Source organism: Dermacentor silvarum, chromosome 9, assembly GCF_013339745.2.
Source record: "Dermacentor silvarum isolate Dsil-2018 chromosome 9, BIME_Dsil_1.4, whole genome shotgun sequence".
NCBI classification, from domain to species: domain Eukaryota; kingdom Metazoa; phylum Arthropoda; class Arachnida; order Ixodida; family Ixodidae; genus Dermacentor; species Dermacentor silvarum.
This window is the reverse complement of record NC_051162.1, coordinates 102,464,445-102,536,533: the sequence shown is the minus strand read 5'-3', so window position 1 is coordinate 102,536,533 and position 72,089 is coordinate 102,464,445. Positions and strand designations below refer to the sequence as shown.

Genomic DNA, 72,089 nt, shown 5'->3' with positions numbered 1-72,089 from the left:
TTTTAGCAAATGGCCTGTGGCTGATAGCATAATTCGCGTACTTGAGTGGATTATTCGAAGCGGCGGCCATTACTAGCACGAGAAATCAAAACACACATCCTTCTGAATAATTAAATTCACTAATCAACTTCCCAGTTAGTTAATGGCAGACATTGCAATTTACGAACTGTGCCGGTGAGTTTGCAAGACGTGCCCACTCGAAATGAATCTCCTGGATAACACCAGTGTTGAGGTATTATTTTCCACAATGTGGGACAATACATGGGCGTTCCATTGAAAATCTGCTTCAATGCATGAAAGAGCAGTTTTGTCCATAATATAACTGGAACGACAGTGCATTTTTAAGGTGAGTTTCACGGCGCATACCCCGAAACTGTTGCCATCCTGTTGTCTTACTGCAAGGATACGCCTTGCAAGCACACCAGGTACAATTCGTAAATTTCACTCTGTGCCGCAGAGTAATAAATTAAGAATCTAATTGCTGTATTTTTATGTACCTGAATATGTGCTTCGATTTCTCGCGCAAGTAATGTCCCCCTGTCTGAGTAATAAGGGTCAAGGACTAGGATTATGTCATGGGCCACAGGTCATTTGAAAAAAATTCCCCGATAGCTCAATATGATCACCCCATCTATGGATAGTGGTGTTGCCGTTCAATGTAGAAGATTTTTAGAATCAGGGACAAATAGCGCCAAATGAATCAGTGCTGTGTTGTTGCGGTTTTCTTTCTGCTGTTTAATTTGGCCCACCACATAACTGGAGCAATTTCGTAGGTCCCATCAAGGTCAAAGTAACACAAGTTGACAGTATTGTATTCTATTTATATTCTTTGCAAATTCATTCAATGTTTCATGTTTTGCAGATTGTTTCCAGTGAGTAAATGCCTAAGCGTTCAAAGGTTAGCCCTTTACACAGGAGCAAGTATGTCTATAATAGTCAGTATATTTCTTTTTCTTTATTTCAAGTAACGCGTAATGCTGCACAGTTCTGTTTATTATACGACATAAAAATAGAAATGCTCACCGTACAAAGGCGTCTCGATTTCCTTGAAAGCAGGCTGGCTCCTGACCACCTTGTCACGGCACAGTGCACAAGCAGTCACTTGTACGCAGTACGAGGTGCCGATGGTACTGTCAATATCGAGACACGCATCCTGTGTTTGATGTCTCGTGCAATGTTGGCTACTCCTTCCGGCGGCGCATGACTCATAGGTCACGCAAACTTTCACGTCGTATACAACTTGGCACTCACACGTTGTACTGGATGGCGTCCATGAAAGTCGGATCCTCGACGGCGAGGTCTCTATCATGGTGATGTTACTTGGGGGTGTCAAATCCGTTTCTGAAGCACAGGGAGAGATAACCATGTTAAGTCTCGATGAATGATCGGAAACTACTTCCCATGAGGAGACTGAGGGAGCAAGTGAGAGCTACAAGATATCCATAGCAGGAATGAGTGGCGAATCGGCAGGAAATTGTATACTTAAACCAAATTCCAGACTTTTTGAACGAGACCTATTCAGAAACTGCACTTCAAATTGCGGTCATGCTTTTTCTGTGGGAGATTAACTGACCGATGCGCCAGCAGTAACCGACTAGATAAAAGTGTTCAAAACTAATCACTTGATAAAATGTGTTTGCAATGGCTTATCTGACAGAAAAAAGTGCTGCTTGAAAGTATTTTCCCTACGCTGCTTACCAATCACTGTGTTCGAGTTTTCAAACATGAGGACTATGGGAAGTTTTGTAAACTTGTTTGGTTGAAAAGCTCTGAATAGAATCAAAATTAATTGATTGTGCGAGCACATACTATAGGAAATAGCTTAAAGCGTCATAGCATCGCCCAGTATGATCGAATCTGTCATGATGAGCTTTTGGGGAGGCTTGACGACCACACGAGACACCCATAAATATATAGTTAATCCTAACGAGGGACGGACATAGAAAAGACATACACTGCGTTGTGTATGCTGTCTCTATGTTCATTCCGAATTTTATGCCTCTTGTAATATGATGAGGAATAACCAAATAGTCCGAAATTCCACTCCAGTAAAAATATAGTTATACTGTTCATCTGTTGCAACATATAGCGAGCCTCAGAAAATATAATGTGTTACATGAAAACGTATGCCAGAAAAATCTAAGTTATAGTTCCCATTTCAAAAATATTTGTAAGCTTGTAGTTTTCGCACGTGGAACAGTATGGGAAAAATACTCTATATCACGGTGGTAGAATAGGAGAGGTGGCCAAACGAGCCCCGCAAGCGTGTCGCCGAACCTCTCGAGTTTCTACATTGGTCTCCAGGGGGCAACAGAGATTTTATGGGCTCAAAGACGCGCTTCGCAAGCTTTCGCTGTGCTGTAAAAGGTAGGTATTGTCACAAATTTTCTGGCTTTACAACGTTGTTTAGGTTTTTAATAACTTGTAGAGACTGTCTGCCAGCCTTGCCCACAAAAATGAGGGTATCAGGCTCTGTGGAGCTTAAAAATTTATAATTGGCGCGGTAAATCTCGATAAGGCTGCAACAGAGCTGTGAAGCAAAGGACGCGCGTGTATTTTTCTGGAAGCGTGAAAATTATTACCGGCGAGTGCACAGCGTAAAAAAATATTTGGTTTTTACTTCCTTGTGGGTAGCATTCGGCTCATGGGCGTAGTTGATTTATGATCACCAGGCTGTAACTAAATTTCACTGTTGCGCAGTCAACAATTGTTCAATTATTGTTCATCTCCCTTCAGGCGCTGTTCCCAGCCCCAGTAGCTTCAGATGGCGAGTACAAACATGCGCGCGCCTACGAAATGCTGGAGACTGCAAACGACGGGAGTAGACGCCGTTCTAGCGGCGCCGCCGCCCCTTCGAGTTCGTGGCCGACCTGGGCCGACCACTCTGAGCAACAACGAATAAAAACGGCGTGAAGCACACAGTAAGTGATGCCGCGGTGACCGTTGTAGATGCGGCGCACTGGACTTCACTTGGGATGCACACATGTGCACACTACAAGGAATATCACGGTGGCTGCGTGAATGAACTTTGATTTTTATATCAGCCGGGTCCTCCCAGTGATCTTATATTTTAGTGACGTGCTTGGAAACTGACGATTCCTCAAACCAACGTTTTCATTGGTATATATATATATACATATATGTGTGTGTTACGATGGGGTGCGTTTATTTAACAGATGAATTGATGAAAAGGGGCCGCGCCGACAACGAGTGCACTTCGTTCACTTCGTTCTCCTCTTCTTCCGTCCTTGCCGTAGCTTTAGCGTAACACTATATATATATATATATATATATATATATCTTGGTTACCCCGCCAACAGTAACTTTGGTAAGACATTATATACTGTTTCTTCGTAGTCGCATATGCTAATAGAAGAGTGTTTAATAATATTGTAATGAGGAAGAAGAAACAATAAATGTGCTCGATCGTGAACATAAGAAAAAGATATTCGTTTCAAGCGTGATTCATTTGGCAATGACGCATTAGTCACCGTAGAGTTCTCAGAACTAACAGCTCCCTGACAAAATTTGCGCGAAAAGCCCGGTTTAAGCGACGGTAACTATTTAGTGGTATTGCAGGACGTCCCTGGTTTACGGCACTATGACGCGAACTTCTTTCTCAAAAGTCGGAGACGTAAAAATAAAGTTCGAACGCTCGCGACGCCCTCCGGCTACGTACAGTGAAGTACCGCGGTGCGGAGAATGAGCCCAGACTACCCCTGCTGCCATCTAACGCAAAGCGCCGGCAACTCGAGAGCCATCGCGTCATGCATGGCGCATTGGCTGAGCGGCGCCGTTTGTCCACCTCACCTATTCTACCACCGTGCTCTACATATTTCTCAAACAAAAATGTGGATGCCGGGGCGGACGTTAGACACGTACCATCACCCCAACTGACGGTAGACGAGGTTACACAAGCACCACCACCACAAGCGACATGCGTCTTGCACGCACGCACGTGTGCGGAAGTGCAGCCTACATTTTCATTCTTCTAGGCCGCGCACTAAGCACCAATCCCTCATTAAAGTAAACGAATGTTCAAAAGTAAAAGCGTGACAAAATTCGTAAAGTACGACTTACACACAACCTGCGGACATGATGGCATGTGTTTATAATGCGAATATTAAATCTGTTACACGGAAACACAAGCGCAAATTCCATTTCCAGCTACGGCTTTTTGGGTGAGCACGCGTTGTGAAACGAAGCGTTATACTCAAATGGGCTCATGCCTGCGGAGCCAATTTGGCTGACCTAGACAGATCCTCCTGTTTGCTTGCTTCATCTTTTTAACGCATAATGTGCGATCCGCTTACATTTCATGCAATGTCGGCGAGCATAATCGTTTCAACAGGCTTATTCTGCCCATTTATAATAATCTCTTTCATTGTTCGTGAATGCAGGTGAGAAAAGTTGTGGAGCATTCTGGTGATATACACTGTGCATTGCCACTCGTTCATACCGGTGCGTTTTCTATCAGTGTTGTGCCTTAGAAATAATTTCATCATTTTTAGTGATTTTCACTTTTCGTGCACATTTATTACTGCCTTGAGAATTGCTTGCATTTCACTCAATAACGAAGATGTACGAGCCTGTAATTTCGATAAACAAAGTCAGCCCAGCTGTAATTGATCAACAGTACAACCTGCATATATATATATATATATATATATATATATATATATATAAAGCTTGACAAATGGTGCTCACAAAATAGAAATATATTTCTGGGATTTCACGTGCGAAAACCGCGATCTGATTAGGAGGCACACTGTCGTGGTGGACTCGGGAATAGTTCTGGTCACCTGGGGATCGTTAACGTACACATAAATATATCTGCACGAGCGTTTTTTCTTTTTTTTTGCATTTCGCCCTCATCAAACTGCGACCGCTCAGGCTGAAATCCAGCCCGTGGCATCGAGCTCATCCCCCCAACACCATAGCCACTAATCCACCGTGATGTGAAAATGGCACTCACCTTCGCACGTCGTCACAGCACCGCGAAAAGTCCAAAAGACGAGGACTGCGACCACAAAACAAGCAAAAGTTACAACAACGATCGGCGTCCATCGCTGTTTATTCCTCATTGACGAAGGCTCTCCATCCAGTGACCGTATCTTCGTGTCGAAATTCTTCAAACTACCGGCGGTTGCGGGATCCTGCCGAAGCACAAGAGATTCGTTGCCGTCTGTCATACTATCACTGGCAGCGCTTGGCAAAAGGGCAGCAGGTGAGTTCGAAACTATGGGCGAAAGTATAGAAGCACCGGGAGCCAGCACATGGCCGAGAGAGCGTGATGAACGAGAGAGGGTGAAGATGGCAGCGCAACAGCGCGAAGGACCCCTATCGAGAGCTACTGGAACCGAAGTATCCGCGGTAAACACTCCAGAACAGGAGGGGGACAAGTTCAGGTAGCTGAGTAGCTGACTGTATATATAGCTGACTGCATTCAGTGTAGCTGACTGCCGTGTCATAAGGTGCACGCCGATTATACTTTCACACTGTTGCGAATTGTGCTGGGCGCACAGCGAGGCGAGGGCGTTGAGAGATAAATACGCGCGTCTTTTCAAGAGGGGAAAGTGTGTGTGCAAGGGGCGCGTGGAGTGCGTTGCCGAGATAAAAGACGAAGGGAAGCGGCTGAAGGTGTCCAGGCAGGAGTTATCTTTCGCAACGAGGCCCACAATACCTCTGCGTCAGTTCAAACAGCACACAGAAAGAAACGTAGTGCATACGGAGCTTGAAATTCGCAGACTACCATGCCATGCCAGGGAAGTTCCATTTTTTGACATGAGTACGCTTAATACACTGGACGCACATTGAAGGTAGAGTACTTTTGCTTTTTTGTGTCCCGTGAGTAGACAAAGAAACCAAAAAAATAAAAATTGGGAAATCCGCAACCTCCGGATGGTATAACGGGCATAAGGCCAATAATGAAATAAACGAATTGGAGTTGCGATAGGAACTCAATGGAAATTTAGAAAGGAAAGTGAATTAAAAAATAAACGTGGAGGCAAAACCCCGTTAGATGACGCAAAATGATCTGGTTTAGATACGGAGTCTGTGATTTGAACGGAAGAACCAGAACAACTATATTACACTAAGCTGTTAAGTTGCACGAATCTTCGGCTGTGATACGAAGGTAGCGCGCCTGCCAATTTGTGTCATTATGAGCTGGAGCGAGATGCTCCAAAAAGAAGCCATGTGCATACCAGCAACCTCCAGGTTCCGGCTGGCCAGATGTTTTGGCGGTACCCTGCTTGCGAGGAGGAGCGCGATGCAGGAGGTGCTCGGGTAATTGTCACCTTGGATGGTCACTGCATGAGTGGCTTATACATGATGTTGGGACGAGAAGACTATTACAAAAGGGAGCGGAAAGCACCTGAAGTGCAGTGGAAGGTAACGAGAAAAGGAACGGAAGGCAGAGAGTATGAAAAGAATAGGAGGACAATGGGGATGAAGCACGCAGTTAGAGCAATCTATCACGGGGAAGTCCCGTCATAGTTGGCTTAAATCGTATAGATGGCATGAAACAAACATTTAAGAGTATTGTGAAACAGTGAAAAAAGAGTTAGGCGAGAGGAGTTAGTTGGCATCAGCGATAACGGAAGAGGTAGGGGAGGGAGACCAAGAGACTGAAAGAATCATAAATGCATGAGTTGCAGGAGCAGGGCCCACTACTTTTTAGATGTTAACAGGGCCGGATAGGCGTTAGGCCATAGGGATGCGGTACGAACAGAGGCGTGCAATTGAGACACGATGCGTGCGGTGCGTGGACACGAAGTAAAATAATGTGTCTCGTCGGTGCAAATTACACCGCACGGGCATAAGGACGAAGCACTCAGATTAAATTTATGTAAGTAAAACTGAAAGTGGCCATGACCCGTAAATAGGTGTGTCAAAAGTCGGCTTGGGGCGAACCAGCGTGGAATAACAAAAACACTTGGCACCCAGTTATACAGGCTGGTGCGTGTGGCCTCGGGCTGCCAATAACAATTCCATTGGTGTAGTGCTGTTTTAAATAACCGCGAGCGAATCAACTGCACTGTGAAAACGCAATGTCGAGTCAGGCCGGTGGTCTCCGCGGAAGACGCAGCCGAGTCAGCAAGCTCATTCCCCACCATGCCCCGACGGCCTAGGATGTGATAAGGAAAGATCCGCTGCCCCTAAGGGCCTGCAATCGGAGCGCCTTTTTAAATTGCCACATGCGCGCATCCCTAACGCTAGGGTGACGCAGCGCGGTTAACAGCGAAAGGCAATCAGTGTATTTACGTACACCGGCATTGGCACGCAGGGAATCTACAAACGCGAGCGCCTCGGCGAAGGCAACAGACTCTGCACTGATGCACTAGTCGCGTTCTCCACGCGAAACTTGCTCACAGTGATTAGACGATCGTTTGGGTCAAACGCAACGTCAGCCGCGCCCGCCGAGGCGCTCGTGTAGGTGCCGTCGGCGTCGATATGACAGTCCGGGGCACGCGAAATATAAGTGGCTTGAAAAGGGGGGAGGCGCTCGAACAGAAAACGGCAAATCTCACGCGTATGGTGCGACCGAGGATTGAAGGGGCGTTCAATTGTGCTCGGATAATATGTGTCCTGACCATAATGGGTGTCTTGGCGGAGGATAAACAGTGAAAATTGCGCACCCAACCCGTCCAACACCACAGTAAGTTGCGGACAGTTTGCCAGTATGAGCAGCGCCGAGGTTCTGGTTTTCTAGTAAGTGCCCGTCAACGCCACCACAATCGAGCGCTGCACTTACAGCACTCGGGTGACGAGGTGCGACGTTCGGAAAGCGGGCCACCAGACGGGGCACGCGTATGCAACGGCAGACAACAGAACCTGCCTGTAAAAACGTCGTATAAGCACTGGATGTAGCGTGAGATGCATGCGAATGAAATTGATCAATCGCGCAACCAATACCTCGGGTCTTGAAATAATCAACATGGGCATCGAAATTCAGTTTCTCATAAAGACCACACCAAGGAGTTTAATGTGGCCTTTGTGTTTTAGGAAGGTGCCGTTTGAGCTATTAGACGGACGGCGCTTGGATGTGCCAATGTGCCCATTGTTGAAGAAGACGAAAAATGACTTTTTTTGACTGATTTTGACCTTTTTTTTTTACGGGCCCAATTGCAAACCAAGGTGAGTACAGATTCTGCCAGAGCCTGCAGTTGCAAGAGCGACGATCCGGAAAGGAGTACGATAGTGTCATCCGCATACGCCTGAATATGTATGCCCTGCGGGAGGTGGAGGTCGAGGAGGGAGTAAATTACCAGATTACAAAGCAGGGGACTCATCGGCGAGCCCTGCGGACTGCCAATGGACGGACGGGCCGATACCTCCCCCGCGTTCGCGCGAAACACCACCCTGCGACCTGTCAAGAATGACATCAGCAGGTGGTAGAAGTTCGCAGGGCATTGGTGTTGGCGTAGGAAGGATTGCCACAGAAAGTTGTCCGCAAGTATGGGTACAAATTTGTGCGCGCTGTCGTCTTCTGCGCGCGTTCCGCCAACATGTACCCGCCTCCACCGCGTGACGTCACGGAGCGAGCGCAGCGGCCTTGCAAAGTCTAGGGGGTACTGCTCAATCTCCGACGCGAAAGGAGGCAAGCGGGAAGGCAGCGCGGGAGGGAGGAGTTGCGGCTTCTGCTCCGCGAGCAACTGCGTACCTCTCCTTTGCCCGGCACCTGGCGGTCACGCGCACCGTATCTTGAAAGTGACCTGCAACACGGCTCCTACCTTTGTATGTGCTGTGCTTTCGCCGCTCAGTTTCAGTTGAAGCGGTAGACTGCATGAACCTTCGCTCGCTGCTGCTGGCGCACTTGCTCACGACAAGTTTTGAGAGCGATTGTGTGCTGATTGAGTGTTATTTATTCATATTTGCTTGGCACTTGTTAATTGAGTTAGCAAGCGAACGTGTCCAACTTTATACAGCCGATAAATCTACTATCGATACTCCGTATAGCTCACTACTAATTTGCTATCGCAACTGATGCTTCGCCTTTCGGGCGAAACTGCGTCTTTTTTTTTTTAGTGGGCAAACGTAGGGCGAGGTTACACTAGTTGCCCATTATTATCTCTGCGCATGTGTTCGCTTAACTCTACAGGCTCTCCGCAACATTCGTGGGGTAATGGTAGCACATGGTCATCTGTTTAGAATTATTTTCTAGCAAAAAGTAAGGAGAACATGCACAATAATTAGACTTCACATATTTTTTTTCAGTAGGGGGTGCATTACAAGGCCGTGTGAGATTTCTAATGATCAACCATAAGATGACGCAGTATTGACGAAAACACGGCCCCTTAGAAATAAATTATTGAGTCGGATCTTTGCACTTGACCGTGCATAACAAAGGCAGAAAAACGTCTTCGATTCTGGGAAAAAGCTATTTGGTGATCAGAGTGAATTATGATACTGCCAGCTGCGGCTACCGGCTGCATAACTTGCTGGAGAATGCCGTGCCCTCAGCGAAGTGTCGTGGAAGTGGTAGAGATATCACGCCGGGCCATTGAAGGCGAGCTTCTGTATAGAGGATACGCGTGAGTCACCGCGTTGACGAATAGGCGATAAGGCCACCGACAGTCAAGGACGAAGAGTCGAGATAAGTGTGACTCATGGCTGAGCCGGTTGCATGAGCAGCGCGGTGCGCTGTTTTTTAGTTTGATCTAGCGGACTGGGTTGTTGCTACTATGATGACGTTCTATGCGCCACTGCTCAGAAATTAGGCGTTAAATTGAGACAAAAAAGTAAGTAGACACACTTTGGTGCTTACTTGGTGACCAAACTATAGTAGTCTGATTTCCGTAAGCCTCATTTCTTTACAAGGCTGCTCGCTACTTTCCTGTGATTAACTTTAACACTCAAACGCGTCTGTCGTTCGTGACATAAGAAAGCTGGCGCGCAGCAGTGAAGAAAAGAAAGTGGGCTTTAACGGGACGAAACTGCCCGCAAGGTTATGAGGGAGGCCATAGGAAACGCTCCGTACAATCAAACGATAAAGTTCGTGCACACCCATAAAAATACGGCCAGAAATCGAACCTGCGACGTCGGGTTCACCAGCGGGGCGGGTGAATGTCTGAAAAAAAAATCGTGCAAGATAGATGGCGATTATTAGATGGAGGCAACAATACTTAACATTACGTTTAGCACTACGTGTTCACAGGGTATGCGCAAGTGCAAACATCAAATTACACGGATGGACAGTATGAATCGTCGAAAAAACGATGCCACGACAATGAAAGCGATGAAAAATATCGGTAGAAGGACGAATAATCATGAGATATCTATGCTCACAGAAGTACCATAAACCTGTAAAACGGATTCAATACCGCTTGTGTAGCAGTGGAATATACCAATTATGAAGGACTGGTGAAGAATGGGCGTATACCCATAGAGGCGCATGCCGAATGAGTCAAGAGTGAGGTACCTTATATGTAACAAAATTATGGAAATCAACGAATTCGTTCAATAACATGTACCAAGAGCTGCACCGTTACGGAGATCAAATCTAAATCCAGCGTCTTTATCGGGTCATCGCGTCGTTAACATCAAAAACATTGCGTCTTTTAGACGTTTTATTGCTCCTATAAAAATTCCAATGGGCAGTAATGTGGTAACGCTGGCCGCATTCGCCGTCTTGCAGAGGGCTTGGTTCCCAGGTGCCTGTAGGTTACAATTAAGGCTCGACCATCGTCACAGTTTGGCTAATCTGGACTCTAAAATGCAACAACCCTGTTCATCGCCGAGCAAACGATAAAAAGCCAGCTTCACTTTGCTGCCAGAAATCAACTCAGCAGCGCCAGCAGGTTCTCGCGTCATTGAATATCCGTGCGGACGGCATTCACAAGAGGCATGTGAATGCCTCTTGTAAACAAAAAACTTGGTCCGAACCTCTTTCTGCAATGACGTACGCTTCGCACCTGTACAAAGTGCCCTGAAAAACTAATAGTTCGCTCTGAAATTATAGCGTCAAGCTTCCAAAACAACCTTTCTCTGCAATCAAATCTCCAGAGAGATTGCACCAGTATACAAACACAAATGCATGTGAAAAATTGCACATCCGGTTATAGTGGCTCTTCGTCAGCTGAAATGCTCCATGTACGCAACAAATGAGAACTTCTGTTACTTGTTCACGTTGGATTCTCGCTTTGAGTGCACGGAATAAAATTCTGAGCGTCAGGTTGCGCGTGCATGCGCTGTGAAAACGGACATACGTAATCCTTTAGTTGAATGTAAGGACTTGGTAGCATTCCTTCCATTCACCGCAGGACGTGTGAAGTTTTCGCATGATAGGCCATTGCTATTATTTTCTCTCGGCGACATTCTGTACACTGCTTTATTCTCGCATAGTTTTGTAGCTGTAAGTGTATTGTTTAAAGTTCATGGGCGTTTTGACCGTAAACACAGTGCAATACCACGAGCAACGCAGCAAGTGTGCGGCTAAGTCCACTGTAGGAGCGTCTCGATACCAACGGCGTTATATCGTAAGGTTGTTCCATTCTGACTTCATTCAAATATCATCGAGTCTTATTAGCCTAATCGCTGCTGCAAGCAAGGGCCGTGACCGCAAGGTTGTTTCATTAGTCCAATCAAACCCTTTCTTCCTTTATAGGAGGCGACTTTGGTTTCAAAGTGAATAGCATTGACTACCGCGACCTGTTTTTCCTATCCAATTCTCTGATGAGAAGGAGGAGCGCGCAAAAGAGGAGAGAATTCCGTGGGGCTTAGCTAGCGCAGTAAAAGTAGATAAAAGGATGAGGAGAGTGGTGCCGGCGTTTCCGATTGGTGCTCTTCCCCTTGCTTACTGTGCCTTGGCTCGTACCGCAGCATTGGCCTAGTGGTTGAGCATCCGCCTCGTATGCGGGAGGTACCAAGTTCAAATCCCAGTGCGGCTGGCAACCCACCGTTTTTTCTCTAATGGGTAGACCTGTGGTAGATATGGTAATGGGTAGAGAATCCAAAGGCGTCCCCATGTCAATGGGGCATGTGGGGCGCCACGTCGGAAATGGTCGCCATGCGAGCGGTCCAAAGCTCACCTTTAAAGAAACGAAAGCTCAGCCATAAAAAAAGAAAGGAAAAAGTACAATCGGGGCCTTAAGTATTAGCTGAAACAAGGTGCGCGTCGTGACACATGACACTAAAAGCGGTCATATGTGGTGACGCTAGAAGAGATCACCAACGGCTCCGACATGACACCACCCCTGTGATCATCGTTGGAGGCTTCATTGTTTGACAATTCAAAAACAGACAAAATATGGATCACTGAGTTTGTGCTAGAAGACTTTGGTTTGAAGTGTCACATCAATCCAAGTCACTCAAGAATGGTCGTGTATAGATGAACTTTGGCCTAGATTCTGTCTAAGGGACTAATCGAACAAGTCAGTCTATATCATAGTAATCAGAAAGCTGTCATAACTACCGTTGCCAGATTGTGAAAATAAATATACTTCCCTTGTCCAACCCTGTGTCATGTGCCAGCTTAGCTGTTCATCCACCTTCACAGAGTTGAATGGCTGCAACTTTTTGGCCTCGGTTTTACACAATGATATAATGCTAGAAACGCCGTGTCATTTGTTCTTGCCTCGTGGATGATATAAATATAGGTTCAAATAAAATCTATATCCCACTTCTCGCCGAGAGTAGGTACAATCAAGAAAATACTCGCTCGCTCGCTCGCTCGCTCGCTCACACACACACACACACACACACGGAGACGCACAAATAACACACATGTTCAAGCCCATACATTTACACGCGCGCACACCTGTATACACGCACAAAAATGTCCGCACGCACGAACACTGAAATGTACGCATAAACAAACGTGCGTATGCTAGCAGACACATACACGCACTCGTGCGCACGCAGATTCAAATGCAGACACAAATAAGCGCGCATGCACAAACTCAAGTACACGCGCACGCACGCCTCAAGACGATCACACGCATATACACTCCATTTGCCTCGCTGCTGCCTCGCAAAACCCTGCGCGTGCAAACAAAATGAATGAGACTCGCTCGATCTGGAATTACTATTAAAAGGCCAGCTGTAATAAATCGCCTTACGGTTTAAATTTGTCGCTTCTTCAAGTCAATAGGGCTATTTTTTTGTTTAACCTACACTGGTTACACGAGTGTAGCTAGAGTAGCGGTGTGACAGCGATGCCTTGAAGAAAATGGTTTGAGGACGACTGTGTGATGGCGATGACTAACAAAGGCGGAATTACGAGAGTAGGACATGGATGTTACACTGACGACGATGGAACGACCTTGATGACATCCCTACGGCGCTATGACAGCGAATGTAAGGCGACAACTGTATGACGACGATGCAATGACGAGGATGGCACGACAATGGCTGGAGGACAAGGGGAGGATGACAAGTGGATGATGACAATGATGCGACTGATGCCTGTATCATGACACCTGTACACGAGGATGGCGTTACGACGACATCACGACGAATCGAAGATGAAGCTGAAGTGACGACGATGGTATGATCAAGACAGTATGACAACGAAGCCCTGACAAGGGGCGCATGATAGCGACTGTCTGACATTGACAGCATGGCAAGGGCGGCATAATCACGATTGAATGACGACAGTATGATTATCATAGAATGTCTAAGAAAGATTAATGTCGACGGAACGATGAAGGCGGTATGACAAGGGCGGAATGACGACAAGGGGATGACATTAGTGGAGCGATAACTATGAGAAAACGATAGCGTGATCATGACGGCATGGCGACGACTGCGTAACAACGATTCCGTGATGAGGACGGCATGACGAGAGTCGGATGGCAACGCTGGAATGACGATGATGAACCGACGACAGATGGCATCATGGCCACGAACACATTTTTTTGGTCCAAGCGATTAGAATAACATGAACCGCTGGGTAGGAGTAGTAGGCATGACGACAGTCTGACAAGAGTCAGGTCACGAAGCTGGAATGACGAACGACGACGATTGCAATGTGACAACGAATGCATGAAGACTGTATGATGACGATCGCGTCACGAGGATGGCACGTCGAAAGACGTATGGAAAAACTGGAATGACGATTATGCAACGATCACGAAGGCATCACGACCACCAGGCCACACCTAGTGACCCGAGCTGTTATACAACTTTGGCCACTGGGTCAGGGTATAAGGTGTGACGGCGACGGAATGACGAGAGTGCGATCTCGAAGCTAGAATGACGACGATGAAGGCATCACGACCACGAGCAAATGCTTATCGGTCTAAGCAGATAGACATCTTGGGCCGCTGGGTCGACGTAAGTGGCTCGATAGATAGATAGATAGAGGGAGACAGGCATACAGACAGACTGACATCCTCATAACAGCTGAAGTAGGCAAATAATGAGATCTGATTATGAGGCAAACCATATTGAAGATCTCCAAAATAATTTTCACCTCCTGCGCTTCATCAACGTGAACTTAATTGAATTACACGAGCGCATTTGCATTATTCCCGTCCCAACTTACAGTTGAGAAAACAATGTTGCGCACGGCAAACGCCTGGCAACGCAAGTTTGCACGAAGGAACGAGTAACCTGCCCACTGGTTCTCTTGTGCAAGCTTCTGTGTTAAGACACTGGTCATGTGCGTTATTGTTTCGCAGACGTTAACTTGCACCATTTTTCAAATGTTTGGGATGCGCGTACACAAACGAAGTTAGAAATGGAGGTATCTGAAACTTGGTCCCAGAATATAGATGCATCTATGTCTGGTACTGTCCCTGATAACAGTGGCTATTTTACTAAAACACGTTTCACTTATTTATTGCTATGGGTGCTAGAAAGAAAATGAGCGTGGTATCATTAACCGTACATAAGTAACATTACATTTTCCTCTAATATAAAATAAATGTCGCCAAAAGAAACCCACCTTGGCAACGAAAGTTGAAGGTCCTGCTATAAGGAACGTTCTGAAGGAAATAATTAAAGCCGAATTCGGAATGGCTTTTATTCATAACTGATGCAGGCCACTGCGCAGCTGCCTGCGATAATATTATGTACAACATCAGGATTACCTAGAAATTGCTCTTAGCAAAAATTCTAGCATAAGAGCTTTTACAGCGTAAGCTGGTATGGCTCATTCCAATAGCTGTTTCGGTTCGCGTTGGTGTCCGCCGCTGCCGCCCCGTAACCGCTATCGCTGGAAATGCGAAAAAAGTACCAGTTCTCCACCGGGATCAAACCCCAGGTACTCTAGCCAGATACTCTACCACTGAGCTACGCAAGCGCTTGCTTTCGGCCAGCGGAAATGCCGTATAAGGCAAGCGCGCAGGAGCAGACGACTGAAGCCTCCGCCAGTATGGTGGCGCCATCTAGGTAAGGTGCTTGCAAACGCAGCGCGTGCAGGCGCAGACGACTATATGCGATTATGACGAGGTGCGCAATCAACGCACTCCCGAGCTGCCGAACCTCCACCAGTGTAGTGGCGCCATCTAGTTAAGGTCAAATGCGGCGTGCCCGACATGTAAGTTGCAGTTGTAAGGCTTGATCGGGCTCAGCAGACTGCTGCGCAGAGAGCATTACAAGCCGCAGCTCGCCGTTGACGCCGGGCGGACAGTTCAAATTGTTCTCGTCAAAACGAGGCGAACAGACTGCCGCGAAAACCCTGTTGTGCGTGGTGCCCAAATTGGAGCTACTCTTGAGCCGTTCCACCATCTTACGCTGTGAATGTGCTGCGTGTGCCGCGCAGGCCTGTGACTTTTTCTTGAACACGGCCATAAATGTCTGACATCATAGCATATTCTTCTGGTTGCTTTTCTTCTTCCTTGTTTTTTATTGAGGCTTCGTGGCACTAGCTGTTTTTGACTTTCAATAGTCTTGCTAAATTGAATAGCGAAAGTGCACGAACTTCACGAAAATAACAACCCGCGACATTTTTGCACTTCTCATGGCTGTGCCATATTCAAAATGTATATAAGTAATTTCTAACATGTCGATCACAGACGGCTTCGTACGACTGTATGAAATTTTCGCGATGAAATGGTTTCGGGTAGCGTTCTTGCGTCCTCGCCATCCTGGAGCTTGCTTGGATTGTGAATTTAACGAAGGCTGCTCAACATGGTAAGTTTCGCTTTGTTTTTTATAGTATTATACAAAAATAGAGGTGAACTTGTAGGAAAAAGCACGTCTAGTACTGTGGCGAGTGTTGTTGCCACCACTGCCACGTAGCTATGGCGGAGTTTCCGCCATGTCACCGCATCGCCCAGCGAGGTACTACTTCTACTGCTGTGCATCCCCCATTCTTGGCCTCGAAATGAAGAGGTCGAAGGCGTCTTGTCTGGTAGCTGTTAGGGCTATCTTAGCAGAAGGAACTCAACCTTCGCCTCACCGCGTCATAGTCCTACAAGACTATACTCAGCATCTTACACCTAATGGCATTCGCCGTTTACTCTGAATCTTCAACATCAGCTTCGTGCCTAAAGCAACTGTCTAGCAGGCTCCACTTCACAACGGCCTGGCCGGTCTGCGAAGTAGGTAATCCGTCGCCTGAACACTAGTTTTAAGGCAAGGTGTCGAGGACTGCAAAGCTTCTTTGTTTGACGGCACTCTGTGGTTTCTCATCATGCTCACTCGGGACTCTTCACAGATACTTCTCGCCCTGCCGTTGGTGCCTTGGACAGCCCTTGGAATCCGTTAGCGTTCTTCTCTAAGAAACTCTCAACCTACAAGTTGCACATTTTCACCGTCAGCTCCGTCAGTACGGCCCCTGCTCTGACGAACTGGTCAGCTTATTATAGGCAGCTTCTCGAACTCTACGAGGCAGCTCAGCACTTTCGGCACATCTTCAAAGCAGAGAACTGCACTATCCATACAGACCATAAACCTCTCACCTTCGCCATCTCCCGACGCCGCGATATAGTCTATCCAGTCCAATAGAACCAGTCATCGTTCATAGCCCAGTTTACCACCGACATCCAGGATATGAGTGGGATGGATACTGTAGGTACCAGCGCACGCACACTGTGTCCCCGCCCTGAACTCTTCGCCGGTGACCAATAATGTATTTCACCGAGGCTTAGAGAACAGACACTGAACTCGAGAAACTACTTAAATGTGACTTTTCGCTTCAGGTAAAGCGAGTTCCGTCCCTCGTTCATGAAACAATGATTGACAATGACCCTGACCCTACATTTCTTCACCATATCGCCTCGCCCTTCTTAAACAGTGGCAAAACCTCAGCCTATAATACCGAATCAGATCCCACCTATGTCGTCGCCTGGCTCCGACTTACCATGGCCACTCTCCGTCTATTGCCAGCAATGCATCAGTCCAAACCCACGCCCTTTGTCTCTAAGGGCATGAATATATACACTCGTATATCCGCGATGACAGCGCTCGTCGGCCTTTCCAATCACTTTACACCCGACCTTACTCTGTCATCCACCGAGACGGCCAAACTTTCACCTTGCACGTCACCACGAATGACGTCCACGTCATCATCGACAGAATGAAGCCTTGACACAGTCTTCCTAACACGTAACCAATACGTAACGCACATCCGGTAGTTATGAGCGCTCCACACATCCACCGTCACTGTACACTACCAGTTCTCGAAGCCGGGTGCGTTTCATCCGCTTCTATCAACCTTGAGTGCTCTTCACTCCTGCAGGGGCAAGGGGGTGGAAGTGAAGTGGCCACGCGGTTATGCCGGTCCGTGTCCCTGCTTCAGCATGCCAGCTGGTCTGCTGCGTGCAGCGTGTTTTTAGCACGGAGGAGAGCTGCCGATTAGAGTATTCTGAAATTGGCTTGGGGGCGTCTTCTGTGGCAGCAAGGCGGGCATAAATGTTTCCCAGCAAAATACCGAGCCAGACTAGCAGCGCAGTTAACACATCGGCTGAGCGTAGCTGAGGCTGCTGCTGCCTCAAGACTATATGCTATGCACTTGACGCTGGGCGTTTACTGGAGGAATAATCAAGCATATGTTGGTTTTCAGCATGAGATTCGTGACTGGGTAATCCCGCAATACATATTGTAAAATTATTTCAATATTAATATGGTACGGAAACTATTCTGGAATGTTTACTGCGTTTATAATTTCTAAAACCCACCTGTTTAGTAGTGTGTTCTTCAACTATTTGTAGTGCGTGCGGTTGTTTGCTCTACATTGAAAATCTCTACCAGCAAAAAAAAAAAAAAAGTGGTAGCACTTTGCTACTGTCAAACTTATACCAATAAAATATTTTCTGAATTTTTACATGAGCACTACAAAAGTGGCTATGAATAATACCAAATACAGCGCGACAATTCAGTTTTTTTAAACTCTATTTGTTCAAGCTTGGGGGCATCGGTTATGCAACCCTACTCAGCCCAACACTCAACCTTCGTGAATTATATAGTCAGTTCAGTAAATGATGCAAAAAATAATGTATACGGGAAACAAGATGATGCTGTCAACTTTGGGTTTTCGAAGAATCTGCGGAAAACGCGAAAGCTATTCCTTACTGCAATTTATCAGTGGTGTGTTTCATGCTCTGCTTGCTTTATTGTTTGAATCAGCGGTCCCTGAATTGCAGATGGCGCAAATGAATAAATTCGAGTGAAAAAAATTCATGCTCTATTTACACCGGTCATGATATCAAAAATGCTGAAATGCACGTGATTTCCCGAAACTGAAGCAGGTGAATTTCCGCGTTAACTCTTCAGGATACTTAGTGGCCGTACAAGAGATTTCATAGACCTCTGTTTGCAAATTTATCAAGCATAAACAATAACAGTGAGAACAGTGTGAATAGAAAATAAATAGAAATAGCAAAATTTTTTTCACCTCACCTGGTCTAAAAGAAACCCGCTGTAGACTAAAGTGTTGACAAAGTTGCAAAACTGCACATTTATCATGTGAAATGCACAGTCTGCGCATCGCATGCAACAAGAACGACTAGTCTCGATTTAGGCTGAAATAGTTTGGTTTGCAGTGAAGCGTGCAGAATGTGGCTTGCGCAGGAAATACGACATTGAAACCTGATGAAAAAATGGGGAGACGCTTAAGCTTCGTCTTTAGGAGTATAACGCAATAGTATTAAAGGGTACTCAACTGCTTCTCACACTTACCAGCAACTGCAGCCTATGCCACCGTAATCTTTACCGGGAAGCGCTTGCAGCAAACGTTTTGCACGAAAGCGAGCTTACAGCTTCTTTTTTTATTTTTTCCCCGCAAGGCCGGCATCGCCGCAGCCGCGTATCCGCGGAGTTTAGTGCCATCTGGGGTGCTGCAAGGAACCGACCGGAGCAGACGTCCCGCACCACTCTTTGATTGGTAGAAACATGGCTCGCGCTGTGCTATGATTGGTAGAAAAAAATCACTGATGGTCAATGCATGGTCAACGCCGAATTTTCCGCGTAAGTGGGCCCTTAAAGCTATCGCTTTAAGATTGCGTAAGAAATTTACAGCTTCTGTTTCTTAGTAGAGACAGTACCACGGTTCCAGCAGTTTCTTTATAGGTAAGGGAGGCAAAACAACTTCCCTGCCATGACGAAATGCAGTTTGTCGCTGGTGAAATTGCGCTCATTCGGTGAGGTAGTGTTCCACAGAAGTGTCAGAATGTACGGAGTCTGAAATGGACATTTTCCAAATCTGGTATATAAAGGACCCGGCGGGCGAACACCACTTCGAGACGCAGATGATGCATGAGTGTGTCTAGTTGTCGTTCTTTGTTAGTGTTTGGTGAAAAGTGTAACAAATGATCCAGGTTATACAAGACAGAAAATCTCGTCCGCACATTGAAACACGGAGACTTCAATATTTTGTGCATCAGTCCCTCAAGTTCTGCTTCGTCGTAGGATGTAGCGCATTGTCTATGTGAAAGGTAATTAATTGTATAAGCTGCAAGAACCATTCTATGTTAGTTCATTACCAGTTATTCCAGTGTGGCTTGGGGTCCATTGCAAACGGATATGGTGACTATACCAAGAGGCGCGGGTAAATATTTCCTCAATATTATAGGAGAACGCAAAGCGTTCACCAAGAAGATGACAATTCTTGAGTGTCTACAGAGTTTCTCTTGAGGCACAGTAGATTGCCTAAATTCAACTGTGTGAATTTACAACCATAAATGTAGGATGTTGTGTGGTACGCGCTAGCTCTGCGGTGTAGATGAAATTTTATTAGGCTGATGGTCACTTTTCTTCCAATTCTTATGCCGAGTTCTAAAAAGCAGCTGTCTAACTAACGTTCGTCTTTGCTGTATCTGTGAAAACAAACGTGCCACTCTGTAAGAGCCTCATAAGCAAGAAAGAGCCGTAGAAACATTTCCCGCATTGGATGACTCCAGGACCTTTTACTTTGTATCTGGAAGTGGGAACACTTCTGATGATCTTTTTAGATGCCAAGGAAAATGATTTACGCCGGAAAGAAGAATATGGTATTATTGCGGATATGAATTCTGTAAAGCTCACCACAACTGAAAGATATGTCCACACCTGTACATCAGCTTGCTTTTTTTAGCTGAATATTGTGTCGCGATAGGAAACGGAGAAAATGCCATGCATTTCGTGTGCGCTAAAAGCCTGCTTCAGTTGCTTCAGCTCAAAAAACAGTGCTAAGCTTTCGATGAGGCACTACAAGACATATCTCGAATTTCTGGCTAATATTTTGACCAATACGCATTCGCGAAATTAAGGTAGCAATGTATACCAAACGAGCAGCAGGAAGTGTCTTGAAGAATAAGTGCGACACGTAGTCCCATCCGTGACTCAGGCCTGCAACCCAATTTGACACATGTTGTGCTTCTAAGGGCATTCAAGGAATGCTTAACCCGCTCCTCAAGGGACGATATGTGAGCATTTAATGAATGCGATCTATCAAGTGTAATTACCAGGAAAGCGATAATTCACAGCAATCCGGATAGGGATGTAGTCAATTGTGAGCAAATAAGCTTTAACACGTCTTCTTGTGAATTGCGAATTAGGAGGTTTCTGAGACAGAAAATACATACCACTCTCCTTTAAGAAACGTGTTGTAAGATCAGTGCCATCTTAAGTATTACCTTATTTTTCTCGGAACACTTCATTGCCTTAGCAAAGTACCATCTGCCTAAACAGAAAGATCAGCTTTGGGGGGCAAGAGAAAGGCCAGTTAGCTAAGACTGACGTTGAAAATACACTATTTAGAACACTTTTGACTCCATAAAAACAATTTGCTGTAGTTGAAAGTCAAAATGCAGCACAATATACTTCTTTGTACACCGTCATCGCTCAGGTTGCAGAGCACGTGTACACGACTTACGGTAACAAAATCTTGACGGGTGTTTAGAAATGTTTCTGCTGTAATAGTGCCTGAAGCATTTTCATGCACCCATTACGTTACCAAGCGTACTACACAATCTAACGCCTTCCGCCGAAGTGACAAACTATACAGTTGTTCTAAGTCTCCCACTGCATCCAGTAGATCATTGCAACCTCTTCGTTTCCATATTCTGCATTGTCTTGCTTATTGTGTTGATTCGACTCATTCGTCGGTAGAGGACAACCAACTCGCAGGTTGTCCAGAAATTAGTATTAGGACAACTTAGGAATCTATCCAGGCATGTGAAACCAACTCACAAACCCATCTTTGCAAACCTTGCTAAGTCGTATGCCGCATCTGAGTAATTGCGAGCATTGCTGTGCTTTGGTGAGTTCCTACTGCGCAAGGTGCATTGTGCTCCGTTGCCAGATTATCGTGAGAGCATCAGCTAGTTCGTTGTTTGTATTCGAGCGGAACGGTATCGAAACGTGGACCACGCGTCTGTTGCTGTTCTGAGTGGCGTCTCATTTTGGCGGCAGTCCGACCAGTTGTCATCAGCAGTAGAAAAAAAAATCCCCGACGATTACGATACTCCCTAATGAGAAATTTGAGCGCAGCAGCAAAGGTGTTTTCATTCCGCGATATATTAACTGGCGCGGACAATCTGTCTCGTGCGGCACGTTGCGAACGGAGCGAAGTACGGCGCGAATGCCTCGCTAATCGGGAGATAACGAGAGGCGGCGCGTAGGTGACGCATGGGCGCGATTCACAGCAGCCGCCCCAGACAGGTCTCCACTCATGCAGCGCTTTGTTTCCATATAAACGACGCGCTACTCTGGCGCCATCGTCGCCGCAAAGCCGGTCTTCCACGGCACTATGCGTTTCTTCACACGCTTTCGCCATACCTTCCTCCTGCGTTTTCCTCCTCGCGTTATCTTCGGTATCGCCGTCTTTCATCTGCCGCTGCTCTCCTCGTGCCTTTTCATCCTTCGTTGTGTTCGTTCACTCGGTTACGAGGAACAACGCCGACGCTCGCCGCAGGAATGGGTGGTGTGTAAGAGCTGCGCTATAAAACAGCCGCAATGCAATCTCGCCAGTGAATGGTGCCACTCCCTATTCTACTTGAATCATGTGTAGATCTGCGCCTCCAGGATCTTGCACTGCTTCGCGAGCCTCGCATTCCAGTTTTTCAGACCGGATTGCGCTGTGGGACATGCCTGTCTAGCCGCCAATTTCTGACCACTTTCATCTAATTAAGGTGATTTGAGGAGTTAGAGCGTGCGTAGGGCAAAAAAAAAAAATGCCAGGCCTGCGCGGCACATGCAGCACAGTCACAGCGTAAGCTAGACGAGCGTTTCGACAGTACTACCTAGTAATTTGAGTGAATGCGTCAGGAACGCGCTTGGGACGCCGTCGCACGTGCAAGCCGACACGTTCCATCGCCGATGGCTAGCGCTGTTCGGCCCAGCCAAGCGGCCGAAAATGCAACTACGGCTGTCGCATTCGCTCCCATTGCAACGCGCCCAATCTAGCGCAATCAACGTGATCCCGAGCGTCCGTCGGTATGTTAGCGCCATCTAGTTAAGGCGGCAGCAAAATTTACAGTGTCTGAAATGTAGCGTTTGCCGGCACCTTAACCAGATGGAGCCACCATACCGGCGGAGGCTTGTGACCGCGTTTTTTGCGTTTCGCGCCTGAATCGCATCTCGTCGTCTGCGCCTGCGCGCCTGCATAGGGCGAGTTTATAGTACGTTTTCCCGCTGTCAGATAGCAAGCGCTTGCGTGGCTCAGTGGTAGAGTATCCGCCTCCCACGCCGCGGGCCTGGGTTTGATCCTGGCGGAGAGCCAACTTTTTTTTCGCATGCGATAGCGGCTACGGGGCGGCCGCGGTGGCATCATCGCGACCCGAAACCTCTATTGGAATGAGCCCTAACAGCTTACGCTGTAAAAAAAAAAAAAAAAAAAAAAAAAAAAAAAACACATCACAATGAAGATTGGAACAAAAATGACCCACCAAGTTACGTAGAGGTAGGGAAGAATAATAGTGCTTAATAATAGCTAAAAGGTCGAAATCAAACGAAGATGCATTCGTTAATAATGCGGGATAATAAACCTCGAACCGGAAGTGTGGCTTTACTGAACAAAAAGTAATGGCCGATCCCGATGATAGTATCATCTATAAATGTAGGTCGATCCAATGGTAAGGCTGTCTAAACAACAAACAACACAGTATACAAGTGCGCCCCAAAAGACCTTGCCTTTCTTCGACGTCAACCGCTGTCGATCGCTGTTGTTTTTCACGTTTAGTGACCGAGAGTCCTCATAGTGCTGCAGGCCATAAACCACGGTGAAATATACGTCAATTTCAACCAGGCTGGTAGATAGAAGTGCATGCCTTCCGTTTACTTGGAGTTTGCTATCGGGATAGCCGAGGACCGCTAATTCGAAACAATTTCCGGTCAGAGAAGCAATGTTATGTTCACTTATGGCGCCACATAAAGAGAAAACAAACAACAGGGAAGCAGCAGACACCGGAAAGTATTCCGTATTCTTTCCGTAGTAGACAGGATTTTGTAGCTTGACGACTGCTAACTGTACAAAGTTTCAGCGCAGACAAACAATGTTACGTTTATTTAGGGCAAACTAGAACACAACGAAACGATAGGGTGATAGCAGACACCGGTAAGTTTCGCATATTCTTTCATTTGAAGCCAAGAAATGAATTCTGGGAAAGTTTCTGAATGAATTCTGGCTCAAGGACAACGCTACACCACAGTGTGCAGTGTGCACAAAAGAAGTTTCGCTGTGTCCGTCCTTTCGCCGTTTCCGCTACGCGATCGTCAGGTCACCGTCGTTCATATTGTTATCCGCCCCCCCCCCCTCCCCCGATTAATCACACCATCAGCATAACCTTCGTTGTAAGACAAACAAAGCAAAACATTGCCCGTCGCTGCTGCTGGAGATAAATATAATTCGGTTGTGACAATTTACCGTAGGGATTTGAGCGTCGCACACGCCGACCGCTGGGATATCACTGGAAATTGGAGATTCGCAGTTTATGCGCTGTGTTTTATGGTGGACAGAGTGCGTGTTTTGGCCATTGTCAGATATTTCGCAAGACGATACAAGCAGTACTGTAGTGGTCGAAATCAACGTTAAGCGCATTTCAATGTCAGTGATATATTTTAGAAAAGACTTCGCGAATATACGAGGATACAGTAAGCTTTGAAAGTGTGGGCTTTGACGCAGTGTGTGAGCTTGAAAGCTTACTGCTATCGCAAGAAAATTGTTTAAGGTCAGTATAATGTGACAGTCTGATCTTTCTTGGTTTACAGAATACAAGGTGTGATTCAGCGAAGACAGGTACAACGTATTCTATAGGATGGAAATGATTACTTTCATCTTTATTATTTTTTATTTCTTGGATGAAGGTTAAGGAGGAGACGTAGTATTCCCTACTACAATGTTTGCCAAACGTGTTACCCTCAACGCTACGGTAAAACAAGTAACAATTTCGGCCTATATCTTTGGTCATTGATTTGTAGCGCTTGACTGCCACAGCCGAATTGAAAGCTGCGTTCTCAAATGCCGTTTCTGCACCAGAGCTTTGTCCGCGCCGCTTCTGGCATCCATGTTTTCGGAAGCTATTTGTTTAACAACACTGTACTTCAACTGAACCAATCTTGAAACCATTTCAGCGTGCCCTATAGCATATCCACGTTAGCGGGCAGTTATCGTATGCAGGCAAAGCTACGAAGCCTTCTTAGCCCTTCAACGCCTAAAATCTTTCCCCCCAAAAGTGGGACACATTTCTGCACATTATTTCCAGAAAGCTATTGCTGAATAAATGCCGTTTCTAAAAATATATATTCCATTTGGTTGTCCTCCTATATTAACCGAAAATGTTATTGTAAGGCATCTATAAACTCATCATCTATAAAAAAAATTTTGCCTGAGCATTTATGTAAGACTGGAGCAATATTATCAGAACTGATCGAAGCAAAGTGAACAGAAATCATCAAAAACATGTTAAATGCATGGCGAAAAAATGTGTTGATGAATGCAGCTTATCACCGCCAAGCAACAATTCTTCTTCTTTCTGGGGTTTTACGTGCCAAAACCAGTTCTGATAATTGAGAACGCCGTAGTGAAGGGATCAGGATCAATTTTGACCACGTGGGGTTCTTAACGTTCACTACAACACAAGCACACGTGCGTTTTTGCATTTCGCCTCCATCGAAATGCGACCGCCGCAGCCGGGATTTGAACCCGCGACCTCATGCTAAGCAGCGCAACGCCTTAGCTTAATGAGCCGCCCCGGCGGGTTTGCAAGCAACAATTGGCAGTCACTTTAGCATATGCAAAAAAAAGGGTAAAGGTAAAAGCCTGCGCACTCAAGAAGGATTCAATAAATTACTTGACATTCTTATTCCAATGCGTTGTTACTTCTTAATACTTGTTTTTTCCGACCAAAGGTAGCGAGCTTGAGTTCCATAATAAATGCTATCTTCATTAACTATGACTTAATTAACCGCACCCTAATTAACACCAAAGGTCGTGGGGTCGAGTGCATTCTGTAATAATTAACTGTGTCTTAACTAACTTCGCCTTAACGCCAAAGGCGGTGTGTTCGACTCCCACATAAGCTCGAGGGTTGGACTCCCGCTGGAGGTCATGGGTTCGAGTGCCTGAATTAACTCTGTCTACGGTGATGACTGTGACCCGCGCACCATCAACATTGTTGCGTGATCGTTGCTTCACCCGCGCACCATCATAATTGTCGCACAAGCGTTGCTTGCTTACTGATAGAAAACGATGACGACGGTGACCCGCACACCATCAAAATTGTTGCGTGAGCATTTGCATACAGGGTAAGCCACAGTGTCAGGTTGACGTAGTAAGTAAATTAGAACACCGAGTTGTCATCGTGTACGATTTCGCTTCGACGACACGGTTTTCGGTCAAGGAAGTTGAAGGTCAACTGATCGATGAGATATACTTGTCAAGGCCACAACTCTTAATAACAGTTGTGGCCTTGACAAGTACGGATTGAATTAGCTGATATTGGGACGAAAACCTCGAACGAGTACAGCTAGGGCTTGGTAGCTAAATGACTAGAAGAATTTGGGAAATGTCTTTTGTACTCCACTGAACAGATCCGAAGAGCAACCGAACTACTTCAAACCATTTCTTTTGTTCTTTTCCGAACGTTAAGAGCCGCAGGTAGAACCTGATGGGATCGGTTTCGGGGTGCTCGACTTTGTCTCCTTTGGCGTTCTTTGCTGTATCAATAAGGGCGCTCCCATTACACCAATAACGATCTACGAAGTAGCGGTTTCACAGCACTGCTAGGCATTAGTTCACTTACAAAATGACGGCACGCCTTTTGGTCCGTGTGCTGTGTCGGTTCGCCAAAGATTACATAGCTCTGTTCCAGTAACCGGCAACACCGTGCACTTACCTGACTAACATTTTAATAGTGCTTCAGGCAAACCCATGGCCGTATTTCCCTCTTTCCGGCCAAAATGATGATACATCCAACGCGAGCACATACTGAGTTTTACGTTTGGATACCTGCAAACTTACGAATCATGGTGTGCGCTCTGTGCTAATGTTTTCTGAATTTGCCCGTCAACCTTGGCTATTGTTCTCTATGTTGCAGCAACCATGAGAGGACAACGCATCGGCAAAGGTGTATCTTTGTATGCTCATATCACCTACGATTCAGTGTACACCAACGCATACATGACGAAACTTGGCAATGCTCATTACAATACAATTGTAGAGAAACATTTTGACGAACTGTTTGAAAAGGTGATTACACAATCAACGCATTTCTGTAACTAATGAAAAATATTCCTAGCACAAAAAAAGCAAATATGCCTTGCTCTCACCAGGAAACTAAAGTCACCTCACTCACGCCATAACCCGTGAGTTGACAATTTTCTAATTAGTAATTTATCCTGCATAACTCTGTAGCTTCTCCCCTTTGTCAATTTAGCCTTTTAGTTTATTAAAGAATCAGCGTGTTCTATTTGTTGGGTGCGTCGGGTGAGTCCCAGTGGCGAGATGTTTCTCAGATATTCCCAAATTTTTGAAATTATCCGAAACGTAAGTTTTAGCCTTAGCTTGTAAACACACAAGAAATTGCAGGTTCACTTATAATACGATATAGTGACACGATAGCTGGCGCAATAGAATGGGCAGCAAATATTGCTGTTTTTCGTTTAATACTGGTTGGACCAAACGTTCTCAGAAATGCGTGAGCAATCAGTTTTCGATAAAGAGACTTTCTTCAGTAGCGAGTCTAGTTGATATCTGTTTATGAAGGTGGTGCGGCTGGGGGTTAAACGCATTGTCTAAGCCCCGTCGCGTTTCGTGGTAAAATACCTATAAAAACGCATGTACTCAGAGAATGTATCGGAATGCTGTAGTATTATAATGCACGGCGTATGGCATTGGAACATGCATTGTATTGATTCTTTAGCATGTGTTCTTGAACCATTTTTTTTTATTATATGGTATTTAGGAGATGTTGGCGCCTTTAATTGGCGCCGGCTACTCCTTTTCACATAGAGGTATGAAAGAAAAAATAAGAATGAGCCTGAATGAAAGAAGAATGAACGCATTAAAATTAAATGTCAACTCCAAATCACAATAACACAAAGTCCATTCAATAAGTGCACTAATACCACACTAATACTGAAAGTCAACTCAGAAACACAGCAACACAAAGTTCAGTTCACAAAGGCGCATTAAGTTAAACACAAAATCCAGTCACATAAGTATACTAATGTCACACTGAAACTGAAAGTCCACTCAGAAAAAGGGCACACAAAGTTCAGTCACATAGCTGCACTAAAGTAATCACGAAGTCCGGTCACGTAATTATACTAAAATCACGGCACATAAGATAGCATGGATTCGATTCAAAAGAAACTACATCAACCCAGGTGTCGAATTGACCATAGAGTGAGTTTATCACAGATAAACACTCTTTTCAATAGTTTCCGAGAATATTGCTCGCTTCTAGAAATCTTTGGAGGGCCATTAACGCTCGTCTTTGCAACGAATATGTTGGCCAAGGACCTAATATCTTCCTGAGGCTGAAGGGCCTGCGGTCTAATGTCTCTAAATAACGTGCTAAACGTTGTCTGTGTGTATCGTGTCGCGGACATTCTAACAGAAGATGCTGCACATCCTCATCCGCGTGGCCACAAGTACATTCCGGACTATCAGCTCTTGATATTTTTTGTAGAAAATGTTTTGTGTACGCGGTACCGAGCCGCAGACGGTGAATGAGTGTTTCGAAGGCTCTGGTTGTATTTAATGTGGACGGGATTTTGAATTGAAGTGCAGGGTCAATGTGAAATAAATCTGAAGATTTCGAGTTCTGATCAAACCATGCCGCTTTGCAACCACGGACTGAGATCTGTCTTAGTATGTGTCGCAATTCTCCTTGCGTTAGAGGGAGACCGTGTGTGTCGGTATTAATATGCGCTTGTCTAGCAGCCATGTCTGCTGCAACATTCCCAGGGATATTGCAGTGCCCAGGTATCCATTGGAACATTATTGTGCGAGTTTTTTCACGTGCTTTTGTGAGTTCCTTTAGTGTCTCATAAACTAACGCCATGTTTTGGGAATTGCTGATGCCACCACGAAGTGACGACAAAGCTGCTTGTGAGTCACAGAGGATGACCCATTGGTTCCCTTTTTGCGTTGAATTTATGTATCGTAACACAGACAATATAGCAAAAAGCTCTGCTGTAGTTGATGATGTCGTTAGAGAAAGTTTAAACGTCTGTATTCTGTTCCATTCTGGAATGACAAAGGCAGCTGTAGAAGAATTTGTTTGACAAGAACCGTCTGTATACGCTTGAATATATCCAGGGTAGCGAAAGTATATCTGGTACAGCGCCAGTTGTTGGGCTGCTAGCATAAACATGTCTCGTTTGCGAATAATTCCGTCAACCGAAAGTTCAATTTTTGGGGCGACAAGTCGCCATGGAGGGTAGGAAATATCTGAGATCCAAAATTCGTTGTGTGGTAGTAGATTTTTTTGCACCTGAATCACAGTATTGATGTTCGCCCTGTCTCTCTCAATAAGTGTAATTGCTAGTGGGTGCCTTTTGTGCTGCACTGAAACGCGAAAGTAGTGTCGACAGGTTTCAACCGTCCTCATAATTGGGAATGGAGGATGACGTGCCTCTGCAATTACTAAGGAACTTGAGGTTGCTCGGGGAACACCTAAGCATACTCTAAGGCTCCTAGCCTATTAACCGTTGAAGTCGCTCTTCAGATGAACGGGAGATTCCATGCAGAACAGGTGAAGAATAAGCTATTTTTTGCTTTATAAGTGCATTATGCACTTTCAGTAGAGAAGAAACCGACCCTCCCCATGTCGTGCCTGCTATGCGGCGAAGAACATTTATTGTTGAGTTTATTTGTTCTTCGAGTGCTTTAATGTGAGCATTGCAAGAAAGTTGTCTGTCTAGTATAACCCACAGAAATTTGTGTTGTTTTACTATGTCTAAACGTTGCCCCTTAAGGCACAGCTGAAAGTCTTTTAGGCATCCTCTGGTAAATGGTAGCACAGCCGTCTTACTGTAAGACAGCTCCATTCCTCTTTCTTTTAAGAATTTGTCCACAATGTTTAGGCCTTCCTGCAAAGTTGATTGAACAAGGCTAGCACATGAACCAGAGGCCCAAATACAAACATCATCCGCATATATAGAGTAGTGTAGTGCAGGTGGAAGTCTCCGTGGTAAATCCGCCATTACACAATTAAAGAGAAACGGGCTTAAGACACTGCCTTGTGGGACTCCTTGAATAAGATTATGAGAGGAACTTTTTCCTTCGCTTGTTTGAATAAATATTGATCTGCCATTCAAGAAGTTGGATATCCACCGTAGCGTCCTTCCAGAGACTCCCAGTTCTAGCAGACCACACAATATATGAGCATGACTGACTGTGTCGAAGGCTCGCTTAATGTCTAAAAAAACCGCTATTGTGACATTTCCCTTAGCTCGTTCATGTTCAACATAGGTGACGATATCCAAAATTGCATCCATGGTGCATCGCCGCCTTCGAAATCCTGTCATGTGATCTGGAAGTACTTCTGTTTGCTCACACCACCATTGCAGCCTAGTGTCAATCATTTTCTCCATGACCTTGCACAGACAGCTCGTCAGGCTCACAGGACGAAAAGACTCAAGAGATAAAGGAGTTTTACCAGGCTTCAATATAGGTATCACACGTGCTGTTTTCCAAGAGTCAGGGACATACTCCTTTTTCCACAAGTCATTCAGTAACTGCAAAAGTGCCAATCGACCATTAGGTCCCATGTTTTGCAACATACTGTATGTAATGGAATCTGGACCTGCAGCAGTCTTTGTCTTACAAGACGCAAGTGCACATTTTAGCTCAATCATAGAGAATTCATAGTCTAATTGCACATGCTGTGACTGAAAACACGCAAAAATTTTTTGTTTTGCCATTTTAACTGAATTTTGAAACTCAGGAAAAGTAATAGAAATGCTTGTTCTAGTTATAATCTTGCAGAATTCTTCAGCAATCTCTAATTCTGAAGTATCCCTGGCTATTGAGAGAGCACGAAATGGTTGTGTTTGAACAGCAGGGCCGCTTAATACACGAATAGTCATCCATATTCGAGGAACTGGCGTCAGGGGAGACAACGTATTGCAATATTCACGCCATCTTTTTTCCCTAATTTTTGTAGTCGTCTTCGCATGACTGAGTGGACTTGCTGCGAATTTCTATACGCTTCTATATTTCCACTGCGGCGGTAAGCTCTTTCTGCTCTTCTTCTTATAGCTCTCAAGTGTTCATATTCTCCATCAACTGATGTGTATTCATCAGGAATGGGCACTTGTTTCGTACACAATTTCATTGTTTCTTGTATAACTGATGTGAGTGTCTCTACGTCAGTTTCACGATCTACTCGACTGGATAAGTGTTGACGAAAGAGCTGCCAATTTGTTATATCCACGTATCTTCGTTTCGCAGTGCTTTTTAACCGTGGATGTGATATAAGAATTGGGAAGTGATCACTTCCACGTGTTTCTGCGTCTGTTGTCCGCCCAGTATCGGTAACAAGATCATTAGAGCATAGTGTTACGTCTATACAACTGGCATAGCGATATCCACGCATAAATGTCACAGATCCATCATTCAATACTGACAGATTGCATATTTCCGCGGCGCATTGAACGATATTCCCACGTGCATCACAGTGGTTACTCCCCCATGTTACGTTGTGTGCGTTAAAGTCACCACATATGAAAATATTTGATCTTGTGATGCTAAAAATATGAATCAAATCATCAGTCGTAATACGTCTCGATGCTTGCAGGTATATGCTTACGATTGTTATACATTTTTTAGCGAGATATACTTTGCAGGCAACATATTCAGGAAAATCCGAACTGCTTGATTGAATAAGGTGAGAGGGCAAATCTTTTCGAACGCAGAGCATTGTTCTACTGTTTCCCGATGGACGAGACGATTTATATATTATGTAATTAGAGATACGAAAATCATCCCGTACACCAGCCTCTTGTATGCACAATACAGGGAAGCTGTATTGTGCAACTAACTTGCGAAAATCAGCAGATTTGGATCGAAGGCTATTAGCGTTCCACTGAAATATTACGACATTTTCGTAACGACTATTCATAATTGCCATCCGGTAGCACTGATGTGGATAGTTGATTCATTAATGGCTCCATAGACAACAGTGCCTTTACCTCTGGAAGCTTGTTCGCCTGAGGTAGAGCTTTGACAATTGCTCTAATTGCAGCAAGCAGCATAGGTAGAATCATCTGTCCAACACTGAGTGACGCGGTGTTATCCTGGAATGTCGATCTTCCGGCCGCCGTTTGCGATGATCGCTGAGGGGTGTTCTGAGAGGATCGCTGAGGAGTGCCCTGAGAGGATCGCTGAGGTTGTCCAAGCTTAGGTCGCTGATATTGTTGTGACGTGTGGTCTTCAGTGGCGGTAGCGGAATGATGACTCCGCTGTCTCTGGGACTCTTGCCCAGCTGATTGCTTTAATGCCGACGCATACGATGGTTGTTTTGATTTCTGTTCAGTTGCTGTAAACTGACGATTTTTCGCTGGGCTTACTGCATCAAGATTCGGAAGAGGCTCCTTGTGTCGTGGTTGCTTCCCATGAATTAGTTCATGTTTGCGTAGCATGGATGCGGCCTTATTCTGTGGACATCCTGAGAAGGAAGCCGTATGGTTACCCGCACAATTTGCACATTTAGGCTGTCGTACAGACTTGCATTCAGTGTGCTCATGGTTCTCGGAGCAGATTTTACATCGACGTGATCCGCGACAGTTTTTTGCCAGGTGTCCAAACCTCTGACAATTATAACACCTCAACGCAGGACCAAGGTACTCTTCCACCGGATGGCTGGCGAAACCCAAGTGGATTCTCTGAGGCATAGGCTTGTCATCTCTGAAGTGAAGGATTACACTGTATAAAGAGCGGGATTTAACTGTACCATCCTCCAGACGATAGTATCTTGCTTGGCGGCGGACTGATATTACTCCAAAATCTTTCAAAAACTCGAGCAGTTGTCCTTCAGTGTATTGATGTGGTACATGACGAATCTTCCCGACATTTCGAGTGTACGAAGCCGGGATGTAGGGCTTAACTTGTAGTCCTGCTACTTCCTGTAGTAAAAGCAGGTTTTTCGCCGATGCCACTGAGGCAACAGACACTGAGAAACTGCCGTCTCTGTTTACTCGGAACGACTGCACTTTTTCCTTTGCCGCCGACACAATTTCTGAGGAAACACGATTTGGATTCACTTGCCAAAAATTGTGTCCTTCTTCTGACGGTCGGAATACCACTGGGATTCCTTCACTTCTTTTCTTTTTGTAGGTCACAGATGTGAAAGGTGCTTCATCACACTCAATGTCTTCATAATCGCTTAGGTCATAGTTTGAAGTATTGTCGTTATCTTGATTGTGAGTTTCCTCAAGACGAGGTCTCTTGCTCTCACCTTCGCTGGGTTCCACCATGGTCACCGGAGGCGGGCCATCAGCACTTTGATGTTCAAGGACTAGCCGTGCTGGCCTGATGATATCATTCGCATGATGCACGTTGGCAGAATCTTGGACGCGCTCCTGCGTTGCACTCATGTGCCTCAAAACACGCTGGCGGTCATAGGGCTCGTGCCGCCGTTCTCGGCTGCCTACCGCCGTAGCGGTTGGAGACACTCCGGCGGAGAAGGTAGTGAAGGCTTCGTACCTGGTTCCAATGGGCTCGTAGGTCGCTACACTTCTTCTCACTCAATTTCTGAGTAATGAAGTCCAGGCACAATGTAAACAAATAGTACAACTGAAGTAAAAGGCGAGCAGCAAATAACAGGGCCAGCGCCTCGGAGAACTTCTTCTTCCTCCGATAATTTACATACTTCTGCAGGAAGGGCGCCTTTAGTGATGCTCAGCTGCACAGGACATCAACTTCCGCAGTGTTGGTATTCCACAAGAAAGACTACTTCACAAAAAATAAATAAAAGATAGACATGAAACATGGCCTAAATGCAGGGTGAAGGGTTGATAGGGGAATGGACAACATATTGTTAAAACGCGTGAAACAGTCGGCGAAGGCCACTTATTTGACATATTGGCTCAGCTCTACTGAGTGCAGGTTACTGTTTATGGTCATGCATTGTAAAGAACGGAATTATAATAACATATATTTACTTATTTCAGGTGCAAAATTACTTAAAGAAGCATTCAATATTCATAAAAATCATCATCTCAAGTGTTAGGGTAAGTTTGATAAAAGTGATATAAATATCTGTTTGAGAGTTGCATTGCCAATAATATAACGTGTACGCAGGAAAAAATACGAAGGAGAACGAAAAGTAACAAAAATTGTTTTCATTTATTACGACAGTACTTAAATCGATTGCTCCCGCGCTTCATCTATTGTTCACTGCTTTTCAGCAACGCTTTCAAACTTAGGACCTTCAGAGATTGAATCGTTTTTTCTAACTGAAGGGGTCCTGAAACACTCTTCCGCCTCATCATACAATGTTCTCACTAATAAAGGATGTCATCTTAGAAATATCCTGCTACAAATACACTTCGGATCTGTCGAATATAAGTGGAGTTGGAGATAGTTATCACACCGATGCGCTGCTTTCACTCGTTTTCGTCTGCACTGGCACCCTGGTACTACATGCACAAAATGACATGAGGGCAAGGTCCCAGTCGAAAATTGCGCCTTTTGTTTTAACGAGAAGCTGTCTTTGCCTGCCATTCCATAGTTTCACCTGGGTCGGTCGGTCGCTGGTCGGATTCTCACCGAGTAGATTCGTATTAACTTAAAAAGTTTGCGTAGCGCGCACTAGCGGCGCAAAGCTAAAGAAACAGTGGAGCTGATCGGCAATTAGCACTACCAAGTGATGCCCAGCATTTTCCAGAATTAATTGATTATTGGTGGTTTATTTATTAGCTATTGATTGGCTATCGCAAGGTATTGGCCACGTATTTGGGCTAGGCTAAGCACTGCCAAGTCATCCCCAGCATTTTGCGGAATTTACTGATTATTGTTTGATTAGCTATTGATTAGCTATCGCATAATACTGCGGTGTGGCAAGGTATTCGCCACGTATTTGGGCTAGGCTTAAACACCTTCGCTAGTTCACAGTTGTATGTACCATTGCGCTTGGAGCCTTTCTGCACTACCGCCAGGATCGGCCCGCATTTTCTTTTTGCTCTACTCGGACTAACGGTCGGCCTAAACAGCTCCGCGAATAAAAAAAAAAAGAAGAAGAAGAGCGTCCCGCGGTGCGATTCGAACCTCAGCCTGAATTACCTTAGGTAATACCGTGGTTGTGGTAAACATTTTTATTAGGTATTCAAAAACAATCGTATTTGAAAATACCTCAAATTTTTTTATACTTCCAGAGTCCTTGTCTTATATAAATGGTTGAACATAAAATTACGGGGAATGCTTAGAACTTTCTAAGAATGTGACGGCGAAAGCATAGTTGGAACCACAGCGATGAGGAATGAAGCTCTGGGCCCACGCGGCGACGTATACAAGGCGCGCGAGCGCGCGGCCGCCGTTTCCAGAACGTCCTACGAGCGCCGCCGCTGACATATCACTCCTCCTCCGCAGCGCCACCACCGTGCTTGCCCTCCAAGCCCCTACTACGCTGGTGCTTATATTTCACTCCTCCTCCCCAGCGCTACCGTTGCCCTTTCCCTTCTTCTCCATAGCGCCACTTTTGCCCTTTCCTAGCGCGATTGGAAGTATGGGAACGCTAGCACAGTATTGCATTTGCAAACGTTAGCGCTGGCGCCATTACTTCTTTCCAGATTCCATGCACCGCCTCATAAGCACTGCAGCACAAAAGTCGTCTATGTTGCATTATTGCTGCATTCCGCTTCCCCTTTATTTTTAGCGGCGTAAGAGCCAGCTGTGGAAGAATACTACGAACGCGCGAGCAGTAGCACGAGCGCGAGGCGAGCTCGCTCACTTTTTCTGTACCTCACAGCGACGTTGAAACACATAGATCTAAGGCTTCCGCCTTAATAAATGATGACAAATGCAGCATATCACGTCGTTTATTGTTTCAGAAAGGCAGAATTCTGCTATATTTTTGCTAGCTCGGAACAGGAGTGTTGAAGTTATTTGCTGCGCCTGATTTCTTGACTAGCGTATTTCATCTAATCAACTTATATACCGCCTACATCATAAGACTTTTAGTTGTATTGTCGACACTTGCGCATCTGTATGTAAATTTAGCGCACTGATTGTCAAGTTCAGCAACAAGTATCTCCGAACACAAGCGTTCTAAATGTTTTCAACCAATAGATTTGTGTCCGCACTTGGTTGTGCTCAAGCACCAAATATAGAAATGTACGCCCTATAACAGCATACATTTACACACACCATGCACAGTGGTATAAAAATGTAAGAATGCCTGAAGAGAAATGTTTCTGGTCTAGTAAAAATAAATGGCTGAAGGCGCATTACTTTCACTGGAACATTGTACCCCAATAATGCGAATGATATAACAGGTAAATAACAAAGTTTAATTTGTTTATTTATTGACTGGGAGAGTACGAGAAACTTGTGTCAGTCGAAAGTGCGTAAACCAGCAGAGGAAGCAGAATTTACCAAACCAGCATAGCTTTTCAAAGGAGTATCAATGTTTGATTCTTAAGTTTCAGATAAAAACTGGCTGAATTGCAGCTCTACCTTGCACAAAGAATAATAGTAACAATTACGAGAACAATTGTTCCATGTGAAAGGGCTGTGATGACCCGAAAGGTCATCCGAACAAAAAACATATCGTCATGTTGTAGTGATATGGACGAATCGGACAGTAACTGTCGGTCAACAGTAACTGTGACCTCCTTTTTATTGAGAGAATCTGTGCTCAGAAAAGCAAGTGACACTCAAAGCACGGCAGTGGCGGGCACAGTTGGCGATCATTGAAATGTGATCTGCTGGTCAGCCGCGTCGGCTTAATTACCTCACCATGGTACACACCAACCTAATTCCTGGAGCTCACGTACGTTCTAGAGTGTACACCACTTCCACGTGGTGCATGCAATCTAATTACAGGCAAAATTGTTTCGCTTCAATACTAGCAGCAAAAATCGAGAAAGTTCCGACCCATGAAGGTGCCTATAGCACCGAGAGGTAACATTCTGACAGAGATAGCCCCTTCAATCACTTAGACATTTGTTTGCGCAACGTATTCTTGCCATCTCTGTGGAGCGGTGGTAAGCAATATACCACGAACGTAAATCTTAGTGGATATTGAACATTTTGCTTCCGTAAAGCATCTTCATTTTATTTCTCGGTGAAACCTACCGCTACAGACAATCGTTTGATGAAGGTACTACCATGTTTGACGTGATGGTTCACGTGGGGGGCTTAGGTAGCCATTGCAAAATTATATTTCCTTTCTCGCAATCCTTACCACCAATGATTAACTGGAGCATGTAATTCGAACGCGTGATTCGATTCATTTTGTAAAGAAACGTAACATAAGTGATGGTGCAATATTTATATATGTATTTACTCTGTATGATGACTTACCATAAAATGCCCAAATCATCATTCTACCCCTTCACTTAGTTCTTATGGAGTCTCCAAGGATCTGAAAGTATGTTAATTTCATACATTTATCAACACTCGACCGCAATTCGTGACTGAAGGGGATAGGCCAGTTAAAGACGTTCGCCGACAAACATAAACAATTTATACGCGTATGAATATTGAGGTTCCACCAAGACAGTTGTAGAATAGTGGAAATGTGGCATTTCTGAAACTTTTGCGGAAACTGAACATTTTTCTAGAAATATCCACTTTCGGTCAAGCACGGCAGTGTGGTCGACGCCCGGAGAACTTTGCGGAGCGTCGAAAACTATGGAAAATCTCTACATAAATCTAATAACACTGTATTTTACCACTTCACTGGGTGAGTTGACCATACTAACATTCTAAGCGAAGCTTTGTTCGCCTTTTTCACGGGGTTTGGTGTTCCTTGTCGCTGGCACACGGAATATAGTGTGAATATACATAGGCAACTTGGGACACTGGATATATTCTGGATGATTGCTTGCCAAGTAAATAAATTGGGTCACTGCATATATGTCCGAATACACAACTTGCTGCTGGCGGCTGTCCGGCCTAGTAGAGAACTTGGATCACTGGGTATGATACCGTTGGGTATGCACCCGAATAGACAATTTTGCCACTCGGTTGTACCACTGATTATGCGTCCATTCTCGGCCAATCGCCCTAAGTGAATAGGGGACTTTGAGCCAAGGATTATTCAAGCGTTAAACGTAATTGAATACTTGTGCCCTACTTCTTTGTGTATACACTACTTATGGAAAGTCTTCCCTCAACGAGCATGATACATCAGCTTCCTGCTCTTGAAGAAGACCGTCAAGCGTCTACAGCTGACGAGGATGTTCTCGTCTTATTCACTTTTGCTGCTCCCTCTATGATGGAAACATCTAACTTACAGGGTTCCTCTACATCGCGATGCTCAATGCATGATAAAATTTTAGAATATTACAGAGACAGCTACTTGTTTACTTGCATTAAACGAAACTTTCTTTGCGAACCCCCCTGTGCCTCCTTTGCTGACCGTGGCTGCCGCCAGCTGCTGCTGCTGCTTCTCGTGCGTTCTCGCCGAATAGCTCACACTGGGCGGCGAGACGGCGTCACCATCTAGGAGCGATGGTTTTGGCCGCAACAGAGAAAGGTAAAAAGGGCAAGCCGGCCTACGCATGTGTGGTTGTTGCCCGCCGGTGGTGAGGGCGAGCGGACTGCGAGGCGAAGAACCACGATGAAACGAGAGAGAGGGCACCGGAGGAGATGGCCTCACGTTGCGCATGCTTTGCGCTACCTGGGGTGCTATGCAGGATGCGCCGACTTTCTCGTTCGCACGAGCTTTACCCGAGTTTCCTCGATGGCAGTCAGTGAACGGAGATAGCAAGGAACGTGCGAAAACAGCAGGCAAAAAGAAATGCTGAGATCAAGCCGCGTATGACAACATCAGCGCACCCTGCGCGGCACAGTGCTTCCGCGCTTCAAGCACAGAAGACTGCCCATGTCAAGGCAACATGTGCATGGAACGGAGAGGAGGCAAAGCACACGCCTCTCCACGAGGTGGTTGCTAGGCAACGCGTGGAGACTTCATCGCCAGGAGAAGTTTTTGTTTGCACTACGCGGCGCAACCAAGAGCCTAAACAGCTCCGCTGTTAGAAATTCCCAGTTTCCACTGCCATCGAACCCGGGTCCCCTGCGCGGGAGTGTGCTACTCTACCACTGATGCACACCTGCGCTTGCTAGCTTGTAGCGGAAAAATGCCCTAAATGATGATGATGATGATGATGATGATACAGGCGTTCTAACGTGCCAGGAGGCACGTGATGTGATATGGGTGCCGCGTAGCGTCGATACGTTCACACTTTGCTTTGTAGTCGCATATTATTGTACCAGGTGGCGCGCCATGTAACAGTTGTTCAGGCAGCGGCTGAACTAGGGAGATAGAGAAGTCTTGAGAAAGAAAAGGAAGGTAAGGAGATGCATACAAAAATACGAGAACGAAAACCTGCACAGTATGCCTTATTAAATCAGGCTGGCTAGGAGACTATATCTCACCGCACCGTTTCAAACGGGGTGAATATAACTCACCGTCATCATCCTTAACACGATGTCCCTTTTTCACGCGATGTGAGATGCGCGCAGCGTAGCGTCGATACGTGCGAACTTCGTATTGCAGTTACATAATATTACGCCATATGGCACGCCATACAGCAGTTGCATAGGTACTGGTACAAGGGAGATAGAGAAGGTGTGAGGAAGAAAAAGAAGATTAAGGAGATTAAAATCATGTATTGCATAACTGAATACATCAAGCAGGTTAGGTGACTGCTTGTCACCACCCCGTAAGAACAGGAATGACAATAAATCATCCTCATCATCATTAGCATGATATCGTGCCACTTGTGACAACTTGACTTGCAAGCCGCGTAAAAATTCCAGCGAGTGTATCGACATGTAGCAGTTGCATGCAGCTAGACTTGGTTAACTCAAGCAGGCTATCTGATATTTTGGCACTGCCTCGTTTCAAAGGGGATGCAAATAAGTGAGCATCATCATCATCATCATCATAATCAAAAGCATTGCATCGCCCCACGCGTCAAGGGATTTCACATGTGCGCTGTGTAGTCTCAATACCTGTGTTTACTCTTCACTACACGATACGGCACCGCAGGGTACGATCCCTCTAATTCGTGCTGCCAAAAATGGAGCTCCTATGGAGAGAGAGAGCTAATTTATTGGAAGGAAGGCAAAGAGGTCAGCCTGAGCTAGCTTGCTCTAGCCAGCTACTCTGCTCAAGGGGCGGGGGGAACTGGGACCTAAAGGATGGATGAGTGGTGATGATGACATAGAAGAAGGATGCACAACGATAAAGGCAAGTTCAGCATCCTCATGCTATGATCAAAGTCCAAAAACGTCATTCGAAAATGTCATCTACCTTCACGAGCATGAATGGAGTCACGAATCCAGTTCAAAGTTCACAAAAAGGCGCAACGAAGAAGCTTGTGTGTGGGATTCTCCTGCGTGAGCAGCACAGGTGCCAAAAAATCTCTTTAAATTATGTAAAGAGCTTAGGCTGTGACTGTGCTGCGAGTGCTGTGCAGGCCTGGGACTTTTGCAGTGGAGCTGTATATGTCTAGCTTCCCAAATATTTTTCAATGACCATACCTCAAAACTCCCACGCCCTCTAAGAGGAGGCAAAGCCAGCCAGTAAGGAATGTGCTGACACCTGTCGTAGCAAGAGGAATGATAGGAATCGGGCGCGAGTTGCAGAGGAGATCGTGCCTCGAGAGGCGGGCTTGACAGGAAGACAGGTGCCGCGGAGCGGTGAATGCGGCAAAGCGACGCAGGTACCACGCCAGTAAATTGGACGAACACAATGGTGCGTATGCGAAATTTCAGTGGCACTTTCTCGACAAACCTTTAGGATTTATTTGAGCGTGCGACGGACTTTGGTTCGAGAACGATTGGGTGGTGATTAGCAACGTTCGAGATGTCGCGAAGCGTGAAAGATATGCGGTTTTGACAGCTACCCTAGTTCATGACTTAGCCAGCTGCTCGGTTTGGCTGCGCCGAGGGAGCGCTAATGGCCGTTGACCACATCGATCATTTGGTGGTTACTAAGGTGGTTACTAAGAAGCCACCTGCTGTGTTTCTGCGCCTGCGAAAGAACCGAATAGGCAGTTATTATGTTAGTTATTAGAATAGAATAGGCAGTTATTATACGGAACCTCACGCTGAATGGCGACGGCAGAAATGTGCCTGGAGTGTCGTTATAATTTCTATCGCAATAATAGGATTGACAGTTGATGGAACGACGAAGGCGGTATGATGACGACGGCATGACGACAGTGGTATGACGACCATTATGTGACTGCAACGGCATGACGAGGCTCGGATAACGAAGTTATAATGACAATGCAACAACCGCGATGTCATCATGGGGACGTATGACAAGTATGCATGACAACGACATGCATGACATGACAAGAGCCGGATGACGAAGCTGCAGTGACGGTGATATAACGACCACAACGGTATCAGGATCCCGACCTAGTGGCCCAAGCTATTGAGAACTTCGGGCACTGGGTCGGTGTACAAGGGGTGACGACGGCGTCAACACTAGTGTCAGATCACGAAGCAGGAATGGCGATGATGGAATGACCACGACGGTGCGATCATGAGCACAGACCTAATGGCCCAAGCTAGCTAACTTAAGCCACGGGGTTTGTGTATGAAGCTATATAGATAGATCGAGAGAGATGTAGGCCTAAAACGGCTGATGTAAGCCAATATTGCTAATCGCATTAAAATATATGAGGGCACCACACATCACACATTCACAAGCAGACGGCCAGAGATTACAGATGATAGTCTATGCAATGCTTGACATAATTTCCAGCACTGATTCGTGAGCCTTTTATAGAGTCGAAGTACAAACGTGTGGAAACAAGATATCATTAGGCACAGTTCAGGCAAGATTAGGTAGTTGTAACTTGCCCAGAAACCCACAGAGACAAGTTTAGAAAGTTGTACATGCTAACAACACATGTTAAAGCATTTCGCTTGAGCAGTTATTACCGTATTTGCACGATTCTACCACGCCCTCCCATTCTAAAGCGCAGTTATAATACCGCCCAAATATAAAAAAAATACTTAGGTGCCGATTCTACCGCACGCATCAATTAAATAAACACGTGTCGACGCGTACAGTGTTGAAACAATTTTATTTACCATGCAAAGGCACACACACACGCACACAGCTGAATCTTAGTGGCTTAGTCGCTATCTGAGTCCGACAACAGCTTACTTTTCGCTGCCAACCGACCAGAGAAAGGTATCTTCAGTTCCATTTAATGCATTAGAAATGCTACACCTGTTGAAGGCTCGTGCAGCCATTGTCAGCGGGAGGGCATTCTGCGCATCATGGACCTACCTTGCGATGTCTCCGAGCCGTCGCGTTCTAGCTACCTTGCATGAATTTTTTAAGTATAGGTTTCGTTTTCGATTTTGAGTGGAATCAATTATATATACGATTGTTGTGGTATGGAATTGTTGTGATTGTGGAATCAGTTACGCATGCAAATTTTAACACACCTGTTATTTAACAAACGTGCACGTTAGGATAGTCCAAATACCGTATTGGCCTCGGACAATTGCCCCGTGAGTACTTCCCGCCACGATATTCTGAGAGTCACCACAACGTATAGTTTATTGCGGCTAATATCCTTTGTGTCCCACCAACTATGGGCATGGGTTACAAGTGCAACAACAGATATTTAGCAAGAGTTTCTGCATTCCTTGAAGTCAGGAAGCTTCGATAAAGTCTGTAGAAGTGCTTGAAATATTACGGTTTGCGTATACCAATTTCACATCTTCCTGAAACAACCTTCATATATTATATTGCACATTGGATTCAATTATTTTCAAATACAATTAGCAAACAATTAGGGAATGTGTACATGTCTAACGAAACTTACTCTTGTTTTTTGTTTTCAGGAGTACAAGATTATTCCACAGCCGCCCGTCCCATATACGCTTTACTGTCGGTCAAGGAGGTATGGAAGGGGATAATTTTAACAGATTATAAATATGTGCCGGGCGTTGCTTGCATTAGCGAAACTGCAACGTATTTTAGACGTTACCAGAGGGCGGAACAGAAAGGCATTTCGGTTGGGTTAGGTTTACGGACCAAAGCTTTTTAGCCAGTTTGCTTAGGGCTATACGCATGCATTTTGTTCTGGTTTGAACTTACCTTAGGCAGGAAAATGAAATAATTTGAAACTGTTTTACACAGACAACAACTATATCTATTCTTTTTAATGCGAAACATCCTTTGAGAGCTTCGCACCTTGAGTCTATCTATCTATCTATCTATCTATCTATCTATCTATGTATCTATCTATCTATCTATCTATCTATTTATCTATCTATCCATATATCTATCTCTATTCATTGTATATATCTGTATATCTAGTCTCCTACGTCGTCGGGCAGTCGTGGTAGTTTCTATAATTCCACATTTATCTAGACAAATATGGCTTAGAAGTGAGGCTTTAGGAGTGATGATGAACAGCGAATATCGCAGAAACCTCCGGTTTGCAGATGACAGTGCCCTATTCAGCAACAATGGCGACGAATTATAACACATGATTGAGGACCTTAACCGAGAAAGTGTAAGAATCGAGTTGAGGTTTAAAATCCACAAGACAATCGCAATATTCAATATCCTGGCAAGGGAGCAAGAATTCAGGATCGCCAGTCAGCCTGTAGAGTCGGTAAAGGAGTACATTTATCTAGGTCAATTATTCACAGGAGATCCTGATCATTCGGAGGAAACTTACAAAAGAACAAAATTGGATTGATGTGCATACGGCAGGCATTGCCAAAGCCTGACTGGGAGCTTACCACTGTCTTTGAAAAGAAAAGTGTACAATCATTGCACTCTACCTGTGCTAACACATGGTGTAGAAACTTGGAGGTTAACAAAGAAGCTCGAGAAGAAAGGCCGCATAAAGCGCGATGGAACGAAAAATGTTAGACCTAACGTTAAGAGACAGGAAGGGAACGGTGTGGATCAGAGAGCAAACAGGGAAAGCCGATATTCTAGTTCACACTAAGAGAAAGAAATAGAGGTGGGCAGGCCATGTAATGCATAGGACCTATACCCAGTGGACCATTAGCGTTACAGAATAGATACCAAGAGACGGGAAGAGCAATCGAGGACGGCAGCAAACAAGGTGGCATGATGAAGTTGGGAAATTTGTAGGTGCAAGTTGGAATCAGCTAGCAAAATACAGGGGTAATTGGAGATCGCAGGAAGAGGTCTTCGTCCTGCAGTGGACATAAATATAGGCTGATGATGATATCTAGATATAAATGACATGAAGTGCGTGCATGACCTGTCCGGAATCACATGACTTAAATTGCATTAAATGACTGACATGCGTGTCATGACATGAATGCCATAAATTGCATGCCAGGTAATGTTCATCATGACATGACATTAATGATAAGACATGATGTCATGTCCATGTCTTGTCGTGCATATCCTGATACATATCTTTTTAAGGAACCGACCACGACACCAACACCTCATTTCATTTGTGACAATCACGTCATGACTGGCATATCATGTCATTCATGCGATGCATATTAAGTTCTGCCATCACATTCTTGTCATGGATATTTGATAAATAACTTTTCCAAATTGGGCTTGACCTAAATGACAATCATGTCATGATGTGGATACCGTGACAAGCAGGTCTTGACGTGAATGTCATAAACCCGATGACGCGACAACAGTGAATTAAATGACATTACAACCATTACAAATCGCCATCCATCCTTGTATGTGGATGTGGCTGCCTTGACTGCTAGAGGTGCTGGCTGCGACCAAACAACGGATCTACAGGTCTACCAGTCATCTGTGCTCTCAGGCATCATGTATGCGCTAGCCGTCCTGAAAATACCACCTAGTTTGATGGCCCAACTGCAACGAGATCATCGCGTTGCCCTTCAACTAATGCTGAGATTACCTCGTGAGGCGCAATCTGTACATCCGTATAGCTCGCTACTAAATTGCAATCGCAATTGATGCTTCGCCTTTCGGGCGAAACTGTGGCTCATGTTTTAAAGACAGTGTGTTTCTGGGTTATTTACCCGCGCTTTTTCGTGCCGAGTATGGTTCAAGCCGCTTTAATGAGCTGATACCTGATAAAGTGCTGTCTAAAGACGTGCCCCGCTCCCACAGATAATCGTGGTATCGGTGTGCCCGGTGCAATCGGCGCCGGTTGTACCACCCTGCAGTACCTTTGGTACCACCGTGTAGGGGTGGTACCGTATGCACCATTTGTAAGAGGAACGTTCTTGAATTCTTCTGTCGTGACAGCTAGCCCTTTGAGACGCTGTCGTTGAGGCCCTACGCGCGTGGTCGTCGATGTAGACGCTGCGTGTTTGGGAGTCACAATAAATTCTATCTTTCATACAACCTCTTCTCACGCCCAAGTCACCCAGAAAGACATAATATTTCATCAAAGTCAGGTAGAAGTAGTATCATGTGTAGCGTTTTAGTGATTCTAAGTCATAACGCACCATATTTGTTTATTTTGGTCACAGGCATCTAAACTTGTCTGTGAGGTATGAGTTCGGGCATTTCCTCTATCGCAGTGAACCGTAGATTGTAGAATATAAAATTGTGCTTTTAAGACTGTGTTCCCTATAGCTAATTGCTGGTATTTTTTAGTGAATGGTGTTTTGTATTCACGTAATCTGTCATTCACTCTCGTATGAATATCTTGTCGAGGGTCGCCGAAACATTGTTTACTGCAGTTGCAGTAAACAGTGACTGTTACTTGCTGCGATAAGTTTCGTTTTCTGCATGCATACCTTATAGAGGAATTCTTCTGTTGCGAGATATACTCAAACAACGCCGCCCCTCCCCCCCCCCCCCCCTACAATCCTTTCGCAATATCATGTGTACTCGTGCCCTTACCGTGCAGAGTTCGGAAATTCTGTCCAGCGCTTTCCGATCACTCTGTCTTTGATGAAGCAAGCTGAACAACTTCAAAATTTCTGCCATAACGTACTGTGTATATAAATATCAACAACGACGAAAAAAATTTGCGCAGCTGCTGCTTTAAATATTTTTCCCTGCAGATTTTGAGACGAACGGAACGTTTTGTACCGAACATATAAGCGCTACAGTCATCAGACGCTTCCCTAAAAGTGAAGTGTATTGGGTGACTGTGAAGTCAACAGCTATGATGTGAGTTTCCAATGAAATTTTTCGCTGGACACATAAAAACATATACAGAAAGCGTGTTAACACACGGATTACCAATCTTCACATTGAATTGCCTTGTTTATTTGAATAAACCAATTCCTCTGTACAGCAATTAGGAGTCCCCGACTCCAGAATACGGGTACAAAATTTCAGGCGTGTTCGAAACTGACCCCTATACTGCTGGAAAAACAGAGAGAGAGAGAGAGCTCTAGTTCTACCATACGGAAAGAAACACAGGAAACCTTAAAGAATGCAGAGATTGCGCCGTCCGCAGCACGCCCGAAGTGGATGGACATGAGAGATGCACCCAGATTAGGAGCGCTCCACCGAGTGGTTGTTACCGAGTTTTTCATTGCACCAAGCTTTTCTTTTCTCATTCAATTCACAACACTGTGGTTTTGCATAAACCATGGGCATTGCTATGCCGTGGACGATGGAACAAACGTACTGCACGCTGCAAAACATGTGCACGCTGCAGAACACGGCACGCTGCCGAAAATGTGGACTAACATCGCAGGCACACGTTACTATCGTTTCTCCTTTACATTCAACTAAAGCTCGCTACTTATTCCTCAAAAGTCTTCAACAGCCGTGCCTCATTCCTCAACAGTCTTCAACATTTCTTTTTTCTCCAAATGCAAAGGCTAGCAGAAGGGTAAGGCCACCTCTGGTGGAGAGTAGGGCATTAGACTGTATTGTTTGTGTATTCGCGAGATTCTTTCACGCTCGCAAAACACTTTTATGTAGACACTACCTGACCAAGAATGACAATTCTGCTATCTGCTTCAGGTGACCACATTGGCTTTCACGAAGTGTTTGCGAGATAGCACACACACACACACACACACACACACATACACGCGTATATATATATATATATATATATATATCGCTTCTTCGAATTACGCCCGATTTCGCCGACTACATAGGCGAGGCAATTAGGTAAGGAACACCTTCGTTTTGAAAAGAAAATTCTGTTCGCAGAAGTTTTTAGATACAAAATTGACCAGCCGTACTCTTTTGATTGTCAGTTTTATACGGACAGAACAAACTATGACTGAAAAAGACATCCGATGTGCATAAACGAACCACCACTTATTTTCAAACCGCGTACTGTGCCAACTATCTATATTTATTTATTTTCATACATTAGAGTAATGACCAATAAAGAAAAACAACAGTGGTTGATCTCACGGACATATGGGAAATCAGTGATTTTGCAGTGAAGTTTCTTTGACGTTTAGAAAAATTATAAAGGAAACGTTGAACAAACGCATTTCGGAGGATATAGATATTTGTGCAAAACGACACACAATAAAGAGAATAGAGCAACTGTAACGACACCAATGCAGTAAAACGCTAACGTCAATGTATCTCGCTCACGCAAGTAGAATACGTTGATGAAATATTTCAATGCAGGGACAACGTCCATGGAACATGACACGAATAGACACGTAATTTATAAGACAGGAAGCTCTTGTACTTTTAATTTTCTTCATGCACAGCACTTTACTGCAATGAGTCAAAGAACACAGTTTATTTACGCTGCGTATCATCGGTAATGTTACTATTCGCAATCGGCGAAATAACATTAAGTTTTTATGGCCATTTCACACAGTTGCAGTGGCGTAGTTGCGTGACTGTGGGCAATGCGCCGAACAAACTCCTGCCGCGCAGATTTCTTAGTGCATTCTTCTAGTTATTGTTGTTTACTTGACACAAATGGGAGAAATTATGCGAGTAGAGAAAAAGAGACGTAACGAGAAGCGTTCATTGCCTCATTGCATCACACTTCTGACTTCTTTGATTGTGACGATCCTCACAGCGAATGACCACCCTGCGTCATTGTTCCGATTCCCGCTTGTGGATGAAATGCTGCACATGGTCCTCGCAGCTCAATTTCACCAGGCAGCTTGGCTATTATACGCCCCACTTAGAAATTTGCCCGAAAAAAGACTAAGGGACGCATTTATCTCATTGGGTTGGCGCTGCCGTATCTCTCAACACTTCATGCGCAAGAAGCGTTCTGAGAGTGAGCATCAAGTGGCTACAAACGTACAACAGCTAGGAAAGTTGTTTTTGTTGCTGATATGCTTCCTGAATTTGGCACAAGGTGACTCACCAGAAGAAAGCTCTCAAAATTCCTGACAAAGTATTCCTTTTTCTCGCATAGAGATTTGCGCGTTTAGCTCGCAATAAGCACCCATTTTTGTATCATTATGAGACAGCTGGTCCGCAAAACTCTCTCTTACTAAAGCACACGCAAACGTGCGATGATGTCGTGGGTGTGGGACGCATGGGCGAGAAATGCACACAAATGTTTTGTGTATGGCCTCGTCTGTGCCACTTCGCCCGTCGTGCTACGGTTAGTTCTACGCGGGATGCCGTTACACAGTTTTTTTTATTATAGGCTAGTCAGTGGGCACACTGGGTCCAACTTTCAGAAAATTCATTTAGTGTGAATGGCACAAGTGCCTTCTAAATATAAAAATACACAGCTGAATGCAGACATGTGAAATTTCTTGTAAACTATTTCTTAGTAACTCATTTGCTCATATCAGGCTAAAAACTGTAAGAGTTTTCCTGAAAATATTCGCGATTCTACAAAGGGTAATCAACTCTTAAATGACCACGTTCTGCATCACGCTTCGAGTATAACCAGAACATCGTTATCCAGCTTGATTCTTCTTTCGTGCTTCCGTCTTACGCAGTGCACGCATTGAGACAACTATGTTCATTTCACTAATTCCCCACGTGGCTTGCTATTTTGGCGGCCGCTTTTTAACGTATTTGTAGCCAGCATCCTCAGTTTACGGTACCTGCTTCTTCACTTCCAGCCTCTTGTTATGGCTGTGTATTTCAGCTCATAGCCATTCTATAGGAAGGACCAAGAATGGGCACATATCCAGTGGCCAAGTTGTTTAGTCAGCAGGACCGCAAGAAATCCGCAGGCAGAAGCCGGTATTCGGAAAATGAGGGTAGAGCTTTCGGCTTAAAGCTTACGCACTAATCATATAAACGAAGTTCACGCAATGTGACTTGCTCACCACGTAGCGTTGGTACGTGCAAACTTTGTATTGCAGTTGCGTGGTATTCCACCAGGTGTCTCGATATGTTGCAGGTGCATGTAGCAGTTGCATCTCATTATTTCAAGCAGGCAAGGTGGCTACTTGTCACCGCCCCGTTTCAAAGAAAATGTCAATAATAATGACCATAATCATCAAGAGAATCGTATCGTGCCAACTGTCAAGAAATCTGACATGTGCACAGTGCAATCTCGATACACGTGCTTACTCTTCCGTACACGTTATGGTGTCTCCTCCCAAGGCACTGACCCCTGGTGAAGAAGCGAATCCTAGAACTACGCGCGCAGCTGCAACCACGCAACGTCGGGCTCTGCAGACCACAGCGCGGAGAGCAGCACAAGCCACCGCTCGCCTTCGACGTCGGCGGACAGTTCATTTCATTCTCGTGAAAATGGCGCACAGAGATTTCGCCACGAAGACCTTCTAGTGCAAGCTGCCAAAAATGGAGCTCCTATGGAGCTGCTCCTCGAGCTTACGCTGTGACTGTGCCGCGTGTGCCACGCTGGCCTGTGACTTTTCTTCCATCTCGCAAACTCTTCAGCTGGCTTCCGTGTCTTTTATTCTTGAATGACTCTCGTCCGCGTAACAATATCTTAAATTATGGGGTTTTAACGTGCACCTAAATTTAAGTACACGGGTGTTTTCGCATTTCGCCCCCATCAAAATGCGGCCGCCGTGGCCGGGATTCGATCCCGCTACCTCGTGCTCAGCAGCCCAACACTATAGCCACTGAGCAACCACGGTGGGTCGTTACAGTATCTTACCAGATGTTTCGTTTGTTAGCGTTCTCGTCAGATTTCCCATTTGAATTTGATATCCAAAATAAATACCTCGGCTACGAAATACCGTAATGGAAGCGTCCGCCAGAAGAGTTTTCTCTACCTGTAGTTGCTTAAAGCGCAAGGAATCCTTGGCAAAGGAGTTTTGCAATACATCTCTATGGCAACACAGTGACGAGTTCCTCGTTTTTGATGATCCTGACGCACGTTGCATGAAATATTAAAATCGCTCCAGTAAAAGTTGTTTCATTGGGGTATCATGCAAGAAGGGTATGTTTAGATCGTCATATCATGGCATTACGTTTATATGTTAAATTGCTTTCCTAGTTGTAGAAGTCAATCTGTTCAGTGAAATGGTGTAAAAAAGTTAAGTCGCATGACTACATTGAGTGCAATTTTGAGAGTTGTTTTATACATTCGGGATTCCAAAGAAGCGTAACTAGTATTTTAGAATGGTAGCACTAAAAGAAACGATACCACTTCAAGCTAAATCTTTTCGTGAGGAGGTTAAGAAGGCACTATATAAGGCCGAATGTGCGTTCTAGTTGCACTCATAGATCTGCGGTACATATCTGTTTGCATTCGGCGGTGCCAGGAAGTTCTGTCGGCGAAGAATTTTGTCACCAGAAAGCTCTCCTACTAAAGTAGTCAACATATCAACTAACTAAACCTGTTATCCTGAAGAGATAAATGCTAAAATATGTAACACCAGGAATACGTTTATTGCTACATACTCGTGATAAGGTCAATTATATCCGTAAAGCGCTTATTAGGGCCGTGGAACAATAAATAGTGGTGCCTATCCTTGTTTTAATGTGCGATCACTGGGGTTGAACTAGTAGCTGGTACTCTCATTTATGAATCTCGTCGAATTTCCCTTCCACCTGTGCTCTCTAGCTTCTAGAAGCACAGTCATGGCACGTCAGGGCGGCTGGCATTGCCATGACACACAGGTTGCTTCCAACATCTGAAAATGTTCTGGCACTCTTTACGGGGCCATTAGTAGTCATCGACTGCCTCAGTGAAGAACACTACCTCATGCCGCTCATACACTGGCCGACACCCTGCTAAAGAGCAAGTATTGTATTTGCGTGAGCGAGATACATTGACGATAGCACTTTACTGCATTTGTGTCGTTACAGTTGCTCTATTATCTTTATTGTGTGTCGTTTTGCACAAATATCTATATCCTCCGAAATGCGTTTGTTCAACGTTTACTTTATAATTTTTCTAAACGTCAAAGAAACTTCACTGCAATATGACTGATTCCCATATGTCCGTGAGATCAGCCACTGTTGTTTTTCTGTATTGGTCATTACTCTAATGTATGAAAATAAATAAATATAGATAGTTTTCAGAGTACGCGGTTTGAAAATAAGTGGTGGTTCGTTTATGCACATCGGATATCTTTTTCAGTCATAGTTTGTTCTGTCCGTATAAAACTGACAATCAAAAGAGTACGGCTGGTCAATTTTGTATCTGCTGCGAACAGAATTTTTTTTTCAAAACGAAGGTGCTCCTTACCTAATTGCCTCGCCTATGTAATTGGCGAAATCGGGCGTAATTCAAAGAAGCGATATATATATATATATATATATATATGCTATCTCGCAAACACTTCGTGAAAGCCAATGTGGTCACCTGAAGCAGATAGCAGAATTGTCAGTCTTGGTCAGGTAGTGTCTACATAAAAGTGTTTTGCGAGCGTTAAAGAATCTCGCGAATACACAGGCAATTACCCCGTGACTGGCCACCCGAGGCACTTTGCGTGTATTCGCTGCAGCAACTGAAAGCTGTTTCGGGAGTTTCTCATGCTGCTCTAAAATTTTCCATTGACATTTTCATGTAAATATAATAACTAAGAAGTTCTTTTATTGATTAAGAGTAATTATGTAATTACGCAAAATGCAGGACATAATGTGCGAATGTCCAAGCGACGGCAAACAACATTCCCATTTCTGTCCAGCTACGTGGCATTTGCATATTTGAAATCTTGTTGCCTGATAGTTTGGGCATCCTGATGGACCTAATAAGCCGACTTGAGTACAGTAATCTATGGTTACCGGGTGTCAATGCAGCCAAAGCACCAAAGTTTACACACAAAGCATTGCGACATACTGTTCATACCGACTTCAGCTTGCAGTGTCAAATTATAAAGATTGCTTAAACCGGGAACAGCATGTTAACTTTTATCCCCCTATATGTTTTCATTTCCCTGAAAATTTAATAAAATGCGGTTTACGTTGTCGGTCGCTTCAGAAAGGAAATGCAGGCAGTGTGTGACGTTTTGAGCACTTTATAACACGTGTACGAAATGCTTCCACGATCATCGTTCGCAAATATGGCAGCGCCGTGCACTCCGAGTAAGCCACAAATGAAATCTCCGGGCTTCACCGGTTCCTTCTTCGCACACCCTGACGCCACCAGTCACAAGGGTAAAAACGGTCTATTGGTCTTTCGACAAGGCCCGATGGCGCCAACGTAATGAGAGCCGGCTGTGTGTTTTCAGAAGAGAGGGTTGTTCGTATATTCGTGCACCCAGTGATATTTCTGTTACGCTTACAATTACTCGGCGTCACGCAGAGTACGCTAGAGGCGGGCAATCGAGTAACTTTTCCTCCGGTACGTCACTTTGTCACGGAGCTCTCGCAACACTGATGAGTATTGGCTATAGTTTGCGCGGTGAGGAAGAGAGCTTGCCTGTGGAAAGGGTAGAGAACGAAAACCACCGTCACTGTGTAGTGATTTATCAAACGCGTGTAACTTTACTATTAGGGCAGCGTTGTACAAATTGGTGCGGATGTAGGTATATTGTAGACCACCGGTAAACCAAAAAAATCAGTTTCCGATTTCGGAATTGTTCCAGGTGCCATTGAACAATTTACGCAGTACCCCGAACTATGGGACTTTTTTCATTAATTCCATTAAATGCTAATTTTTATGCCATGTTCTCTTTCGGCACATTTACTTGAATGCTTTTTCTACACAGATGTGGCTCGGAACACTTCGTAAGTTTTACTCCGAAAGACATCAACAAAATGAAGCAGGCATTCTCGTAAGTTTTACTTTTTTTCTGAGGTATTCAAACATGAAAGCGTGTTCTCGATAAAACTAGAGAAACAATTTACAGGAACGGAGGCTCCATTTGGTGTTTCCTTTATATATTAGTCTTCAGCAATGTATATTATTTCTTAGCGAGAAAACCTTCATTGCTTCGCAAGAAATCCTCTTATACTAAGAGTTATTCTGTCTTAATAAAAATTTCATTTGAGTTGAGCGAAGATAGAGAGATCTTATTGACACGCGTACTTGTGTAACTTTTTCAGGTGACCCTTTCTCCTAGCCTAAACATTTAAATTTTATCGCTCAGCGCTCAACAATTCTGTATCGAAACCTTCGGGAATCTTGTCGCCGAATAAATCTGTGGTCTATGTTGTCGACTGAAGCTTCTGTAATAGGATTGCATGCACGACACGAATACTGTTGTTCATTCGAGAATACCCGCGGTTACGCTGAGACGTACAGCGAGTCACGGATAAATAACCAATGTGTCTGACCCGCAGATCAGAATCCGAGAATCGACGACTGTGCTCACCACCTTCGTGGTGATTTGAGTGCCACCTGCCATTCTTGGCGTCATCATCATCATCATCAGCCTACATTTTATGTCCACTGCAGGACGAAGGCCTCTCCCTGCGATCTCCAATTACCCCTGTCTTGCGCTAGCGTATTCCAACTTGCGCCTGCAAATTTCCTAACTTCATCATCCCATCTGCGTTTCATGCCGACCTCGACTGCGCTTCCCTTCCCTTGGTATCCATTCTGTAAACCTAATGGTTCACCGGTTATCCATCCTACGCATTACATGGCCTGCCCAGCTCCATTTCTTCCGCTTAATGTCAACTAGAATATCGGCTATCCCCGTTTGTTCTAGGATCCACATCGCTCTCTTCCTGTCTCTTAACGTTAGTCCTAAGATTTTTCGTTCCATCGCTCTTTGTGCGGTCCTTAACTTGTTCTCGAGCTTCTTTGTTAACCTCCAAGTTTCTGCCCCATATGTTAGCACCGGTAGAATGCAATGATTGTACACTTTTGTTTTCAACGACAGTGGTAAGCTCCTAGTCAGAATTTGGTAATGCCTGCCGTATGCACTCCAACCCAATTTTATTCTTCTGTAAATTTCTTTCTCGTGATCAGGGTCCCCTGTGAGTAATTGACCTAGATAAACGTACTCCTTTACAGACTCTAGAGGCTGACCGGCGATCCTGAATTCTTGTTCCCTTGCCAGGCTATTGAACATTATCTTTGTCTTCTGCATATTCACCTTCATAACAATTCTTACATTTTCTCGATTAAAGTCCTCAATCATTTGTTGTAATTCGTCTCCATTGTTGCTGAATAGGACAATGTCATGTGCAAACCGAAGGTTGCTGAGATATTCGCCGTTGATCCTAACTCCTAAGCCTTCCCAGTCTAACAGCTTGAATACTTCTTCTAAGCATGCAGTGAAAAGCATTGGAGAGATTGTGTCTCCTTGACTGATCCCTTTCTTGATAGGTATCTTTCTACCTTTCTTGTGGAGAACCAAGGTAGCTGTGGAATCCTTGTAGATGTTTGCTAAGATGTTCACGTATGCCTCCTGTACTCCTTGATTACGCAATGTCTCTATGACTGCTGGTATCTCTACTGAATCAAATGCCTTTTCATAATCTATGAAAGCCATGTAGAGAGGTTCATTGTACTCCGCAGATTTCTCGATTACCTGATTTATGACATGGATATGATCCATCGTAGAATATCCCTTCCTGAAGCCAGCCTGTTCTCTTGGTTGGCTGAAGTCAAGTGTTGCCCTGATTCTATTGGAAATTATCTCGGTGAATATTTAAACAATACTGAAAGCAAGCTAATGGGTCTATAATTCTTCAGTTCTTTAACGTCTCCCTTCTTGTGGATTAGTTTAATGTTGGCGTTCTTCCAGCTCTCTGGTACACATGAAGTTGTGAGGCATTGCGTATAAAGGGCCGCAATCTTTTCAAGCATGATATCTCCTCCATCTTTGATTAAATCTACTGTTATTCCATCTTCTCCAGCAGCATTTCCCCTGGTAATGTCTTTCAAGGCCCTTCTAACTTCAGCGCTAGTTATAGAAGGAGCCTCTTTATCCGGTTCATAACTATTTTGAATGAAAGTAGCTTGGCTGTTTTGGGCACTGTACAGGTCAGTATAGAATTCTTCCGCTGCTTTACTATGTCATGGAAATTGCTGATGATATTACCATGCTTATCTTTCGGTGCATACATCTTACCTTGTCCTATGCCCAGCTTTCTTCTTACTGATTTAATGCTGCGTCCATATTTTACGGCTTCCTCAATCTTTCCCACGTTATAATTTCGAATATCCCTTACTTTTTTCTTGTTGATTAGTTTTGACAGTTCAGCGAATTCTATCTGATCTCTTGATTTGGACATTTTCATCTTCTGTCGTTTCTTTATTATGTCCTTTGTTTCTTGGGAGAGCTTACCTACTGGTTGCCTTGGTGCCCTACCTCCCACTTCAATTGCTGCTTCTGAGATCAACCTAGTTACGGTTTCATTCATTACTTCTATGTTGTCTTAACTTCCTTTTCTGAAGCTGCATATTTGTTTGCAAGCACCAGCCTAAATTGATCTGCTTTTACCCTTACTGCCTCTAGGTTTGCCTGTTTCCTCTTGACTAATTTCACTCTCTCTCTCTTCAAATTGAGAGCAATCCGAGACCTCACTAACCTATGGTCACTGCACTAAACCTTACCTAACACTTCTACATCCTGCACTATGCTTGGATCGGCAGAGAGTATGAAATCTATTTCATTCCTTGTTTCTCCATTAGGGCTTTTCCAGGTCCACTTCCTGTTGCTGCGCTTCCTGAAGAAGGTATTCATTATTCGGAGCCTATTCCTTTCCGCGAATTCTACTAACATCTCTCCTCTTGCATTCCTAGAATCGATGCCGTAGTTGCCAATTGCTTGCTCACCAACCTGCTTTTCCCCCACTTTTGCATTGAAGTCGCCCATGACTAAAGTATACTGAGTTTGCACCTTTCTCATTGCTAGTTCAACATCTTCATAAAACTGTTCTATTTCTTCATCATCGTGACTAGAGGTTGGGGCATAGGCTTTTACTACCTTCATTTTGTACCTCCAATTCAGCTAAATTACTACAACTGCTACCCTCTCATTCATGCTGTAGAATTCATCAATGTTGCCCGCTATGTTGTTATGCACTATAAATCATACCCCGGATTCTTTCTTATCTGGAAGACCTCTGTAGCAGAGGACGTGGCCGTTAGTCAGCACTGTGTAAGCCTCACCACTTCTAACCTCACTAAGGCCAATAATATCCCAGGAAATGCCTGATAATTCTTCAAATAGTCCCGCTAAGCTAGCCTCACTCGAGAGGGTGCGCGTGTCGAACGTTGCCAGGTTCAGTTTCCATTCTTGGCGTAGGTTAGTCCAATAAAGCATAATGTTCGTCGCTCCCAGATTAGATACTTTCTAGTTTTTCACCAACACTGCAACCTGGCAATACATTATTACTGCATGTAATCGAGAGGCGAAGTCAACGGAAAAAAACTCGGCAATATAAAATATTCGGAATAAATACATTACTATTTGCAATAATTTAGCAGATTCTAAGAGTTCGTCAGCCGAAGCCGTCTTGCATTGCATGACCCAGCATAGGGTTTTAGAGACGACAATACGTTACTTTCTCAGACCCGTTGAGAGCAGGCGTACTTATTCTCGACCTCACTCCACAGCTTAACCTAAAAAGGTACGCGTTCCTTCGGACAGTTTTTAACAACGAAGCTGTTTAAGCCAGCCGTAATTTGTGGTTCGTGGTGCGTATCAAGAAACTGTGAAGAAATAAACTTCCTTGCCGAGGCGGGATTCGAGCCCGCGTACCCCCGGTCCTAAGGCGAGCGTCGTAACCACTATGCTATTTTTTTACAGCGTATGCTGTTATGGGCTCATTCCAATAGCCGTTTCAGGTCGCAATGATGCTGCCGCCGGCGTCCGCCGTAACCGCTATCGCCCGAAACGCGAAAAAAGTACCCGATTTCCGCTAGGATCGAACCCGCGCCCGCGGCGTGGGAGCCGGATACTTTACCACTGAGCCAGGCAAGCGCTTGCTATCGGGCCACGGAAAATACCCTGTAAGGCAAACGCAGGGGGAGACGACTCGAGCCTCGGCCAGTATGGTGGCGCCATCTAGTTAGGGTGACTGCAAATGCGGCGCGCCCGATATGCAAGTTGCAGTTGTAAGGCTTGATCGAGCTCAGCAGACTGCTGTGCAGAGAGCATTACAAGCGGCAGATCGCCAGTCGACGCCGGGCGGACAGTTCAGATCGTTCTCGTCAAAACTAGGCGAACAGACTGCCGCGAAGACCTTGTTGTGCATGGTGCCCAAATTAGGTGCTACTCTTGAGCCGCTCCACCAGCTTACGCTGTCACGGTGCTGCGTGTGCCGCGCAGGCCTGTGTTTCTTGTTTTGCCGGGCTTCGACACAGTACAACAAATGAACGCACAACGATAAATAGGGCGCCAGATCGCTCAAGTGGCCAAATTGCCACTGCGGCCAGATTGGGCTATACAGCCACGCTTGCAGAAGACGCATTTATGCGAACCAGCGTCGTCGTCTTCATCCACAGCTGGCGCATTCGTATACACGCTCAGTGCTCTGCAAGGTGAAGAGGTTTTGCGTGCTTTGAGAGCGAGAGAGAATGAATTAATGAAAAACTTTATTTAATTCCTCTTGGAAAGGAAAGGGGCAATGGGATAGAGGGTGGGGGGAGAAACCACTTGAAGTAGGCCTCCTCTACCATCTCAGCCCACTCCAGGGTGGCCTCCGTGAAGGTCGGTTCTCGAGCTGCGCAAGGGAGCCTCCCAATGCTCCTCACTAGATGTGAATTGTTTGAGGAAAGAGGGGACGGGGTGCTTCGGGCACCCACACATGATGTGGTTTAAGTCTGCTCTTGGAGAGACGCAGAATTTACAAGAGGGAGAAAGGTAAATGGGGGGATTCATGCGGTGGAGGAGGTAAAGGGAGGGAAATGTGCGCCTCTGCAGCGGTCGCCACAGAACTTCACACCTGCGAGGGGATTTGAGGATGAGTGGTGGAAAGGTTAAACACTCTAATCGGTAGTGTGTGCAGATGTCGTGGTAGGTAATAAGCCGATCCCGCGCTGTAAACGGCGCCTCCTACGTAGGGAGGCCCGACATATCTGATGCTTGCGCCCGGACCTTAAACCCTCGGGCACTGGCATGAGCCGCCTCGTTTCCGGCAAGGCCCGCATGCGCGGGAGTCCAGATTAATGCTACAGTTTCATGGAAAGGATGGGCCAAAAGGAGGGAAAAGGCTGGTTTAGAGCCTCTGCCCGCTCTGAAGTTATGTATGGCTGTTTTTGAGGCGCCAACGATAACTGATGACTTTGGGATTGTGAGGGCCAGGGTTATGGCCGCCTCCTCTGCCTCCTCCGAAGAAGAGCCAGGAATGGAGGCGGCGGCAGCGACCTGGCTGTGAGAGTTGATGACTGATATTGCATACTGATTCTTGCTTCCATATTCGGCGGCACCAACATAGAGGACATCTTTTGAGGAGGAGAATTGTTTTTGGAGAGCCTTCGCTGGCTGCCTCCGGCGCTGTTTGTGGTGTACAGGGTGCATGTTTTTAGGAAGTGGGGGGATGTAGAGGTTCTCGTATATATGATGTGGAATGGTGTATTTAGTCTTGGTGACGGGTGCCTTAGTGATAGAAAGGGTTTGTAGAATGTGCGACCTGTCAAAAAGTTAGAAAGTCTACTATACTGGGATGTGAGATGGGCTTCTGTGAGTTCAGTAAGTGTGTGGAAGGTGCTGTAACCTTGAGCCTTTCAGTGGACGTCCGTATGGGGACCCCCAGAGCGAATTTACATATCTTGTGTAAAATAGTGTCGATCTGATCTGATTCTGCTTTAAGAAAATGTAGATAGGGTGTTGCGAATGTAATCTTATTGATAACGAAGGCATGGACCAAGCGGAGGAGTTCAGCTTCCTTTAGACCGCCATGTTTATTGGAGGCCCGCCCTAGAAAACGCAGGGTGTGGTCAACTGTGCTGCGGAGTGTATGTAGAGTGTATGTGTTTAGGTGGTTGGGGGCTTTGAATGTGTAAACCAAGCACCCGGAGCCTGTCTACTCTAGTGACAGGGGTGTGATTTAGGATGACCTGTATGTTAGATATGTGTTTTTGGGTTCCTCGGTGGGATGGCAGGAGAAGTATCTGATTTTTGTGTGGAGCACGTGAGATTCACAGCCGCTGCATGAGCGAGGACCGTGTTGGCGACGGCCTGCAGACTGTCTTGAATCTCTTTATCAGAGCCCCCAGTCATCCAAAGAGTGATGTCGTCAGCGTAGAGCGAAAACTTGATATCAGGAATGGATCTCAATGATCGCGCCAACGGCACCATAGAGAGATTAAAAATAAAATGGGATAGCACTGAGCCTTGGGGCGTGACGTAACTGCACAAAGCGTACGAGGATGAATGATCTGTGCCTATATTTATGGCTGCGGTACGGTTCGCCAAGAAGGTACCTATGTAGTCACAAGTCTTTACGCCAACCCCAATGAGATTAAGTTCTCGGAGGATGGCGGAATGTGAAACTTTATTGAATGCTCCGTAGAGGTCCAAAGTCAGAATTTCTTGCGTATCGAGACTTCTATTGCATATAATTATGTCATCCTTCATTCGAAGCATCACATGTTGTCATGAGAGATACTTTCGAAAACCCACCATTTCTGATGAATAAAGATTGTTGTCTTCCATGTATTTATTGAGACGGTTGAGGATTACGTATTCAAGTGGTTTACCAAGACAATAGGTTAGTGATATAGGTCTGAGGTTCTTTCCACGAACTAGGGAGGGTGCCAGTGTCAAAGAAGTGATCGCTGTACACCGTGATGGTTGTGACGGAGTTGTCGTCTAGCTTGCGCAGCAGTTTGTTGTTGATAGCATCGGGGCCTGGTGCTGAAATAGTGAGCAATGTGGCTAGGGCATGGCGAACATCTGCTTCCGTGATAGCAGCACTTAGTGGCTTGTTGGGTTCGCCAGTGTACGTTGGCATGTCATGCATCTGAGTGGGAGGTAGGTGTTTATGGCGGAGGTCGTCGAAGAGCCCGTTGAGATTGTTTTTGTGGGGATTTAACAGTTTGTTTATGCTGTGCTGGTGGTGTGTGCGCGATCTGGTAGGGTCTAATAAGTGTCGCAACAGTAGCCATGTGCGCTTATTGTCAAAGTTGCCATGCATGCTTTCAAAGTTGCCATGCATGCTTGCAGGCCAGTTGTGTGGCGTACTCATGGACCTGGATGTCTAATTTGGCAATTCTGAGCCTTAGCCTGCGGTTGTGCCGTCACCTCTTCCACCGCTTGAGAAGAGACTGCTTGGCTTCCCACATATGTTGAAGCTTGGCATCAACCGTAGTGACATCGGTTTCGGGGGGCAGAGTGGTATTGTGCGTCTCGGCGTCTCAGTGAAGTTGCGAGATGTCTTGGATGTTTGTGGGAGCTGATGTCTGGCGGTTTTCTCGAACTTTGTCCCAGTTGGTAAGGCTCAGAGGTTTGGGTGCAAAGGGTCTGTGTTTGAAATGTAGTGTGGTGGTAATTATGTAGTGCTCGCTACCGAGGTTAACTTGGGAGTTATGCCATGTGACGTGTTGAATTCTGTGTGTAAGGGTAAGATTGGGGGACGGTGTCCTTGGCTACGCTGTTGCCTAGCCTGGTTGGTGCATCGATGTCGTCATGCAATGTGAGTTCGTGGTCTTGTATGTCGATACATAGGGCTCTGCCCTTAGGAGTACAAACGGAGTGACACCACAACTGGTTGGGTGCATTGAAATCACCAAGAATTAAGAGGGGATGGTGGGTGGCAGCGGCAATGGCTTGTGCAAATAGGGAGTCAAAGCGGTGATGTTTGTTTCGTGGACGACTGTAGATATTGACAATGTAAAGACAAGATGCATTATTCTTGCGAGGAATAATTTCTAGGAAATCATGCTCTGTATCGACGTTGATGAATTGGGAGTGATTGGCGGTGAGGTGTTTTTGCTTAAGAATTGCGGTGTCGGACCGGGAGACCTTATTGGTCTGATAGATATTATCGCCTGGGAAGCTGACGGGTCCATGAGTTTATTGAAGCGCAATGACAGCTGGAAGATTACAAGAGGTGGAAAGAAACTATTGCAGGTGTGCTTTCTTTTTTCGGAACCCCCTACAGTTCCATTGCCACACTTCAAACTCGGAGCGAGTCGGGTTATTGGCCATTGTTAAGTGGAGAGGCGGATGGAGCAGGTGCAGCTATGTTAGGATGATTAGCAGTGACTCCAGCTATCCAACTTGGAGTCTGTTGGATATGTGCTTGTACGAAATCAATAAATTTGTCGAGCTTTTCATTCTTGGCTGCGTAATCTGAATTGATTTTTTCAACTGCGGTGAGTGTATTATAGAATTCAGTCTCCAAAGCAGTTAGCCTGTCGTTATATTTTAAGATTGTCTCGCCCATGGCCTCCTATGATCGCGGAGTGCTCGGAGTTTTACGTTTGCTTGGGATAGGGTGTAGCGGTTACCGTTCAGCGGAGGGGGTAGTGTCCATTGGGGGATGTGAAGAGGGTTCAGGTAGGGCTGATGGTTGATTTATCGGAAGGGTGGATTTACGGGGAGGGGTTTGAGTGGTTGAGGCGGAGGGGTGATGAGATTGGCGTTCTAACTTAAGTCTTTGAATTTCGGCTTTTAGAATTGCAGTTTCTTTAAGGAGGAGGAATGCAGTGTTAGCAGTTTTATTTGAGGAGCAGCTGGAAGAGGCTACCTTAGCCCAGCTTACCTGGGGTGGGTTGCGCGAGGAGTTGGCGAGAGAAGGGCTTGGTGATAGGGCTGGCCAGGCGTAGTCTTGGGTTGCGGAGCCAGGCTCGCGCTCCTTGCTTTTGCTGGGACTTCGCTGATTTGAATCGTGAGTGTGGTCGAGACTGGGAGTTTGGTTGCTGGGATGTGTAGGGCGTGGCTTGAATCTTTGTTTGCACAGTGAGGAGCCGGTTGGATTGTTGCCGTTGCACATAACACAGATTGGGTCACATTCGTGGTCCATGGGTGTGTGTGTCTTCCATTCCTCACTTGGGGCCGAGCGTGTCGGTGTCATTGGTGCACACGTCCTGGCGATGACAAATCTCGCGGCATCGGGTGCAGGCTTCTACCTTCTGCCTGAAGGGGCGGCATCGAAGTGCACAACCATCGTAGTTGACATAGAAAGGGGTTATTTTGACTTGGAATATGACCAGGATGGTTTCAGTATTGCCCAGGCGTCGTGCACCCCCCATAGTCAGTGCTGGGTTGCATCTGCGGAGGGTTGAGGCGATGTCGTCTTCTCCGTAATCTGGGGGCAGGTGAATGCTTCCTCTGCGGGTATCGACGGGATCGGCGACATGGGTAGTGACTTCGTGAGGTGTACCATAGAATTGCAGATTCTGGATGTTCTGGTGGAGATCGGCCCCACTCATGTCTGGTGTGCTGATTATAATGGCATGGTTAACCGTGTTGACACGAATTTGGTTAGAACTGGTGCGGTCGGAAATAGGGAGTCCCGCAGCCTTGAGGATGATTTGTCTGAGGATGCATGGATGAATCGCAGCACAGTTGAGGCCCCCTCGAACTCTTAGGATGATTTTATAATAGCTGCGCGGCACCGGCGGGGGCTTCGGTTCTGCTCGTTACTGCGTCTTCTGAGCCGCTGCAGGGTTTGCTGGTGCCGAAGAATATTGACGTTGTCTTGAGAGAATATCGTGGATGTCGTGCCAGCTGCGCGCGCCATCGACGCCAGCTGCGTCGTACTGCGTTCCTTCGCTCATGCTAGGCGGATTTAGGCCAAGCAGTGAGACGGCCAGCCGAGAGCCCTAAAAAAAGTTGCAGTGGCTTAGCTCGGCTATGCCAGAATATACGTAGCGTTTGCAAAGGTTCAGCTGATTATTCTTAGCTTTCCTGGTTGTCTAGATTGTCAAGGATTAGCTTGATTGTCATGCTTACTGCTGCTCCAATGACACACACGCCGTATACGTATTATATGGCACATTTTTGCTCAACGTCACGTTGCTTCTCTATTGCCACAACCTCCATTAGCGTACCGACCATGCCGTTGACAAAGCCATCCGTCACATCAATGTTCTTCAGCAGCATATACGGCCGTTTCGTACAGAACGTCACCACAGATGGCAGGTTGCCACTCTCCGCACGACTGAGGTCTTCCATCCTCGCGAGTGCCTCACGTTCCTCTTGTCTGCTATTTGGCAACTAGTCTCCGCGTCGGTCGCAGTGCGGCAAGACGACGGAGGCGACGACGTCAGAGCGCTCAGAGGCCGAGTCCACCCACAGTGAGCAGCATTTGCGCTCTCCTTCTCCATGGCTATACCACACTGGCAAACGCCAGTCAGAAGCGCAGCGGCTCCAGCGCAGTGTCAAACGGCGACTGCACAGCGAGCGCGCGCCGGCGCCAGTGCGTCCACCACGGCTACGACGTCACTCCTCTGGAATGCGCAGACCGGCGGCGGTGAGTCGCGCGCGGCGGCGGCGGAGTGCGCGAGAGGTGCCGGCTCCGGTGGCTCCGGTGCGCAAGCCGTGTGACATCAATGATCCTTGCGCATGCGCAGCACGGCTCTTGATGTGCCGCGCGAAACGGGCTTGGCTAGGCCAGTGTAGCTAACGCTACAAAAAGGGCTCGGGCTCGCGTAAGGTACGTCGGAATTTACCAAAATAACTGCAAGGAAGTGCCGACAACACTCACATAAGTACAGTCAGGAAATCAGGGTGGTTGGGGTCATCGGGCGGGCACAAAAGCAAAAAATGCAGGAGCCGAGATGACATGCGACCTCTCGCACCGAGACGCTGCAGCGTTCCTCTCAGCGAGAGAGAGAGACGCATTCAGGGAGCCGGCTCCTGGAACGCGGTGTCGGCATTGGAACGGGGTGTCGGTGTTGCATGCTGATCTATGCAACGCGCAGTGACGGCCGTAAGTCTGAGACGCGAGAAAAGAAATTATCATCATCATGAGTAATAAGATGAAAAGTTCACGCGCGCTTCTGGAAAATGCTTGTTCAACGATCGCCCAGCTTCGCTCTTTCAAGCGTTGCGCGACTGAGTGCAAGGTTAAGCTTTTTTAAACTAAGGGCTGCTAGGGAACAAGAACAGCAGCGCACTAAAAGCCTTTCTCAAATCATACAAACAATTGGGCCAGTCAGAGCAGATGGAGAGCGCAAGTTCGCTAACACTGGCACGTCGATGCAATGGTATAGATAACCTCGGTCGTTCTTGCGGCACAGACACCGGCGCATTTCGCGCACGCGGCAGCCCATGCGCCATAATGTCCAGATAATATTAAAGGTTACTGTATCACTGTTTTCAAAGGCAGAAATAAGTACAAATAAAAAAATGTTACGGAAATGCCTCAACGTGCTTATAACCATTTGCGCGTATGAGAAAATTATCAGTAATTGCGATACCTACTATGTGGACAATTGACCAGAAATATATATATATATATATATATATATATATATATATACGCATGTGGGTGTGTGTGTTCAAAATGAAGCTTTACGGAATTCTAAAGAATTTCCTGTGGCAGGTAGCGTACGTCTTATCATTAGCTGGGTTAATGGAAGAGGCGGACATTAGTAGAACGAGACATCGCAACACATATTCAAGTATTTAACAAAAAATCATGAATTAGCGTCTTAGTTAATTACATTACGACACATATTGCAATTTACTAATTGTAGCCGGTGAGCTTGTCAGGCGTCGTTGGAATGAATTTCCAGAATGACACCAGTTTGGAGATATGCGCCATCAAACTTGCCGTAAAAATGCACTGTTGTTCCACGTACTTTTTTACCAACATGCGGTTTTATACATAGGAGCACAAAAGTAACTGGAACGCCCATGTATTTCGTCCCACATCCTCGGAAATAATATCTTGAAATTTGCGTCATCCTGGAAATTAATTTCAAGTGGATGCGCAGGCGTCAAGACTCCTTGATTTTTTCGGCTGAAGGGAACTGGTCAATAAACCCACAAATTGTAGTCAAGCCCGAATGTCTGAAGTCTGTACTTAAGGAGGTCGGAAAAAATTATTAGCGCCTGAAAACCTAAAGCTATGAGTTACACTTAAGAGGTCAGCGAGATCAGGCAACTGGATCACAGGAATGATCTCGTCTCATAATTGGCCAATTAAGACACCCTGTAGCTTAAGCTGCAATCATCAATACCCCGTTGTTTGGAAGCGCACACATAGGTGGCGGCGTCAACAGGAAATATAATGACGGTCTTAAAATGGCGTTAAGTGCTTTCCGACTACCTAGCACTTACAAACCAGATGCATGAGTAGCGCCTGGTGGCAAAGGTGAATTTAAATGTAAAATCAATCCCTACCTTTCAAAAAGAAGTGTTACGTGGTCTCTTACAATCGCAGTTATAAGAGTAGTTCCTAAATTCCTTAGTGCAGGTCACGGATAATCGAGGAGGAAGGTAAAACCTTGCAGCAAAAAAAAAAAAAATAAGCGAATACAGTATAAGAGTTGCCTAGAAGACACTAATTCACTTCAGTGCTTTATTTGTGAATGTTATGAAACCAAACTTCTGAACCGAATTTCCTTGCGTTAAGCAGTATACATGCTGGGCGAATTTACCAATATTAGAAAAGTCGGTCTGTTAATAAAACCGATTAACACCACCCTAAGTGTGTAGAGTGTCAGAAGTAAAACAATATGTTCTTGATCACCCGTGCTCTTTCTACGACTTACCGTCTCACAACTTCCCTTTACTGCTATGGCCGGAGCTGTTTAGCCGCAACTGCATGTATTTCCTCGCTAGATGCTGTGTAATAGCGGACCCAGGTTATGCCGGTTATGCTAGTTGAGCTACGCCAGGTATGCGACGTTTTCAATTGCTTGTGCGAAAACGTAACGCAGTTCGATTACGTTTGCTGATATGCTTAACCTAGCATGTAAAAGGACGCAAAAGAATAGCACTTAATTAGTTTCTTCTCGGATATCTTTCTAACGTGCGTTGTTCGTAATGTGATGGTAGTAGGTCTGTAATTATTAAAGAAACGGCAAGCAATTATCTCTTTTTAGAAATTCATGCCGAAACCCTCGATCCAGTACGGAAGTTTGAAATCGCAGGTGTCAAGGTTGTTTCTTTCAATTTAGATTTTTGTAGATCAGTTAAATTTTTGAAAAGTTACTAAATTCAATCTTTCGCTCCTTAGAATACAAAGTAGTTCACCTTTCTTGAAAAAGAAGTTCACTGAGTCAGAGGATATTTTGTTAAAATGCATAATGTCGCACACATTCGCTGCGGAAACTTGTAAGCAGCATCGCTGCAGGCTCAGTTTCTTTTGTGCGTCTTCTATCAGCTTATGAAGTTTCGTGATACGGTGCAGCCACTTATTGGCATCGTTCGAAACGTAATTGACTAATATAGGTAAACCTTCTTTTTTTTACTTTTCCGTTGATATCATGCACAAATTCACCCTATCATAAAAGTCTCCCCATGCGCGCACTCCATACGTGGGCACGGCCAGCGGTTACAACTGCCTGCAGTTAGGGGGTCCAGACAGTAGCTCATCAGGATCAAATAGAGTTCGTTGTCTGTCTGCGCGCACTCTGATGCAGCTTGATCATCTATGCTGTCGTATATGAAAATGCGACGCTATATGACAATGGTTTTAAATATTGGGTATTACCGTCCAAAAACCACGATCTGCTTATGCGACACGCCGTAGTGGGTACCTCCAGTAATTTCGACAACCTGGGAATCTTCAACGTGCACCCAATGGGCAGCGAACGGGTGTTCTTGCCTTTCGGCCCCATCTTCATGCGGTCGCCGCGGCCGGGATTTGATCTCTCCAGCTACAGCTTAGCAGCGCGACGCCATAGCCGCTAAGCAACAACGGCGAGCTTATATAACAACTGTGCAATTATATCTGAATGACAAAAATTACCTTGAGGCCTTTATTAATCGCATATTATTCTGTAGTGAGTGTTAGAATACACATTAGACATAGTCCCCTAAATGTGGATGTTCTGTAGAAATAAGTAGTGTACTCGTTGAGTTCCATAAAATACGATATCATTGGTGTTTTAACTTCGCAGCCAGTGCCCGAAGCCGGAAACGGAGAAACCACATGTCATCACCACTGAAGCAAGTTCTCTCCCTGGCTGCTAACAACAGAATCATATAATCTGCCTATTTGCATGCCTTTTTGTGAACTTCAATAAACTGAAATGAAAAGAAAATGTCTTTTAAGTGAATTACGTCAGATATCGAAACAAAATTTTGATATTTACCAGGCCCTTTTACTGGTATGAAGAAGAAAGGCGGAACATCGACAATAGTGTGCTACACAATAGTGTGCTACAATTCAAACAGGGTGTTATTTTCATATTTCATAGTTGTGAAGATGCGTGAGCTTTCTGGCGGCGTCGAGACACATAAGAACACTAACGGCAACGAATGGAACATATTTTGTGGCCGGAATTTTTGCGTAGGAACATTGGATTCTACACTACAGGGAGAAAGTTGTATGAGCTACAGCATGTGATGGCGAAAAGTTCGCGATCATTTGATATGGCAGGGCAACAGTAATAAGAACAAAGAAAATGCCTATTTATCGATGTATGTGAATAGTCATGTTTGAGTAGAGCTGAGTTTTACTTTTGCAAGGTTATTCTTACCACCTAGAATAATTCAGAGACGCGCACAGCCAAAACAACAGTTTCCCTAATTGCCCTGATTCCACTGTCCATTAATAAACATATCATATTAGTAAAACAGTATCATGCTATTCATATTTGATTGGCGCCACTTATTCATTCCTAATCCCCGCATAATTACATCACCGTGTGACGTTGCGCCTTCGGTTGACTGATTTTTGAAAACTTTATTCTGCATGCTGAATGCAACCAGAGCGCGTGATTTGCACATCATGTCGCCCTAGTCAATCAGAGATCTCCAAGCCCAATATTATTTCCTGATGCAGTATCGGTGGAGGATATATTGCCACGGGGCCGAAATAGTCAAGCGAAGGTGTATTTACACGTATTTAGAAATTGCAGCAACGCTTGATCCACATTGTATATGGCTGCCCGAGCCAGGCGCGCGCTCTCCTTGCTGAATCATCTTCTTTGTTCATGGACACACCATGCCGCGCTGCTCCGTAACATCTCGCCCCGGCCGGGAAGCCGCCGTCTCGGCGGTAGTGTTTATGGGGGCGAAGTCGTGCTGAAGTAGGGTTTCAGCCTAGAGACGTGGACGACATGAGTGGGAACAGGGGCCGACGATGAACGATAGTCCAGAGGGTAGACTTCGTATTTTAACTCACCGACCTGGCACAGGATCTTGTAAGGCCCCTTGCTGCGCGGGGAGAAGTTTAGTCGGACAATCCGGTACGGCGGCATGGTGTCCATAGAAGAACTAGTGACCCAGTGGAGAAATGAACGTCCCGGGGGCGGCTGTCGTACCTCGTCTTCTGGGCAACCTGTGAGGCAGTGAGCCGCGAGCGGGCAATCTGGCGAGCTGTGTGAGCCCGGGCGAAGATGTCGCGAGCATACTCAGTTGGAATGTTGGTCGTGGGTGGAAGAAGTGTGTCGAAGGGCAAAGTTGGGTGGCGGCCGAAGAGCAGATAACATCGTGAAAAGCCGGCGATCTTGTGATGGGACGAATTATATGCAAATGGTATGCAGGGCAACGTGTCGTCCAAGTCACTGTGGTCCGAAGAAACATACATGGATAGCAGCTCCATCAATGTGCGGTTGAGCCACTCAGTTAGTCCATTGTTCTGGGATTGATATGAGGTGGTTAATTCGTGCATGGCAGAACAGGAAAGAAGAATATCTCCGACAACGCGGGACAAGAATGTGCGGCCGCGATCAGTTACCAGCTTCCTCGGGGCGCCGTGATTTATTATGACGTCATGCAGAAGGAAAGCCCCAACGTCCGTAGCGCAGCTTGTCGGCAATGCTCGCGTGATGGCGTAACGCGGTGTGTAGTCAGTCGCGACAGCAGCCCATTTGCTGCCGGTTTTAGACGCAGGAAAATGGCCTACGAGGTCGATGCCAACGCGAAAGAATGGTTCGGAAGGGACATCGATGAGGTGTATGCTTCCAGCGGGTAATACAACAGGTCGTTTGCGGCGCTGACAGAGTGTATAGGCAGCAAGCTATCGATACAGGCCGGGGCAGTAAAAGCAGCGTCGTACGCGGTCGTAGGTACAGGAGACACCGAGGTGGCTGGCGGTGGGCGCGTCATGTAGCTGCGCATGAACTTCTACGCGAAGATGTCGTGGTAGAATGAGAAAAAGTTCCGGGCCTTCAGAGCGAAAATTGCGGCGGTACAGAATGCCATCGCGAAGTACGAATATGCTGATAGTGGGTTCCGGATGCACAGAAGCTACCCAAGCGACGAGGAGACGTAGAGCGTCATTACAACATTGCTCATTGCGAATATCACGCAAGTCTCAAATGGCTAGGACGCATGCATCCGTGTCGTGGGAATCATGGTCTGGACTGTCGACCAGGTGACAGAAGAGACAGTCGGCGTCCTCGTGTAAACAGCCAGATTTGTACAGAACAGTAAAAGTATATTCTTGTCACCACAGCGCCCACCAACCCAGTCGTCAAGTCGGCTCTTCCAGCGATTAGAGCCAGCCGAGGGCATGGGGATCAGTGATAACGAAAAATGGGCGGCCAAATGTAAGGGCGGAACTTGGACACTGCCCACACCAACGCCAGGCATTCGCGTTCCGTGATAGAAAACTTTGTTGTCTAAGTCTGGTCTTGTGGTCACGATGGCCTCGTGGTCGTTGCACCGCCTCGATTCCTGCTTTGCAATCTGACACTTGTCATGCCATCTTCGTCACACCATTGCCGTCTGACAGTCGTCAGGCATTCACTGTCAACCGTCAAAGTGTTGCCGTCGTGGTCTTTGAATTGTCTTCGTTTCAGCTTCATGACCTGGGCCATAGGCAGGCAAATTTTGAAGGTATTGTGTCAACTAGGCGTCAAACAAAATGGCTAAACCTTGAGCTTCAGCCCCTCTAAATTTGAAATGCTTTAAAGGTATCTCTGCTTCCCGAGAGCAATGCAAATGTCCAAAAGTTGATATCTTTTGGAAATGAGGACCATTGGATGTGCGACGTGTGTGGTAAGTTTAAAGGGGAAGATTATTGCGCGCTTTGAATCCTCTAACTGAATAATTCCCTTTTCCGAATTCGTATGCGGCATAGATAAGAAATGAATTTCTTTTCCCTATTCTCCTCGGTGAAATGTGAGAGGCAAAGTGTTTGCATTGTGTTACAGTAGGAAACGGGACGTGAGTGAGTCACGAGTATTAAGTATTTTATTTGAGGCAAGTAATACAGCTGTCGTAAATTATGATTATTCAAGCATTCCAGAGTGCCATGCTGCCGTTAGTCGCAATGTTTCGGCGACTCCTAAAATAAGGGCACAAGGTACAAACGTCGTGTTCGGTGAAACTGGGGAAAATTATAATCGAAATGTGGAGTGAAATATTCATGTTCGCGTTTAAAGCGCCAACCGAGACTTCTCCACTGAGCACAACCCATATCGCTCAGGAACATGGCGTCAAGTCGCATTCTCAGATGAGCTTTAGGACCCCAGCAAGAGCATCTCGACAACACGACCTCCGCCGACTTCAAAGTATAATCTGAAGTTTCTTTTATTTTTTTAACATTAGGGGGTGTGTGCTATAAATTTTAATTCAACCGGTTCTAACATATGGGACAGACACATGGAGGTTAACAAAGAATCTCTAGAACAAGTTAAGGACCGCACAAGCAGCGATAGGCCTAATGTTAAGATACAGCAAGAGAGCGGTGTGGATCAGAGAGCAAACGGGGATAGCCGATATTCTAGTTGACATTAAGAAGAAAAAATGGAGCTGGGCCGGCCATGTAATGCGTAGGATGGATAACCGGTGGACCATTAGGGTTACAGAATGGATACCAAGAGAAGGGATGCGCAGTCGAGGACGGTAGAAAACTAGGTCGGGTGATGAAGTTAGGAAATTTGCAGGTGCAAATTGGAATTAGCTAGCGCAAGGCAGGGGTAATTTGAGATAGACCTTCGTCCTGCAGTGGACATAAAAATAGGCTGGGGATGATGATATGATGATAAATTTTCATATGATTGAGCTGTAATACTTACTAACTTGTTGACTCTGTTAGTGCATGTCTAGTTTGTTGTTAGTACTTTAAAATATTTTCTGCACTTATCTCATTATCCAAGTATTTAAATTACCTTTTTTTTCTAAAGTTGTGCGTCAGTCAGGCCTAATTCACTGTACAGACGTCAGGTGGCAGGAAGAAACACGTAGTGGCCAGAGTGCAGAATGTTCCTGCCACCTGTAAGTGTCTGCTGCGTAAGTTGCTGGAGAAAACTACATGACCGTGTCTGTAGCATATAGAAAGGACATGTGCTCTAAGGAGTAGACATACCATGACACAACAGTGAATGCGAGGATCGTATAGAAAGCACGTGCCACTCACTCTGATCGCCATTTGGCGACAACGCCACCGGCGTGTGAAAACGAAGGGTATATATAAGCGTGGTTCAATGCCGAGCCGGTTACTTCGCCGGCGTGGTGTGTTGTTGCACTGTCGCTGAATCAGAACGCTCTGCGCTTTAAACCCATGGTCCCGCTTGGCTGTAATTATGATGGCCCCTTATGTTCATAGCCTTGCCAATTCAGACGCTAGGCAAGAAAAGTCAACACGATGGCGATGTTCCCACAAATCTGTGATGCGCAAGCATTGCGCATTTCTCCAGCGCAACGTTTTGCTTCACGACTATGAAAACGGTAGAGGCGAACCAGTTCTGGCCAGGCAAGACTTTTAAAAGAATAAATTCTCGGGTTTTCCGGGCCAAAAGCACGATATGATTATGCGGCACGCCCGTGGTGGGGGACTACGGATTACCATCAACCATGTTGGGTTCTTTAACATGCATCCAAT

At 45.5% G+C, this 72,089-nt stretch overlaps 1 protein-coding gene and 1 pseudogene across 2 annotated transcripts; one reads left to right on the top strand and one right to left on the bottom strand.

The window, feature by feature from the left end:
* LOC119463779 (uncharacterized) overlaps positions 1 to 7,108 on the bottom strand; it is a 10,423-nt pseudogene extending 3,315 nt beyond the window's left edge.
* Positions 7,109 to 15,964: 8,856 nt separating this feature from the next.
* LOC125940130 (uncharacterized) lies at positions 15,965 to 67,336 on the top strand. 2 transcript variants are annotated; one of them, XM_049655842.1, is made up of 8 exons: positions 15,965 to 16,080; positions 26,904 to 27,055; positions 33,988 to 34,047; positions 37,600 to 37,721; positions 42,860 to 42,918; positions 46,019 to 46,127; positions 53,000 to 53,065; positions 67,213 to 67,336. In XM_049655842.1, exons 2-8 carry the CDS (start codon positions 26,909 to 26,911, stop codon positions 67,283 to 67,285), a joined length of 636 nt encoding a protein of 211 aa, XP_049511799.1. In that variant the 5' UTR covers positions 15,965 to 16,080; positions 26,904 to 26,908; the 3' UTR covers positions 67,286 to 67,336. The 2 variants fall into 2 exon arrangements, with proteins under 2 accessions (XP_049511799.1, XP_049511800.1); XM_049655843.1 differs by lacking the exon at positions 26,904 to 27,055 and having other exon boundaries at positions 15,990 to 16,080.
* The last annotated feature ends 4,753 nt before the right edge of the window (positions 67,337 to 72,089 follow it).

Bases quoted from the DNA above. Each gene is read 5' to 3' on its own strand.
- LOC125940130 (XM_049655842.1), top strand. From the start codon at position 26,909: ATGAGAGGACAACGCATCGGCAAAGGTGTATCTTTGTATGCTCATATC. The intron at 37,722-42,859 runs GTGAGTTGACCA...TTTTGTTTTCAG, and splicing joins GTATTTTACCACTTCACTGG to GAGTACAAGATTATTCCACA. The intron at 53,066-67,212 runs GTAAGTTTTACT...TTAACTTCGCAG, and splicing joins AAAATGAAGCAGGCATTCTC to CCAGTGCCCGAAGCCGGAAA.